This window comes from Seriola dumerili, unplaced genomic scaffold (genome assembly GCF_002260705.1).
Source record: "Seriola dumerili isolate Sdu_G_001 unplaced genomic scaffold, Sdu_1.0 BDQW01000110.1, whole genome shotgun sequence".
Taxonomy (NCBI): domain Eukaryota; kingdom Metazoa; phylum Chordata; class Actinopteri; order Carangiformes; family Carangidae; genus Seriola; species Seriola dumerili.
Genome location: NW_019174365.1, coordinates 873178 through 945266, shown reverse-complemented (window position 1 = coordinate 945266; position 72089 = coordinate 873178). Strand labels below are relative to the sequence as shown.

The window sequence follows — 72089 nt, the reverse complement described above, 5'->3', positions numbered from 1 at the left end:
GGGGAATCTGGGAACACTTTTGCCGAGGTGGTATGAGTAATGGGGGTACCTGGCTGGGGTCAATGTGGCATTTTCACGCTAAACGTACCCACCATTAGCCAATGCCAGAGGGTTCCTCAGAGCCCCCTGCACACTATTAACCCACTCACAGGGCCACTGGGCTGGAAAAATGGGGAATATGGAGATTTAGCCCAGAGGAATACACCTCTGTTTGTGAACTTGCATGCGCGTGTATGTACAGTATAAGCATAAATATGCAGAGCCAGATAAATGTGAGACTTTGCTAGTTTCAGAGTGTGGCGTGTGTGCCAGTGTGTGTGTGTGTGTGTGTGTGTGTGGTTATGTTTCCATATCTCGCCTGCAATGAGCTCACACACGCAGTCAGATGAATGAAGCTGAGGGGTCGGAGTTGAGCTGTGACAGTGGCAGCTGTCAGCACTGTGGTGTGTGTGATGTATGAGCTCATCCGTCACTCTGAGCCCCCCCTCTCTGCAGAGGGGGTGGAAAAGTAATCCAACATCATTTCCAATTTTTCCCCTCAGTCAGTTCTTATCTTGATATATCCGAGTTTATTGTCTCTTTTTCAGGTTAATTTCCATTTCTTTTGTTTTTTCCCCCCTTGTTTATATGTTTGCACAGATCAGTGAGACTGGGTAAATAATGTTAGTTTCTTCTTTGCCTTTCTCCATCTCTGTGAGTATTATGATGCAAATGTTTGCCAGTAGATGGGCTAGACAAGTGAGAAAAACATGGGCATGCAATCACAAGATTAAAACTGGAAAAAAGCATTATTCCAAATCCATTTCAAAGGCTTTGGAATCATTAAAACAAAACAAGCTTTGGCTATGTTTTTCAAGATGCTGGCAATGAATATATTTAGATTTAAATATATAGTTTCTCAGCTTGCTCATCCGGATAAGTTAAATGTTTAAAAAAAAAAAAAAAAAAAGCACACACACATACATGGTGAAACATGCACAAATACACATATATTCATATGCACACATTCCCTGGCCTGTGTGCAGCCTCCAGGGACTCAGACTGAATACCAGGGGACACGCTGGTGCCACGGCGGCAACGTGCCGCCAGTTGGCCACACCTGAGTCAAAAACCACAGAGGATGAGACACAGCTGCAGGGCTGAGACACCACGGCACACATAGCCGACATGGTGTGTGAGTATTTGTATTTGTGTTAAAGAGAGGGAGAGCGAGAGAGAGGAAGCCTTTGTGTTTGTGTAAAAGACTGAGATAAATCCCACGGGACATAGTAAAAGAAAAGGAATGCTGACAAAAAGAACTCAAAGAACTCAAACCACTCAAAATAACAATATGTATTCCTTGCAGGCCAAAGTTGCTGATGCTCCATGTACTTGATGCCATTCTGCTCTATACCCTTATGTCTTGATTATTGCACGTTTAAAATAGATCTGCATAATGGATGCAGAAACAAAAAGTTTCTCACATAAGTGCTGCTCAGTGAGGACAACAGTTGGCGACAATCCTCCCCAACCCTCCAGGTACCCCACAGTGTGTGTGAAATATTAAAAGCCTTGTGTACTGTAAGTCTTTGAGATAAAGTGCAATAGTAGGGGATGTGTTACCTCATGTCCCTACACTTACTCCCCCCTAAGGCCCACTGAAGCGCATTGAGCAGTCATCACCAGGATCCCTTTATGGCTGTCCATTCTGTCCTCGTGAATTACATCTCACATAATTTCCACCTTTGTTCATGCACGGCGGTGCCAAGAGCCCCTACGCCTGACACGTGTATAAATCAAAGAGCAGTTCACCGTTTGGATTAAGGTTGCCAGACGCAAGCTATCGCTGGGAGTTGTGCCGTAAAGTATAGACATGACCATTCCCAGTGCGCCGTGCCAAGAACACATGCAGAGGCAATCACAAGGTATGACAAGTTCACATAAGCATGTTTTATATTGCTAGTTTTATGCCTCACCATGTTTAGATCAATCATGTTGGAAGGGAACGTGCCCTTCAAATACAGTACGTTGTGCATGTTCTTACAGCAAACTGAGATGAACATGCTTTGGTTTTTTTGGTTTTTTTTTTAGAGGTTAATTACACCTCCAAAATGCTACATTTGCTAGCTGCGTCGCCAAGAAAGTTCAGGAGTAACAAATGAACAAAAAGGCATATCAATCATTTATACTGGATCTCTTCCTCCTCTTGTGAATATTTGCTTGTGTTATCTTTCTCTGTCCTCTGCAGAGGCATTTTGTGTCATCCTTTGGGGTTCCGCTGCACACAGTTAACAGAGCACTTTGTTTTGGGTTGCATTTAGAGGGCTACAGGAAAATGCCACCCACGCCGGCTGTGAGTCATGCAGCAAACACATGTTTGAATAACTCAAAATAATTGCATAGCATCTATCTCCAAAAAAAATCTAGTTATGCCCCTTCACACACACACACACACACACACACACACACACACACACACACACACACACACACACAGTGAAAGAGACAAACAACAAAAACGATAAAGCGCAGGACTCTCAGGTGGAGCTACTCATCATGAAACGATATTAACAGCGCCACCTGATTCTCTGTCAGGCGTGGAAGCTTACTATGCACAGCAACCAACGTGTCCCTTATTCACATTGAAAGAGGAATAGAAACAGAAGTCCACTATCCATAGATGCCATGTGGGATTTGCAGTATCTTGAAAGATGGCCCCTAATTAACTGTATTCTCCTCTAACAAACGCTATTTGTTTGTGAAAGTGCCGCTTTTTGTTTGTTTCTTTTCTGCAGATTATCATCTTTACTTCCAACCGACTTTAATGGCGAGCTTCTGTGTGGTCACCATGATCCTCTCTGACCTGTCTCTTCCTTGTCACTGGTTAATGGGACGTTGCCATTAGCAACACAAGCTACACTTTTGCATTACAAGGAGAGAGGGGGTGGGGGAGGGAAAAAAATGAAAGTTGTGAGCTGGCATGGCAAAATGGGACGTGGCAAGAACTTCACGGCATTTTGCTCTGTGCCGCTGTTGTCGAGTGTAGATATGCATTTTTTTCCCCTTACATTTTAAACAAGATATGTTGTTGAGGGCCGAGTCATAGAGTGCACTTAGCTCCCAAAGGCCATATACCGTATTTTACTGTTGGTCCAGGGTGGCTGAATTCATTACTTTTTTGATCCTCCAGGCTTCACTGTGTCTTTATCATTCTGTCTTGTGCTCGGCTGATGGTCTCTTAGGCAGCAAAATTCAGTGTTAATGCATCACTACCACTTGTCAGGCCTGTTGGAATAGATTTTGAAGAGGATGTGAGAGGACACAAAGCTTGAGGAAATGAAGAACCCAAGGCTGACTCTATGGCCTTATTGACAGACTGTACATACCCTTCTCAAATCTCTCACTGCCTTACTAATGCTGTGGACGTGAAATGAATAACGCCGCACTAAATTCACTTTTTGGTGCTAAATACCTCTGTTGCTTGGACTGATGCTGGCATTAATCTACATACAGCCCTCTATATTCTGAATTATAACACACTCATGCAATGTTCCCTCAGAGATTGAAAATTCAACACGATTTTCCAAAGCTTCCAAATTCACTGATGAGACTGATTCATTCTCAGACGCTGCAGTATCCTAGCTTACCAGTCTCAATGTTCAGCCTTATATCCACACTTCTAGTAAAAGTGTTAGTGTCTGAAAACACAGCTGCAGCTCCTCAAGCATATAAGTCTGGAGAAAATGCAACTAAAAAGAGGGATGACACGACCTTTGAAAATCCCAAGGCAGCCATTTGATTGGCTATGGATGGATGGATCCCCAAACTCCACTTAGGGATATAATATCAGAGATTAATTAAGAGTTAAAAGTAACTATTCATCATTTTAGGTTTGCTAATCTTGCTGAGTATTTCAGCTTGCAGTGGCCTCGTTAGTGAGTTGTTTTTTTTTCCCCAATCCACCTCAGCTTCCATTCTTGACCCCTCTCAAGATCCCTCGCAGCGATTCTGCTCATCGTTTCCTCCTTCATCCTCAGCTGTTTCCACTGGAGCAGTTCTTTCTTCAGCTGTTCCTGTCTTTCTCCAAAGGCCTTTTGTTGTCTGGCCTTCCACTTTTCGCCATTTTCATTGTTTCCACTGAGCCTCATCCTCTCCTCATTCCTTTCTCTCTCTCCCGTCTTTCAGTGGCTTTGTCCCTTTCCTTCTTTTCCATCTTACTTCTCAATTTGCCTCAATCCATTTCTTTTTCCTGCGCTCCATTTCCACTTCCTTCATATCCCAACACATTCATATCCTCGCCTCTGTCTCTCCTCCACAGCCAGTCGCATCCACTTCTTCAAAGTGTCCATTTCCATTTCTAGTCTTGCTATTGTTTTTGTCTGTCTACACTTTTGTACTTTAGCGTGCTCCTGTGTAGCTCTCTGGGGTCTGATGCCATCAGAAAGGAGAGCTTATTGTATTTTTGGAAGCACATGTTCTAACGTTCCTTCCAAGTGAAGCTTTGTGTAATATTTCTGCTTCAGACACATATAAAAACACCAAGCAGATGTAAGTTTTATAGAGTTTAGGAGTTTATAATTGAGTTTGACTGTGTGTCACTCTTAAAATTCCAAAATAAATAAATACATTTTTGTATTCATATTCATGTCTTCGCTGCACCCAGCAGCTGTATTGAGATAACCATGATGTTTCCCTTCTGTTAACAATGGAGGTTTGATTGACAGGTTGCAACTCACCAGAGTGACCGTGCTTATAAACTGTAATCACTTTGACATGTTAAGCAGATGCTAAAAAGAAAACAGAGAAAACAATGTTTGAGTCGACTGAAAGAACGGCTTAATGTGCCAACCTATCAAACTTCATACAGCCACCTATCTCAAATTCTTCAAATATGAGCTTTTGTGCAAATGTGACACAGTGAGTTGGTTTATGGTTAATTAAATTTATCCAAAGAAGCTCCACAAAGATTTAGTTCCAACTTCACCACGCTCAGCAGTGGAGGGAGGCAACAGGATTGAACCTCAGCGATTTGATGGTTCAGACCAACAGTAGTGCTCATTCTAATAAATGCTCCTCACTCATTTCAGAGTGACCACTGCGTTGACACAGTGGTGGTGCTGATGAGGAGGGCTCGAGCAGAAAAACAAAGGTCGCTCAGCAAAAAAGTTGAACCTGGGACACGTTTTGCTGGAGCACATTGCTTTATCCTCTGCTTACCAGGGTTTCCAACAGTGTTCTCCAAACCTGGTGGCCCGCTGCACCTAGGCAAGGGGGAATTTAGGGTAGCTTGGTTAGAAACCTAGACATAATAGTTGAAAAGCCCAGAGCAACATCTGTTGATTCAACACTTTGAAACACTGTTGACCCCCCCCACCCTCAGGTCGATTAAGTGCAGCCGGTGAGCACTCGGTCCTCCGTAACGCCATCAGAACAAGAAGCAGCCACAGTTGGCTATTATGAGTTCAGGCTCTTCTGTGTGCCTTTCATTGAGAGCGTGCTGCGTGCTGTGGGACTGGTCTCACTTCACCAGCTTGTGCAAACCTCAGGTCTACAGAGCTATTTAGTGTCTTTCAGCTCAGTGTTTTGGTTTTCCAGCTGACAAATTAACCTTCCTAAAAAGCCCATATATGACCCGCTCCAAATGGCAGATACAACTACTGCTACAGCTCCTTTTCTCTTGTATATGTGCCACTTTTCTTCACTCCACATACTGTATGTCTGCTGTTTAATTTAATCCTTTAACTGAGATTTATAAGGTTTTTGACATGCCACCCCTGCATGCTTATCTATCTTTCATGTAACTTGTGTGGTAAATGAGAAGGTAAGCCTAAAAATAATAGTCAAAAAGTGTATCAAGAATGTATGTATCAATGAAGAAGTTTGATATTATGGTGCATTGTGCTTTAATCATGAAGCTTAGTATGGGGAATTTACAGTATTTGTAACATGATGTTCCATTATGGATTTATGACATTGAACTTCAGCTGTTGTTCTAAACTTGTGAAGACAATCTAGTTACATACTAAACTTTTTTTCTTTCTTCTTTTTTTTTTTTTTAACTTCCATATTTACAGCTGCGCTTATTTGGTTATTTATAATTCTGCCCATGTGTTTGCTTGGTGAATCACAAATAACAATGTAATTAATTTTTCAAAATGTCAGAGGGTACAGCTCTGTTAGAAAATTATCCTAATTAATCATAAAGTAAAATGACAAAGTTAAAGTCCAGCTCAAAAGAAACTCAGAACAAGTGCTTGGAGCGAGATCGTCTTATGCATGATGCATAAGATCATCGCATGCAGCCTTTAATTATAACTGCTTTGTTGTGTCACTTGTAAATCACTCCATCTGTGATGGACGCCCACACGGCTCCAGTGAATGATTATATGTTGTAAAAAATGTTTAACAAGGTCTATAGCATCTCAAAAAAATGGTTCAGCTTTAATTTTATACTAAGTATATATTAATTACAAGACAAATTAATATATACCTAGTACAAAAGAACATGTGGTGATATCTTCTGAACCCGTGTTTTAATTAAATGGTTTATTTTCCTCATTTGTTGACCTTTAGGGCTTAATTTTGCTTCAGTGATACGGAACCTGAGTCAGCAGTTCAGCTTTTATTCACTGAAATATACAGAACCTGAAATAATATCTCAGAGCAGTCAAAGGTAAAAGATCAAATGTATTGCCGTGTTTTGTTTGAGTGTGAGTGTGAGTGTGTGTGTGTGTGTGTGTGTGTGTGTGTGTGTGTGTGTGTGTATGTGTGTTGTGGCTTCAAAAGATTCAATCCTTTCTGTTCATCTTTCTTTCTTTGTACAGTATCTATGTGGTGGCACAGGGCATCAGCAAAGTGCTAATTAGATGCTGCAGCGGAGCATGGGACAGAGCGAGTGGACAATCACCGCAGTGAGAGATAATTTCACACCCTCTGCCCTGATAACCGTCTAACGGCTGCTGGAAGCACAACCGGCAGATAGGCCCTGCTCGGTAATCTCACTCTGAGCTTAACAAAAGCAAAAACTCATACTGTAAGGTCAGGAAAGCCAGTGTGCATGTATGTGTGTGTGTGTGTGTGTGTGTGTGTATCCTCTGCTGGCAATCATTCCATCAGCAACCTAATCAGAGCCATTCATTTACAGAATAGAGTTTTTCAATATCTTGAGGTCGACATGATCTTTAAAGAGATGACGATATTGTTCATAATGAAAATATCCAAATAGTAAAAAGATATAAGTTACTTCATGGCAAGAAAAAAAAAAAAAAACCTAAACTTAATCCTTATCTTATTCTTAAACCAAAATCCAAGTCCAAAGCTGACACAACTCTGACCCCTTGTAAAAGATTGAGACTTAAAAATGTCCTCACTCACCAGGATTTCCTTTCCCCTCTATCTGTTAGGAGTTCTGCAGTAGCTGAGGTTCAAGTGCACATGCACACAAACATGAACTGTTTCAATGCTAAGAAATAATTGATTTTTATGTCAAACACCAGAATTTGCCATCTGCAAACAACAAAAAGACTGAGGGCAGTATTTCACCAATTAAAAAATATAAAGGTTAATTCAAAACTTGACATGACTGTCACATGACTGCATAGCTCTGAGTACGGCAAGTTATATTTTATCATGTTGCTGCTGTTGCACACTTTCACTTTACATTTTTAGATCTCATGCAAATCTGTGAATATAAGTGCTGTGTTTCATCATAGACTCAAGTAAACATGCTGTTTGTAGGAGGATTACAATCTGTAAAGTTTAGGGTCGGGTTATGCTTTTGTTTAAATGTGGGGATAACAGCGCACAGTCTCTTCTGGAAGGCCTTCATAGTGTTGCACTCAGATGAAATAGTTGTGCAACAAATTAGAAAACAGAGCTACAGAGAGAGAGAGAAGCTCTAACCCCTCCACACAGCTGACTAATCAGGGCATGAAGTGGGTGCACACGTCAGATCATCAGTCGCAGAAAATTAGGGAAATTATCGGACACAGCACCCCTCAATCAGACATTGGACAGGTGCGGAGGGAAGGCTGTTCCTGAATATACACATGTATTCGACAGGCCAACAAGCAGATCTGATGCACAGCATTTACCCCGACTATTCACCAACGTTACTCACTGAGACACTCCAGCTAAGTGAAATTAAATCTTTGAAGCCATTCAAATGGATGACTAAGATAGTCAGCTGACTTGCACTGACTCTGGTGCATGAAAGGAAAGGTAAAGGCTTCTGAGAATCGGAGGTAATGAAGACAGAAAGGGTCACACAACCAAAAACAGTGTAACCACCTGAATCTTTTTTCCCCCAGCAGAAATCACGACCATTTCTGTACAAAATCGTTCCGATTTTCCTAACTGTGGCTACTTATGGTTTGTTTTTGTGTGTCTCTTTGGTGTCCATCAGCACAGGCTGTAACACAGAGAGTAGAAACTCATAGAGAGAATAATGGAGAAGACTGAGAAAGCAAAACATTTTTGGTTCCATTTGGACGATCCTGTAATGGAGGTTCGCCTTGTTTGAGCGATAGGAGCTTGTTGGTTGTTTGGCCCTTTGGCGATTTCCCAAATCACACCTACTACTGCTTCACTTGCCTTGGCTTTCAATAGACTTGCCAAAAATAACTTTCTGGTAGCAGTGTCCATTCGCCCACACACACAAAAAAACCCTGCACTAACTAAATGGGCTCCAGCCTTGCTCCTGTGTGATAGTGCAGTGCAGATGTTAGCGATTAGCCTTGTAATGATGATAACCTAAGTCTGTTTCTCTGCTTCTGTCTCGCTCTGTCTCCCTCCCTTTCTGTCTCACTCTCTCTCTCACACACACACATTTGGCAGGTCTAGCCATCCTGTGATGTTGTTGCTAGGTCATGTTATGTGTTGGAGTCCCTCTGGCCATGGGGTTCAGGTTGAATTAGCCTTGTTCCCTACTGGAGGATGGGCTATTTACACATGTTTCCAGGCAATTAAGTGCTTGTCTGACATTGGGGTTTCTGGTGAGGGCTGGCAGCACTATCACATGTCAGAGGGGGATGTGAAAGCTTGATAGGTTGCTGTTGGACCAAGGCAAAAATGGGGTTTATGCTCCTTCCTATGAATTATTCTCCCTCTTCTGCTTCTGTGTCCATTGCTTTTTATAAACAAACAAAACAAATCTGTGTCCCTAATGTTCAGAAAGGTTCTGCTTAAAAACCCATTCCTCAGACAATAGCAATGTTTTCCCCACCAAAATCACCACAATGCTATCTCAGCTTGGTGGATTTGGTTGTCTGATCCATTTTACATGATATATCATTTGGACCATTATTGGAGCCTTGCAAGCCAGAGGCTTTTGTGAGATGATCACACACATAAGCAGGGGGGAGTGATGCTGGTCCAGCCACAAAGTGGACAGGCAAATCACGGTTCTGGAGGCTTGTGTTTGGTGGTATGTGAGGGAAAGACACACAAAAAAAGCAGAATCATAAACATGTCTTTTTTTTATCTCAGTTCAAGGGCATTTTGTAAATGAATCTGGTATTGATTTCACTTATCAAATCAGAGTCGTTTAGAATCATTAATCAAATCTAATTAAGTTTAACTCTCAATATTTTTAGGTCCCATATTATATAAAGTGAAATTTACATGTGTTTTTTTTATTATAAAAGCAGGTGCAGTTGCTAAATAAATACTGTGAAAGTATCAAAACGCTCAGTCCACAGAGAAATGCAAACAGCTCTCAGAAACTGAGCCTTACAGCGAGTCGTCATGACTTCTGTAACTTTGTGATGTCACAACAAAGCAGTCACCGCCCTCAGCCATGCCCAAGGCCCCGCCCACCTGGACACACCGTCCAGCCTTCCAAGATTTGGTTTTTCTGAGTGTTATCCTGAAATCTGCTATATTTTTATTCAATCACTAGGAAAACTTCACTAGAAAATTTTCAGACATCCTGCAGTCTAAAGGTTTTCTACATTGTCCTTTATTAATGAAAAGAAGGAGAACAGATAAAAAGCTCAATAAAAAAGATTCTTTAGCACTGGACCTTAACAAATCCAGGTTTTGTTGACTGAAAACCAAAATGGAACCGGCACTCAGAATCCAACCCAGGTTATTACATTGTTAATTGCCGTCTTACAGCAGTCAACCCTGTCTAAGACTTGGTTTTAAGTATGCACCATAATGCAGCAGCTGAATTATTTCTCAGTATTATTGTTTCTGCACTGCTAAGAGCTAGAAAAAATTACTTGTTACTTCAGCCCATAATTGTGGTTGTGGTTTTTAAACTGCTGCTCTCAGCCTTAATGTAGTTGAAATCAATAGAGTAGCAAGTATAGAAATGTTTGACTTATGCAAGAAACAGCAAGGAACTATTTTAGGAATCTATTACAGTTGGTTGTTAGTCAATGTTGTCTGAAGGTCTTGTGAATTTACAAAAATCCTCTCACTGTTTAGATAACTTTGGTTAAAATAATGCAGGATTAACAATCAGAACCTGTGCATCCGAAGGAAATATCATCTGACCGCATTCACAAATATGGGCAATTTATAAAAAAAAAAGGAAATGGATTAGAATGATGCTGCATTCATTATATGGGCTTCTGGAGGGTGGCATCAGGTGCATCAGAGCACCAAAGATCCTCATGAAGCCATATTCCCTCAGCCAAAGTAGTTTTATCTGAAGTGGTTTCTCCTCCCAGAATAATGGGGGACACTGGTCACTAATCAAATATTTGAGCACAAATTTCATTCAGAAAGGGACAAATAATTACAAGACAGGCTGGATGTTATTATTGATAGTTTACAGAGAAGTCAGTCTAATCATAACACCACCAAACCACTGTGTTTTTTTCATGTCATCTGTCCCTGAGCCTGCTTCACTGCACCTTGTTCATGCACAGTCTCCCTGCCTGTCACATGTTTAACAGGTAATCCGTCTTTTGTGGAAACATGCATGTTTGCCTTGACAACTTAACACTGATTAGCAGTGTTACAAAGAAGTGATGTGTCTTTGAATGTGTGTGTGTGTGTCTGTGGTGTGTGTGTGCAGCGACGTCACAGAGCAAATTTGACATGTTTCATTTGGTCTCCGTGCCATTTTGATTACCCTGTCCCTCTGTTCTTTTTTTTTTTTCCCCCACATTCACTTTCTTTCACACACACACACACACACACACACACACACACACACACACACACACACACACACACACACGTCACCTCGCATGAGTGGCAGAGCCCATGCCTGCTCCCCGGGGCGCTGTGGTCCTTTTATTAGAAATGTATTCTATCAGTGCTTTTAATGTAAAAACGCAATAAAGTCATTTCACGCCATGTTGAGCAACTTTGCCACATTATTGTTAGGTCTCTGTGGCTTTGCACGGTAGGACAAGAAGACCCACATCCACATACACACACACACACACACATAAATACACTGATCTTAGCCTCCTCATGCACCTCCTCTATGACAGGTAGAGGACTAGAAATGAACAGATGAATAGCTCAGTAAATCTCTTGTGTACCTGAGCGTTGCTGTGGAATCAGCGGTGAGAGACAAGGCATTGTTGAGCCTTGAAAAGGTCTACGGCGTATGGATCGGACAGGAATGTCACAACACGCGGTGTGATGAATGATAGCACATGATGGGATTCGCAGTCAAACAGAGCATCAGTTTGCCTCTGGTGTCTCCGCTAAACGATAAAACCATCACATAATCACACTGATGGAAAAATCCTGCCTCTGGAAAGGCATTTGCTTCATTTAAATTTGCACGTCTCTTAACTGTATCTCATCTCTATCCGACCTTTGACCCATCCCTCGGTGATCAACAATGGCTTCATCACTATGCTGTCTGATAAAACCCTCCACTCTTGTCAGCACGCTACAGATAACAATCTGCAATTTCTATTTTTCTCCCTCAAAACCTCCAGGATTGAGGAAACATCCCACAAAAAACAACCAAACTTTTGCTCACAAACTTTTGCTTGCACAGCAGGTACTCCAGGGAGGGTGCTGAAAAGACAGTGGTGTAAAGCTGATGAGTTATGCAATCAAACCAGTCAGGGGAATGCTCATTATGTGTGTGTTTTTGGTTTGTTTGTTTGTTTAGCTCTTCCCATTCTTTCGCTCCTGTTTATCTCTCAGTGGCAAACCGTGTTCTCTCATGTGAGGGCTGCTCATCTCTCAGTGATATTGCACTCCTCTCCATTTGATATGCGTACCCATCTAGCTGGTTCAAAATGCTCCACACAGTGCCAGGACTGACATGCTAACTCATAATAAATGAGGGTTCAGATTCACTAAGGCTTCATCCTCTCTCTCTTGCTCTCTCCCCCATTCATCCAGGTGCTTTGTCAAAAGCACCTGGATGAATGGGGGCCGCTGAGGGAAAGGCAGTTTTGGAAAGAAGTTTGGACCAAAGAACATAAAGAGATGAATAAATGTTCAATTGGTTCCTCAAGAACTGATGGTTAATTTGTGCCTGGCACTGTCTTTTTGGTTGACAAACCCATTTCAGTGAATCAGGAGCAGCTCCCTAACCACTCTGCCACTAATGTGGGAAAATGGTCGCCTGTTCCTTCTGTAAACAAACCGCCCTGACTCCTCAAAACGAGACGCTCATGTAAATGTTTCTTAAATCTTACCTTCCATGTCCATTTCTCCTGCACCATGTCTGTACTCTCTTTACTTGACACTACAATGATTGGCACAGTTAGCACTACACCCAGCTGGTGTTTTTGTTTTGCTAGTCACTTTAGTGTTTTCATGCCCAGTGAGCAGCTCAAAGTCCAAAGATGAGAAGACAGACGCAAAAAGATCATGCAGATGAGGCAGTGCAAATGGAGGTGTTTTTCTGTGAATGTTGGTTATTTAAATTTGCAAAGAGAATCCAGGTAGAGCTGCAATGCTTAGCAGATTAATTAATTAGTCAAGTGAAATAAAATTAATTGGGCAAGTGTTTTGATAGTCAATGAATGATTTGAGTAATTTTTCAAGCAAAAGTTTGCCGGTTCCAGCTTCTCAAATGTGAGGTAAATGAATTATTTTTGGTTTGGGAATGGTTGTTGGGCTGTCACTTTGAGCTTTGGGAAGCTGCCATCGGCATTTTGTACAAGTTTTTAACATTTCATAGATAAAACTGAAAAATAATCCTCAGATTAATCAGTGATGAACAATTAGTTGTTGCAGCCCAGAATCCAAAGACAAGGTCTGTTTTCAGCAGTGGCATTCAGCTGATATTTTGGTGACTCAATCAATAATCAAAGCATTTGACAAAAATGCAAAGTAACAAATATTAATAAATAAACTCATATACACTCTCCAAACAGTAGGTGTGTCCATATCAGCATCTCAAGTTCAAGTTTAATACAGCAAACTGCAGGCAGAACTGGACAAACAGGAGAAACACAGGTGTGTTCACTCATAATGCCAAGGTGGTTCGTCAAGTGCCAACCGTTACCGTCACTGACTAACAGCCTGAATTAATGAATCTGAAGATTTGAGAAACACGTAACACTGCACTGCAGCCACTACATACATTTAAAATCACTGAGGATGAAAACACCAATAAAGCCAAAACAATGCAATCAAATTCTAAACAGCAAATCAATAGCAGGTGGTGGAGTAGCTATGTCAACATTCTCAGGTTTCAAAAATGATAAATTGAATATACTACATGGTACTTTAAGACCACTTTAAACGTGCTCCATGAAACTGTCAGTTTCAGATTTGTGGGCAGATTATTCTACTGTAAAGCTTCAGGGTAGAGAAATGTATTCTTGCCCATTAGGTTACTGAATCGAAAAGGTATGAAATTATTTGAGCTAACCCTTCTTAAGTAGTAGTAAATATTTTGTTACCATATGTTTTTGGTAACAAAATTTTTGTAAGTGTGCAATATCTTGATGTAAGTGGTTTTGTTTTTCCACTGTCAACCAGTTAAGCTTTTGAAAGGATCTAGATGTGTTCATAGATGGTTCTTTGGATTCATTTATTTTGAGCATTTTATTATTGAGTTATTGTGATGATCTGGTGCACCAGCAGATGGCAGCGTAATCAACATGACTTTACTATAGAGTTCCAGCTAGTGTGTGAAGACCTAAGCTGTCCAGAAAGGTAGCTTTTCTGGCTAGAAACTAAACCCTTTGAGGGCTTTTGAAGCCATATTTTCTCCTGATGAAGACCTGTCTAAAACACAGCCAAGATCATTTACATTGTCTGTAGTTTGTTGACATATCTTCAGTTCTTTTCACCACTGTAGCAGATATTGCTGGTGTGAGAAATCCCCAATAGCTGCGACTCTGAGTTTTGGAGGCTGACGTGAACAGTTTTTCCTACCCAGCTGCTTGTAATCACAGCTTAAATGATTTGACATGACGGCGTAAGTTCCCACTGCCACCTGAAGGCATCGATTGTGTTTACCTGAATCATGCTGCCCCCAAAAATAAGCACACAAACGCCTGCGCTTCTGCACACACCAGACTCGCTTCCAACTCACTATTGTCCTTGTTTGTATGTGACACCCATGGACACAATTCAAGCAGCTCACAATGAAAATCCACCCCCACCCCCCACCCTTTTCCCATGACGTATGCAGTTGTTGCCCCCAACAGGCTTGTGCGTCACAGCTTCTTATCCCACTTGTAAAAACTGGTGTTTTATTTTTTTTATGTCAAAAATGCATTTCATGAGGAGAATTATTACTGTTGGACTGTTGTTGGGATAGTTTTGGCAACATTTATGAGTGAGTCAATTAATATCTGGACAGTTATGTAAACAGGATTATAAAAATGTGCCAATTAATGCAATCATAATCAGCTTAAACAAACTGCTTCACTTAGTTTTGGCAGCATGGGCAACACCAAATCTAAATAAATGCTACTCTATTAGTTTGAGTAAAACTAAATGCAATCAGGGTCTTTTTCTTCATTTATGGAGCCTAAAACAAAGTCAGTGACTGTACATGGCAAATTACTGTGTGGATTTCAAAAGTAAAAATGTTAGAAAATATGACCTTGCTTTCAACATTTCAACAAATGGAAATTCAATCTTGAAAAACACACATCAGCTTCCTCTGGAATTGCAATGCTACATGTTAAGGTTCAGATTGGGCTTCTACTTGGAGTTGAGTTCTCTCCGTTTGGTGACCCATCTTCCTCCGGCTCCACTTTGATCGACACAAGTGTGTATGAAAGGAGTAACATCACTGGCTGAGAGGATAATGATTAATCACAAAGCCCATGTGTTCCACCGCAACAACAACAGAACAGGTGCAAGCCTACTTGACCACACCTTCATTGACCTTGTGTAAATGACCTTGTGCTTTATGCTGGTGTTTGCGTTTGCAGCATTGCAACAGAGCTACCTTTGTCTACATTAGAGGACTCCATCAGATGCTTAACAAAAGTGGACAACACAACAAATTGCCGTGTGTTGCTGTGTGTGTGTGTGTGTGTGTGTGTGTGTGTGTATGTGGGTGTGTGGGTGTGTGTGTGTCTGCAAACCTCAACTGCATTTAAAGATTTTTCTGTGCATTCATTTATCTACGCATGTGTGTCTGCACTGCACAAACACCCAACCATATGTTTGTGATCATACACTGCCTGTGTGGATGCGCTTGTGCCTGTGTGTGTATGTGAGTAAGTGTGTGTGTGTGTGTGTGTGTGCTACTGCTACTGCTGCTGCTGCAGTGCCGTGATCGTCCTGACCTAGAAAAGCACCGAGACAGAGAGCTGAGACTCTCTGCGCGGTGACAGAAGGAGGGGGAATCCGAGTGCTGGCGCTCAGCTTCACTGAGCAAGGCGGCGGTCTCACTCTGTCAGTAGCACCGTCTCCCCCACCCCACCCCTCAACCACCACCACCACCCACACCCCCACTAACCGAAGTGGTGCTGTGGAACGCCGCTGCTCCAGGATGAGGATAGGCATCAATCAAAAGTTCACCACAGCCCTCCGAGAAACAATTTTTGAATAATTTGAAGACTGCTCGCATCACACTTGTCTGCTGCATCAAAGACACTGGCTGTTCCTCAGCAGCAAATCAAGCGTGATCATGCTCGCCTTTCAGCTCTCTCTGATTCAAGTTGCAATAAACATTACATGCCTGGAAAAGAAGAAGCGGTATCTTTCAACTATTCTTTAGAAATCTTAATCATCATCCCACAACAACTGGTTTAAAAACAGTGTCTCCATGTGGTGTCACATGATTTCTTATGCTGCTAAAGTGGACAAAGCCACCTGCAGACAATGCTTAACACTTCCACAGCCCTTTACCAGACAGCAGTTGGTATTTTTCGTAATTATTTTGGAGCATGTCACTTTCTGAAAAATACTGTAAAGAGATAAGGGAGGTGAGGCAACCGGGGAGCACATCTGTGATGTATCATGGCAACTGAGGCAGATGGAGGAGAGAAGTGTCATAGGAAGGCCATTCACAGCTGCACAATAGATTAGTCACACACCCTCACAAAATACACGCCAGCACACATTATCCTGTAACATCAATCAGGCAAGAAGCAAGCATATTGTCTTTGCGATGAAAAGATCCTTTACTCCGCACAAAGAGTCAAATTAACTTTCTTTAATTACAGCCTAAGCTTCCCGCTGTGCATAACAAAGACAAGTGGCTTGTGCCCTGGGCATCCTGCGGGCATATTATTCACAGGCTGATAATGACCCCTGACTTATATTCAGCGGGAGCGATGTGACGCACGGGGGCTCAGGTGGATGTTTTTTTGTATGAAGGAGCATCCAATCAAATATGGCAATCAAAGCGAACAGCATCTAACTGCAACACCATCTCTCTGACTGACTCATCCACTCGCAATAATGTCAAGTGCTTTATGTGCTCGGACCTCATTTGCAGCTGCAGTAAATCTGGATGAGGTGAGATTCATTGTTGCTTATTAAAATAAACCTCAAGAAGTGGACAGATTTTAAAAAATGGTTTGTTATTCAGACCTGTGTTTTGAGTTTATGTAGTACGTGTGTAAGAGAGCATCAAATAAAAATGTATTCTTCCAGCTACTGTCAAATAGAAACCAGCCTAGCTTTAACTTCCTGGGTCCCTCAGGGCATTTAAGACTTTTTTGTTCTTCTGAGATCAAACAGCCCAGCTAAACTGCAGCCCTGTCCAACCAATTAACATCTTCTCTTTACACAAAAGGGATGAAAGTTGGCGTTCTGGTTGTGTGTGGTTTGCGGCAAGTGTGTTCATTTATGTGCCGCCTTACTCACTTACGCACCCTTTAGACGGGCCACCAGCACTGACCGCAAGCAGAGACAATAAACCGAACATAACAAGAATTTATCTCATAATAGTCTTTGATACGTGTCATCTCTAACTCTTCAAACAAATGCTATGTCTGTGCGCTCTACTGCAACGTACGTGACTTTCCACAGAAAACAAAAAAGCTTTACTGTGATTTTAATTAAGTTGACTATTTAATAAAAACAGGTGCATATGATTTATGTACTTTGAAGCGAGGTGATGACACTCATTAAATCCAGGGACATTGTCTTCCTCTGGCGTTTTTACATTACCCTGCTAAAACAGAGCCGTTGCTCAGGCCAAGGAGGTTACCTCACAGCAAACAGCTCATGTAGACTGGCAGGAGAATATGTTAACGTCCTTATGTCTGAATCAGGCATATGGCATAAAAAACCCCACTTAATACATTACCTACTTACTGTCAGCCTCTACACTGTATTTCACATTGTGACCCAGCACGGTGGGATTTCTCAAGAAAAACAAGAGATTAGTTTTGTTTGTTTTTTTTGCTTTATGGCACAAAACAAGAGGAAGAGCTGTGTTCTGTCAACACAAACAGAGCTAAAGTTTGCAGGGAAATCTGCTAGTAGATTGTGGACTGATCTAAAAATGACGTCCAACAATTTTAAAATTGCAAAATAAAATGCAAATATACTTGATGCAAGAAGACATCCTGTTTGAGACAGGAAGAAAGAAGCTTAGTGGGAATAAAGAGGAATAGCTCAACATTTTGGGAAATATGCACAAGTGCTTTCTTGCCGAGTTAGATTTTGTTTTTTGTTTTTTTTTTTTTAAAAGATGGATACCACGCACTCTTGTGTTTAGCTAAGCATAAAGACTGTTATCCTTTGTAACAAGATCCACCTGCCAGTACCTCCAAAGCTCACTAATTGGTGGCTTTATAGGTGGTTATGTGCAGGACTATTTCTTGGCAAGGCGCAGTGACTTCCTTGCAATCTCATCATGTCAAACTATTCCTTTAGGATCATTAGCAATGATGACAATAATGCATTCAGTCAACCAAACTATGAAGAACAGATTAACTACATCAATGCATGGTTCAAGCATGCAACAAACTCAGCAGAATAGCATATAATGATGAATGAATCACAAACCCAGCAGTCCACCTGATGTGCAGCAGCAGGCTGAGACACATCAGTTAAGCGACAGAGAATAATTGAGGTAAGGATATTAAAACACAACTTTTTCATAGCTTAGAGCTAACAGACAGTGTCTTATGGAGCACTGTATTGCAATGATAAACATCAGTACATGGCTACAAGCTTAAGTTTGGGAATGAGTGCAACTGAGTGTAGCAGAGGAGCTCAGCAGTTTAGATGTAATTATGATATGAAAAACAGTCAAGTATGGTAACATAACCCTGGTTTATCTAATGCTAAACATTAACTCATCATAGGTGAATATTAAGTGTGTGGGAAAAGTTAATGTGACTACAGGTTGACAAAGCCATGTTTAGTTCCTGTGAAGCCAAGTATCAGAGGGAAATATTCAAAGCTGTGCCCAAGATTAAAGTCATGTTAACAACCCTAAAGCCAGAGTTTGCATTAAGCTAATAGGATACCCCTAAAAAAAAAACAACCACAACAACCTGACGTGACTTTGAAATATGTACTCATTAAGACACAAACATGAATATTCATACTGCACTTCTAGGGCCTACATAAATTAACAACATGAAAGCACAATGCTTGTGCCGAAAAACAACCAAAGCAAAATGAAAAAAAAGCTCAATTCATCAATTCAATTCACACAAGCTGACAGCAGAAGTTAGGCATTACATGGCCCAGGAGAAGCCCTGGCTGAGCAAACAAACAGCCGGCAGCTTCAGCTACCTGCTAGCATATTACCAAACAGACAAACACCAGCTGAACAGAGCCAAGGCATTAACACATACAACAACAAACACTTACCTTGGTGGAGTGAAGCGATGTCCTGCGGCAGGTCAACAAAGACATATCCCTTTAGAGAAAAGCCAGAAGGTGGAGAAAGCAGAACAGGGAAACACCAGCAGGTGAAAGGGCAAGATGAAGGCCAACAGTTGACACGAGCAGCAGTCAGCAAGATGAGTCTCGGACTGGCAGCAGTGGGGGAACTTGCCAACTTCTCCACGACGCGGCAGAATTGGACTGTTAGCAGTGACATGCTACGCAACAGGAGGCAACGTCAAAGTTAGCTAATTAGCAAAGCAGCAGCAGCAGCAGGTACAGGAGGAAGGAGGGGCCAGAGCTTTTAAACCTTAAATAGAAATTCTGAATTTCCCAACGGTGACGTCGGTGATGTCGAAATGTCTTCCATAAAAAGGCCTATGGGTTTCTACAATATAAAACTCATTGCATTAAACCAACCAACTATACACACTTAATTGGCAATTTATTATGTACGCCTAGCTAAAACTAATGCAGTCTAATACCACAGTCCTGCAATACATCCTGCCTTCATGAAGGTTATAATGCAAATAGGAGGTGTTTCTCTTATTTACCATACCATCATTGATATAAATGACAAAATGATAGAAACCCTCCTCAGTAACCACAAACCACATCCTCCAAAATGATCATACAGTTGATTCACCGCCTCTCGAAAACAGTTTCAACAAAAGCTGAACATTAAACCCTTCATGAAGGGAGGATTTATTGCAGGACTGTGGTATTAGACTGCCTTAGTTTTAGCTAGGTAGACCTAATGAGCTGGCAACTGAGTGCATGAGGAAGTTCATATTAGCTCCACCTGGACCAGCAGCAGTATCAAAATGCTGCAAACACATTAAAGCATCAAACAGTAAACTAATTCAGTCATATAATATAAACCAATGGTTCTCAAAGTGGGGTCCTTGGACCTCCAGGGGTCCTTGAAGGGGTTCCTGGGTTTCCCCAGCAAAAAGAGGAATAATTTATTTACACTATAATTCCATCTGGAAGTAACACAATGACAAAATGTAAGACTATGTTGGTCATGGGTTTCAAACAGTTTCTGTAAAAAACATCTTAAAACAAAAAAGTAATCAGATGGGGGTCTGTGATCTAATTTGTGTCAGTTTAGGGGTCCTCGATTTGAAAAAGTGTGAGAGCTACTGATACAATATAAGACTATTCTGCATAAATACTTTTACTTTTGACACATAGCTAAATACATTTTATTGTAACCTTTACTCTTATTACTTTTACTGAAAGGTCCTACATGTCCTTAACTTCTGTCTGATTGGCTGTAATGTAAACCATGGCTGCTAATGGCCTTAAAATAAAATTTTGGAATGCAGGACTTACTTGTAAGTGTGAGTTTCAATTTTTTTTACAATGTTTTACACTTTCTTAAGTAAAGAATCTGAAAACCTCCTCCACTGCTGCATGTAACAGAAGGGGCTCTATTATAACTCTGGGAAGCATCACACAGTTACCGCATCCTCCTGCCTCTCAGCCCGGGACAATTTATGACCAGCCAACCCTGGGCAACAGGGGGCACTTAGAGGCAGAGTGTCAGCACTGGCTAACAGCTGCACACATATTTATCCAGCAGCGGCAATTTATGGGGAGGGTGGCTTGTCACCAGATGTGACCCTATGGGACATAACTTCAGCTGGGGAAGACAGCGAAAGGGCATCACATTGAGGATGGGGGGTAACAGAGAAAGTACGAGAGTCAGAGCATCAGTGTATGCAAGAGGGAAAAAGTGCAGGATAAATGTCCTGGAATGTGAGAAATGTGCCAAGTCTCCATCTGTATCGTTTCTTGTCTTTCTCTCATTCGCACACATGGGCAGAGTACAATAGAATCCCAATGCACTTGGGCCATCTCACTGCAGGGTCAGGCTGAGGAAAAAGAGAGAAGTGGAGGAGAAAAAGCAATAAAAGATCCCGACAATGAATCCACGCAACAGAATGATAAATGATCGCAATGAAATCAGAACTGGTTTAATGACAGCATAATGAAGACGGGTGAAATTGAGGGTGCGAGGAAGAAGTAAGAGAACATGAAAGTCAAAGCAAAAACCAAAGCGCCAAATGTAATGAAGGTGGTGGCCGGGAAAATCTATATGAGACAGAATGAGGGAGAGATGGAATGCCGGTCCTCTCTGCTGCAATAAGCCTCCAGCGGCGAGGGTAAGAGGCAGAGAGGCCAGTATTCCTGACAGAGCCTTATCTCATCTTCAGCCTGGAATAAAACCCATTTTCCAGCCCCGAGACAATAAAGCACAAGGTTACCGAACCTCGCACCCGTGACACCCCTATTTAGAGAGAGGCCTCGGCCCAACATAAAAATGCATAACACCATCACTGCACTGAGAGGTAGTGTATGACACCAGGGCTGAGCTTGCTATGTCTGTGTGTGTGTGTGTGTGTGTGTGTGTGTATATATGTCACATTTATGATAATGCAGCAGAAGTGTGTTGAACTTCAATGTGTAGCAGAGCAGATAAACTCTGTTGGGGCAAGTAAAGAGACTCAGAATGCACTCTGGTGCTGTCATGCTTGCTGCTGCATTTTTTTTGTTTTGTTTTGAGGTTAACACACAAGCTCTAATTTAATTGCCTTGTTTATAACCTTGAAGAGCAGGAGGGAAGTAGTGTGTGAGCGTATGGACGTGTGAATGTGCATGCATGCATTTAAACAATTGAATGTGCTTGCACACCCACAGCATGCATGTTTGTATGTTTCCCCCATGGGATTTCTCTCCTCACACATTGACATGAATGTGACAAGTGGCCCCTCATCATCACTAAGTGGATTGAGCCGTGTGATGGGCATATCAGGCGCCCTCGGGAAAAATGCCATGCGACTCATAATGTGATTCTCCTCTGTCGTAATGGGTGACAAGTGTTTCCTGTACCCACCATCCATCCAACCATCCATCCATCCATCCATCCATCCATCCATCCATCCATCCATCCATCCAAGAGCATTGCCTCCCTAAGCTTCGCCTGAGGAGACATGGAAGTAGATATGATAAGACGATGGAGAGATCGACAGGAGAGAGCAAGAAGAAGGGAGGGGTGGGGGGGTGCCTGTGTGCATTGCTTCGAGCCAGGAGATGCCCACGAATCTTCAAGTTTCTTGTCTCATTCGCTCACAAAGAGGAGGCAGAAAAGTGAAACGCCTGCACTGACAGAGAAATAGACTCTGGCAAAGGGAGATGCAAACACAGGGTGGCTTAAGCTAACATTTGCCCAGAGCTAACGTCTGCTGGATTGAACTTTTTGTATATCTCATTTCCCTTTCTCTGTCTCCGTCTCGCACACACACACACACACACACACACATATGAATTTGAACATGGTACTCAAAAGGGATGTGAATAAGAAGTAGCACACCACGATGTAGAAAACAAGCACACTGCTCTCTTTTCTCATAGCTATGCTAATTAGGTCAATTATTCCAATGCATGTTTGGCATCATGGAGCAGTTGGTGCAGTTCGCAGAGCATTAACGGCGATGTCATGCTAATTGCAAGTTTGTAGCAAATTTCTGCTCCGACACGACCATTTGGCTCGGATATGGGCACAGCTTAGTCTCCCGCACGGCCTTACCTTTCTTATCAGAGGGAGACATGCAAAACTGGCCAAGGACCAGCCACCACCCATTTGAGGGAAAGGCCTCTGTGGTTTGCTCATTTAAATGAAATAGCAGTACCGAGCCAGGCTCTGGCATTCACAGGCTCTTTTAATTGCTTGAAACACTATAAAGGGGGGGGAAGAGCGATTTGTCTGGAAAGTACGCTTATCTAATCTCTCTTGAACTATTTCGCTTGGAAATACAGCTCTGGGAAAGCCGAGACAATTAGCACCTTTTAGAACATACTGAGAGAGATCTTGGGCAAATTTCAAAAGGCGATTGGGGATGATGTGATCATTTGAGAATTTTGAGTTGGAACTTGGCACTGCTGTTAAAGATAGCGAGATCCTTCCCCCAACATCTGAAAGAAGGAGATTACAATGGGGGCATCTTTTGATTCAAGGGCTACAAATTTTGTTTCAGTCTGAATATCATTATACAGCTATTGTAACGGTCATGTAGCGACTCTTGAAACTACATGTATTCAGAGTAAAGGACAAACCCATGTGAGACAGATAAGCTAAATTGCAAAAATTCTTTCAATGCCAAACCTGTTAATTGGTTTGGCAGTGCATCAAAACCATCTCCAATGCTTTATCGTTCGACATGAAGGCTACACTGCATCAAGTGCTGTTAGAAATACACAGTATTTTTTTCTCTAGTGTAAAAATGGGCAACAAGTGCGATGTAATGGTTAAAGGTCAGAAACTAAAACGCCTACCATATGATAATAAAGTAAAATAAAAATAATAATATTAATTATTACCACAGTCTATGATTATTGCTATGCTTTTTCTCATTTAGTGTAGTGAAAAAATATATTGCAATAACAGCTGTTTGTGTATGCATATACTGTAAGTGTCAAAGTGAAAGTGTTTGTGCCACATTTTTCTTTTTGCATTCCACAAGAGTGTGTCGTACATCTCTAAAGTCATGTAACAGCCACTGAGAAATTGACTGCTATTATTGTGGGATCCATTCTCTCATTATTGCCAACAAAAACAGCACTTGAATGCATGATATACTTCCATCGTCTGCATTCTGAAGTAGCTTGCAAAGTGTACTTGAAAGCAGCACCACCACAAGGTAATTTGCAGTGTGAAAAATAGCTATACTCAGCTAGCATTATTTGACAATGATGAAATGTGAGCCCTACATTTTCCTTCAGGTGTTTGAGACAGTGCAGAAAACTGTAAAAAAGGGTGATGGAGGCTTAACTCCTTCCCCAGCATCAGGGAGTAAGCCCAGCAACTTGGTGAGTTTCTTTGGTAGTGCACATGAGTGAGTCTTTGTGCGAATGTGTACATGTTGTATCTATGTGTGCGAGCGTGTGACTGTGTGAGTGTGTGCGTACAGAAACCCTTTATCAGATGCTGGCAGAGTGGAGCGCAGGGGGGATCGATAGAGCTTTGGCTTGAAACAGGGAGACAGTACCTGGATCTCAGCCGACCTCCACCTTTCCTCTCATTGATCTTCATTACCTCCACAGACTGGAGCTCGAGCAAGAAGGAGCTGGACGCGGTGGCTTATACACACAGGAACACGTACTGTACACACTCCCACAGACCTCCATGTACACATATGCACACATACACTGCACAGACTGTGCAGTCACAGTAATATTTCTTGCTTCGTGGAGCCTTAAGTATACATGTACATGTAGCTAAGACAAAATGAGACATATACCAAGAAATCTGAATGTCAATTCTAAATATGCATTTGAATGTATTTTAAGTTTTGATCTAACACAAACCTGGATGAGCCCTATTATTTTTATGTGTGTATATGTGTGTGTGTGTATACTTATATATTACATATTATATATATATTATATATGTGTGTGTGTGTTATACATATAATATATATGTATATATGACACTATATATATATATAGTGTAAAGGTAAATAGTGGAACCCAGATTCTCACGATTCATTCAGATTCCTGGAGAGTTTGAACATACCGTCTGTACGGTCAAAAGCTCCAAAACGAGAAATTAAGTTAACCTTGAGTTGGTTTTGACAGCTGCTGTTTCAAGGTCAAGATTGAACAACCCAACTCTACTTTTGAATAATGGTACATCTGATTTATGAGCACTGAAACATTTAAATGACAACTTCAGTGATTTACTGTTGCACTTTAATAGAGATGATGGACAACAACCGACATGTTTTTATAAAAGGAATGCTGAAAATCGAAGTAGTACTTTTAGTTGCTGGTATGAGTAAAAACAGGTGATCCTACAGTTACCATTATGTAACTCCTCAGACTCTGGTGAGGAAATGCCCATGTCTTTCATACTCCAGTACTCCCAGTATACACCACAGGGTTCCTGTAAAAAATCTATAATAATTTATATTAAACATATAAACCTGCAGTTTCATATTTATATCCAAACAATGATAAATACTAAGTGTGATGTTTACAAGCAACATGGAATCATTTAGTATAATTTATTATACAGCTAATTACAGTAATGTAATCAGAGACTAATAAAAAAAAATTTTTGTGACCACCTTTTTATTTATTTATTTTCACCAACCACATTCAATTATTACAACTGATTGTCAGATGGTTGCAAAATAAAGAGAAAGAGAAACAAATAAAAACAAATGCAAAGGAAAGAAAATTATAAACCAAACAAGGAAAAACATGGTATTTGTCCACCCACCTTTTTTGCCATGCTACACAAACTTGACCCTTAAATATACACAGACAGTAACAGTTTATCTTTCAAACTATTTTACATGTACAATTTCACTGAGGTGATTTACATGTAGGATTTAATTGAATCAGCAGCAGCAGACTTTATAGCAGCACTTGCTTCATCATTAAGAGCGTTTATTGATGCAACTGCATTTATTGATTTCAACACTAAAAGATTATGAAGAGAGGACGCCCACTGGCTGGTATATAAACTATGCAGGGGTTTCAATCTTACAATTAATATTTTCTTGGCTGTAGTCAGGACAGAAAACAAGTACATTCTTTTAACATTGTCACAGTTTAAGGAGTGAATCATCATTCAGAGCTGGTTAAATAAGGTACATCAACCCCAATAATGACTGATAATACAGAAAGTGTTCAGACCCTATCAGAGTTTTCACATTTTGTTATGTTGAATCCTCATGCTAAAATTAAAGAAAACCATTTTTCCCTCTTCAGTCTACACTGAATACCTTGCCTGTAAATTCAACTGATTAGACATGATTTGGAAAGGTACACACCTCTCTGTATAAGGTCTCACAGGTGACAACGCATATCAGAGGAAGGAACTGCCTGCAGAGCTCAGAGATTGTGTCAGGGCTCAGATCTGAGGAAGGTTGAGGAAGAAGAGCACAGTGGCCTCCATAATTCTTAAATGGAAGAAGTCTGGAACAACCTTCTTAGAGCTGCCAGCCCAGCCAAACTGAGCAATCATGGGAGAAATAAAGTCCTTGGTAAGAGAGGTGGCACTTGGTAAGCGTCATGTCTGGTTTCCAGGCCAAACAGAGGTTTCATCAGACCAGAGAATCTTGTTTCTGACAGTCTGAGAGTCCTTTAGGTGCTTTTTTGGCCACTCTGCCCTGAAGCCCAGACCAGTGGTGTGCTTCACTGATGGTTGTCCTTCTGGAAGTTTCTCCCATCTTCACACAAGATCTCTGGAGCTCAGCCAGATTTTTTTTTAAAATGAAGGGGCTGAGTGCACTGTATCTGGGTAATTTGATGACAAAAATAATCTTGACATTCATGTGTATGTACAGTATGTGCCAATGGTCTTTTGATTACAAAGGAAGGACTTGGAATTATCTTTAACTGACAGCATCCCTGGGTTGATAATGGATCAGTTTATACAGTAATAGCTGATGATTGTGATGGTATGAATCAATAGTCTGCCTGTCTTCTGATAAATCTACGTTCCATACCATCACCATATAGTATATGGGCATGCAATTTCTGTTGCATTATTTATACATGACACAGACATGAAAGGCCAGATGGAATGCCCATGGGTACTCCATCTGTTTCCAAGGGAGTGTGAAAATAAAAGATGAAGCAGGTAAATTATATGTAACTATTAAACACTGAGACTTTTTTCTAGTTTTACTGGGAAGTGATGATTGTTGTCAAATCTGTTGATTAGGCAACGCTCTTTGTTTTTTGTTTTTTTTGCAGAATAGACTCTTTGGAGAAATTTGGATGTCCAGGACTTTCAAAAATAGATAAGATGATCTCAACAGGCTTTAAAATATTAAAATAAAGGCTAAACAAAAAGAAAATAATTAAAACCTTAAAAAAAAACACTCTGTTTATGGAGTATTATCTTTTTATATCCAAATAATGTATTAATTTACAGTACATCCCAAGTGGGTACATTTTCGACTTTATTATTTCCACAGACAGAAACAACAAAATTGGATATGAACACATTTTAGTCAGGCTCCAACTTTCAATTAAGCTGCTGAAGGTTTTGTCTATTTGAAGAGCGTAGTATAATTACTTTATTCAACTCGATTATTGAACAGAATGTCCTTGACAATGGCAATAACAGGAGAGCGAACAAAAGCTGTTTTTAGTCAGGGAAATTGCTTGAAATACCCATGTAATCCTTTAAAGATTTTTAAACACTCGCAATCCAAGACAATTTACAGTCAACAGAAGCAAACAAGTCAAAGCAGCTGGTAAAGACGGAAGGTCTAGCGCGTGGATTAGAGAATTTGTTTATGCATTGCTGGTACGTCTCTCTTCACCTTGTCTCCAAGACGCCGGGCATTTAATGCACGCCAGGGAAAAGTGAGTTAAAATAGGATTGGCAAAAGCAAGGGAAGAGAAAGAGTGAATGAAAGGTGCTATATTGAATAACCAAAGCTCTCAGGTGCTATTCCCCCCCTGTGACTTAAGTTAATTCAATTCTTCCCCCTGTCCCATCAAGCCTCGTCTGGAAGTAGACGGCATCAAAGCCGAGCCGGAAAACACTAAATGATTGTAACTCAATTGTTGCTGAGCCATCATTGATTGTTTGCCCGGAAAGATGTTGGAAGAGAGACAAGACACTTATTTTGTCCACCTCTTCCACCCTCGGTAATCACTTTTGGGATGGATGTGTGTGTTTATGTGCATGTTTGCACCTATTAGGATGAAGAAGCTTCTGTGCACTGAGCTTTCATCTGTACTTGCAAGGTATATGCACTCAAACAGCTAATGGCATACAAAGTTATTACAGATAAGGAGATAAAATTGCATGAAAAACAGAGAGCTCTTTGCTCACACACATAACTAGATGGATATTGAATTAAGTGCCTAATGTAGGTCATTTAGACTGCCACTGTCAATGTATTGACAGCATGCTGTTGAGCCGTGACACAGACAAAAGTGAAGGCTACTTTACTTTCTTAGTGAAATATTTTCTTGCACCTCGCAGCTTTTTAAGCCTTGTTATTCATAAGGACTTGTCTTATACTTGTCTTTCAAAAAGGACTATCTGTACGCACAAGAAAGCTGGTATTAAAGGGCCACATCAAGGTCAGTTTACTCATCACACAGAGTACTATTCAGTCTGTTAAGACAGTTGTATAACGTCCTCTGTGGCTCAGGAGAGAGCTTCGGATGTTATCAGGGTTATCTGGTCTTGGACCTGGAGACTACAAATTTTTGTAGTTGGGTGCAGAATTTTAAGGATGTGAACACCTATTTATTACGGAGGGCCTAATAAAAGATAGAGTTGAGTTGCATTATGGGAAATGTAGGATCTAGTGTTTGGGAGTTTTACCCATACCTAAGACTAAATTTTAGGTTATCTCAGCCTCTACTGCTTCAATTTTTGACTATTCTTTTTTTAATCTGTCTCGGGTAATTCGACCAACGTTATGGAAGTGAGTACCTCATTAATCAAATCTACATATGCTGAAAACAGTGAAAAATCCTACCTTTACTACTATCGTTCTGCTTATTCATAAAAAGATTTTTGCTATGTTGAAACGACCCTGAACATTGATCCACTTGTTCTGGAAAAACAGAAAAACATAGAGGCGTAGAGGTCAAACTTTACAAAAGACATTACTGCCAAGCAAGGGTCCTTTAAAGCAAAATGTTATGGTATGTTTTCTGGCACTTTCACAAGATAAAGAAAGACAGATGTTCACAGCAGACAAATGCTGTGAACTTTTATCACCTGTAAGAAATGTGGCACAGCTAAAAAGAAAGTGATGAAAGTGAAAGTGAAAAAAAAAGCTTGCAGAACCCAAAAGAGATGTCGGTGCCACAGGAGGGGGACAGAGTACCACTTCAGTGTCACCCACAGATGACATAATAACACCAATTAATGGTGCAATATCTCACCATGCCTAATGGTGATGGTGTGAGAGTACAACCCCATCAACCACAGAGAAGGTGAGGACCACCAACATATACTGTACTGTTTTACCTGGTTTACCCAATTCAGAACGAAATTATGGTGTGGAGCCCTAAAAGTTCATTTTTAATATAAAATGATTACAAATGAAGGTCTTTAATATACCCTCCAAATTTGTGACAACACTTCTTTACGACCCACGCTGGCCCAGGAAACTTCTGTGTGTATGCCGCTGGTCCTCAGTGATTAATTGCTAAAGAAACAAGCTGAAATATTCAGGAGCATTGCTGGAATTAGGGAGGAATCGCAGGAGGTTGATTTAAAGTAAAAAGAATTATATTCCATCCTGAGAGATATATTTTCTTTGTTAAATAAAGGCCTGTGGTTTTGAGACTTTTCATCCCAGAGCAGGACAGCTGGTAGTTTTAATTAAGAATCAGTTTGAAAGCTTATCTGATGTTTGAGTTGTACGACAATACAGCCACGTTGGGGAGAAGTCAGTTATTATCTGAAAACATGCTACACCTCAATGAATTGAAGTCATCAAGGCCATATGAGTTTTGGAGTTTGTACATTAAATCACAACTTATGCAGAGACAAGAACCCACATGTGGTTGATGAATGATACATGACACTATCCATAGCATTAGATGAGGCTTAGCTTGTTTTCCTGGTGGAGTGTGTACCTGCAGAGAGACTGCAACAATCCTTGAGCAGAACACATTATTTAAATTGAATTAAATTATGTTTTTTGCTATATGTAAGTATGAACACATACATGTATATATTTCTCTTGTTTGCCAAAAAGAATTGTACAGTATGTTGTCATACATAGTAACACTACTTGTGTCACTATGAAACCTTTTTTAGGTTTTCTTACTCACTTACTTACCTACAATAAGTTGATCCAGCATCTAGTGGCCATTAGAAGAACTTCAGCTCAAAGCGCATCAATAGTCTACCTCTTTGCTTTGGGCACCAAAACATCAGCAACAGCTCTATTAGCTGTTCAATGTTTTCCCTGTTCATTCATCTAGCTTTAATATAAGATATGTGATTATTATGGTCTGTAGGCACAACTAAAGGTATCGTGCTACTTACCGTTTCTTAGATTTGTCTAAGTGATGCTGCAAGTTGTTCAGCTGTAATGAGTCTTAGACACCAAATAAGAAAGAGGTGGAATCATAAAATAATTAATAAAAAGCTCTATAAGTCATTTGTTCAATCAGTTAAAAGACTGATGAACAAGCAGTCGATTTGGTTTAGGGATAGGCGGTGAGGGATTGGAGGGGACACTTTGAGTAGACGTTAAAAATAACAAACACAAAACATGTCATTCCCAGGCCCTTTTGGCAGGTGTTTGTGTGTTATTTATTAGATAAAACTGCCCTATAATATTCGTCTATCATAAAGTTCTGCAGCTTGATGATTTCAAACTGGGTTGAAAGCTCCAATCCATTGTTTACTTGTTCTCCCAGCTACATTCTCTACATGCCACTTCGTTGCACGTATGGCATCTCGTTGAGTCATTTGGAGCCAAAAAGACTCGCAGCTGAAAACTCATTACAAAAAAGTCTCGTACAAAAAAAAAGAGAGAGAGAGAGAGAGAGAGAGAGAGAGAGAGAGAGAGGCTGTCAAAAGATATGAAGAGAGTGGCAGTGTTCATTAGCAGCAAAGTTTTAAAAGTCATTGCAATGTTTTAGCAATTTATTGCGAAATTCACTCCGTCTCCTATGTGACCAACATTCACGCAAATTAAAGCTCAAAGATTTTTCATCATGTCATTTCAAATTTGGGGGTAATAGAAGCACTGTATGAAGCCAAAACGTTTAGGAATGTGTCGCTGTCCAAGTCCTGTAACTGCCAGCAAAGACTCCAGGTCCACTTGGGCATCATTTAGTCCTTATCATCCATGCTGGATTAATAGATATTTCAGGCTTTCTCTTTTTGGCCACATCCATCTCATTGGAAACAGAAAAGGTCAATCTCATGAGTCAAATCGCTGACATGTTTAATAGTCCTCTGAACAGGCTGCAGTGAGTCATGAAGAATGTAATCTCTCTCCCTGAAACTAGGTTTGAATGTGGATCATGAATGTACTTTTCACTGCATGTGTGGGCTAGGTCGAGTAGAAACAACATGTGAACGAATTCTCTCCATCTTCATCACATGCATCTCTGGCACTTCACCACAACTCCTCTTGACCCTCACCAATCAGCTTAACTTTCACACCACGCTACACTCTCTCACACACTCACACACACCATTAGTAGTACAATCTTTTGTCGACGGTATAATCACCTAACTCCACTGAGCATGTCATTCCAATTGCCATGGTAATTAGAAGGCCTTGCTCTGACTGACAGTAGTGTGTATGCCTGTGTGAAAACCACAGCAAAAATAAAGGATAGTTTTGCTTCTCTATGCTGTATTCTCATCGTAAAAAGCTGAAGCAGAACAAAAGTTAAGCTATTGACCACCTCCGCTTCTTTGCTGTGTCATTATGATCAAGTTATTTGACAAGAGGCATCCATTTATTTTCTAGATGCTAAAACTGAACAAGAGGTTACTTAGAAATTTTGAAGAGCCCACAGATAGCAGCACCAAAATCTGCAAGCTGCCTTTAGTGTGGCTGTTAATAGCTTGGGATATTTTAGGCGCTAAACAGGAGTCTGCTGAGGTACAAACTTGGCTTTAGCCTCAATGCCTGATTGGAATTCCTTCCAAAAAGCAAATAAAACAAATAAATTAATTTAAAAAATAGCCTTCCTTAGAGATTATAGCCACAAAACTATTACTATTACCCACAAAAGCCTCACATTCACATTACATGTATTATAAGGATAATTTTGTTTGATTACAACTTATTTTTTGTATCTTTGGCAGAAAACACAATGATCAGATATGCTGTTGTATGACGTGGAGCTGGATTATCTAAACTGATTGTCAGTAAAAGCATAAGGGAGCACAGCCAAAAATGTTAGTATGAGGCATGATGTCAAAGTTCTCACTTCCGATTAGGATTTGTTATCCTCCTAAACCTGTATGATCATCTGCTGCTGTTATGGCCAGCCATGATTTTTTTCGGAAATGTTGGCCTGTTGGTTGCTCAGCTGAGTAACTAGGCTTTTAAATGGATTGCCATTACATTTTCCACAGGCATTCATAGTCCCCAGAGGATGAATCCTCATGATTTTGGTGTCTTTTCCTGTATTGAAGCCAATGCCTTTGACATTTTTTGTCAATGAAATCTAAAAATCTAATAAGGTGTAGAAAGAGACTGGTGAATGGAGTTTGTATGATGACGAATATGCAATGAAGTGGCCCACAGAGTGAAAGCAGAAACCCCCAAAAGAGTGAAAGCCAATCTGCATGAGATTTACCCACAATCCGACTTGTTGGCATGCAGTCCCATCATTTGGCATCATGCTGCATTATTATGTAGGCACAGACTAAATGCATCCCTCTATCACCAAGATAATTGAAGATAATTTCTGAGTATCATCATGCATTATTCATAAAACGAGGTTACATAATGATAGCTGTTCAAATGAAAGGTGTAATTAATTTTTCATACACCTGAAATATAATTCAGAAAAACAATTTAAGTTTGAAGAACCTATATTAACAAGGTCAACAATTATATTGTGAACATCTAATTAATAATCCTCCAATTATTAATAGACAAAAGACAACACAGACAGCTTAATCACAAAAAGCCAAATTTTCTGCTCTAGCACACAACAAAACAATGTAGTGTAGTTTTACATGCAGCTCACTGCTCCCTCAAACACCACAATCACTGCCTGGCCCACATACAAAAAGGAATGGTTGCTCTCTGGAATAGCAAATCCTGACCTACTCAAAGAAAATAAATGGCATGTGCTACCATAGCATTGAACTTTCTCTAAATTTAGCACATATATCATTGAACAAGTGTTAATGCACTTGCAAAAGATAGTTTTGCAATTAGATGTCACCGGTCCACATCTGCTAAATTTGCACAGGCCCAAGAAATTGCAGTTAAAGGGATTTGTTCTGCTTTAGTCCATTTCAAACCTAAATCAGCCTCTGGTCAATCTGAAATCAAACATCTGCTAAGATTAACTATTCGAAATTTGCTGTAATTTTTACAGCTCTCTTTTTAAGGGTCTTAAATATGAGGGCTACATGCATGATGCAGTACTAAAAGGCTTTAGCTACATGTCCCATGGAAAAGTCATTACCAATAAAGAACAGCATTGTTTGTGTATTGCAATGTAGCACTAGCTCTAGTAACATAGTACAAAATTATAAATAAAGAATGAAGTGTTCTAACTTAACCCTTGGATAGTTTGGATGCTACAGGAAAACTTGGGCAGGCAACAATGGTTAGATGCTTTAAAGGAGCTATTTTTATGTTTTGCTATTGCTACATAGCCAACATTAGCATTAACAACCTTTTAGTTACCAGTCTAAAAGAAACTTAATTTGTTTACTCACCAAGAGCTGTATCCGGCAATGGAAGGCATCACCAATGTTAACTGTTGTCTCTATCACATCTTTGCTTCCACTGAAGTTAGCATGCTAACCAGCTAGCCTCGGCCCATCTTTTCACTTTCTGATAGCTACTCACTGTAGCCTCCAATCTGCCCTGAAGACGTGGCGCTGCTCAGAGAGCGTATTATAACTTTTTGTCTTGTAAACACAGCGATGACCGAAGCTCTTGTCAAGCGACAATCACAATGACCCACTCTAAGCAAGGAACCACATTCAGCGACAGAGAAAACATATAAATAGCTCCTTTATTTTTGGTATTTTTTAACAGTATACTTCACTTTTTCAAGTGAAAACCTGCTGCTCTTGCTCGAAAGTCTGATAACATCTTGGCTCCTGCAGGATGAATGTTTTATTTTGTAAGTAATCATGTTTTAATGTAGTTAGCTACAATAAAGACATGTCCCTTGTCTATTGATTTCCAATGCAGGTAGTGAGCTAGCTAGCCAGGCTTACTAAAGTTAGCAGTTTACACAAAGCAGATACATGCAGTTTAATCCATTCCTTACACTGGTGCTCTTGTGTTTTTTTTGTTTGTTTGTTTTTTTGTGTTTGTGTTGTTACAGCTGAAAGAAGACACCACCCTCCAAACTCTTTTTACTGAGTAACACTCTTACTAAATCCCCAGGCACCCTACCACACAAAGGCATTCACAGCTTGGCCTGCCATTCCTAGGTAGCTGCTGAACTATGACTGGACACTCGCTGTTCGAGAGTGCGGTTTACCAACCTGTCTATTGTCAAAATACACCAGAATGTAGATCCGTTGGACACTGTAAGTGTATGGTTCAAATACTAATATCCTATGGCTCATTTCCTGCATTTTATGTGGAGCGCATTAGGTATAATTAATGGTTATTTGATTGGCTGTAATCAATGGCTCTGAGCATAAATCAGCTGTGTTTTTTTTCCCCAGACAGTTTGACAAACCTTTCTGTCCACAGACCAGCATTCCGTGGAGTCAGTGTAGAAAGACAGTGTGTGTGTGTGTGTGTGTGTGTGTGTGTGTGTGTGTGTGTGTGTGTGTGTGTGTGTGTGTGTGTGTGACCTCCTCAAGGGGACATCCTGACATCATCCACAGTGGCGGTGGAGACATGATGCTGTCACAACAGGCAGCGAGGGGGGGCTGGCTCGGTGTCACCAGCTCTGACACACTGGGGAATGACCCATGCTGGAGTGTGACAGTAACGGGACAGGTCTCTGGGAAAGGGATGGGTGGTGGGGTGGGGTAGGATAGGGCTGAGTGGTGGGAGGCTGGTTTGTTGAGGATGATCAGAGAGACAAGGCATGAGACCAGACAGGATGACTGTGTCAGCATGGATGGATACAGCATTGTTTGGATATTTGAAGTAAAACACAGTTCTGACCTGACAAGTAAAAAGCTGTGTTGCATTTTTAAACATCAGTATATACCACTGTCAAAATAATAATGACAGTTTTGTGAAACCAAATGAACAACTGTCAGCCTCTATTGATTATTATTTGCAGTTTACTTCAAACAATAATAGCCTACCATATTTTCCATAAACCCTTTTTTGTAATTTGTTGCGAGAGACAGAAGCTTGCATTCTTCTCAAGATTATTTTTTTGATTTTTTTTTAAGTATAAAGCTCTCATTTTCTTTGATTCTCCATGCAGATAATAAACTTGTCACTTGGTTTTATTTCACACGTTTCTAATGAGGCTTTGCCACTCACTTAGTGGCTTCAGCATTATGAGGGTATGCGTACACACGCTCAACCAATTAATCTGAGCCTATTTAATCTTTTGGGGCTCTGCCCTATAAAAAGACAGAGGCAACAAGACTCCACCATGCATCTAGGATTGCCAGCAGACATTGTGCAGACTGTCCAAGGTGTCGAGGCGTAATCCACCATTTGAAGACATTCGGCTAAATGGTGCTTTCCAGAAGCAGTGTGGGGGAAAAAGGTGTTGATCCGGTGACTTGCTCATTTGGCTCAGTTCTCTCGTTTCTACAACGTCTGCACTTTCATGGGGAGTTTGGAGGAAGTTTGCTTTTTTGGCCGCTTTCACCTAAAATGTTTTCTGCTGGGGTGTTTAGGAAAAAAACACCCAGTGATATATTCCTCTATCCCACAGTCTGAGCTGCTTTTCATTCTTTAGGTCCTGAGGACCCTTGTGAACCTACATTATTAGGCAGGCCTCTCCTGAATTGTTGCCATTAAGTCTGCCCTGCTGACTCACATGATTTATGTACCTTTCAGTCTATTTCAAATATGCTCTAATAAAAAGAGATCTGAATCACACTCGCTTTCGGGCAACAATCTGCACTTTGCCTTCAAAATCTTTAGAATTCATTTTGAAAAACTGATCACTTCTGTATTCAGAAATGACTCAAAGATTGTTGCTTGACTAAAATGTAGCCATTCACTAGATTTAAAGTATTGACAGTGTGTGGGGGCTGATTTTGTTTCTTAGAGTTCATTTAGGTCAAGAATGATTCAGCCAGATGTCTTCTACCTCCCACCACATAAACAGAAGAGCAAGGAGCATGTCTCTCTCATACTGTGCACTGTGTTAAGTGGAATGCACAGCAAAGTGGAGGCGCACACAATAGAAATAGATTGTCTAGTGCCAACCAGCTTTGCAATGGTATATCACATACCTGTGTGTTGGAGCCTTCTGTAGCTACTTGTGATTTCTAAATGTCTTTGCACAGCTTTGACAGACTCGATCAGCCACCAAGTCATCCTGTTATTATTTATTGGACATGTTTGGTCTTTACAAGGTTATACACTACGATGCAGGACTGGTTGTCATTTGGAACTTTACTTTTTATGTTGAGATATTTAATGGTTTTCCACCTGAACAGGGTAGTCAGTGGGCTGATCATGTTGTATTTTGGTGTGGTGTGTGAGGAGTCCAAATGCAGTCTCTACACCAACTGGTAGAACTTATAATATAAAAGACATATGAGTAGAGAATAACATTAATTTTTACTGTGAAAGTTGTTGAATTCTTTGTGGCAAATGGTCACACTCCATTTTACCTGCGCCAGAAAAGCCAACCAACATCATTTCCTGGTGAAGACCACCTGCACTGTGATGATAAAAAAAAATGCATGCGAAAATACCACCAGCAGACTAGCTGGATTAGATGGAGATGGAACAATAAAAAACACAGGGTCAGAATTAAAAAAAACTCAAAAAAAATTCACTGTAAAAAAACAGCTATGAATAAACAAATATGTTCACATGTAATGTTCATTCCAAAGTGCTCATTGTGCTGAAGTCGATGGCCAAGTGAAGAGAGTCCTAATGAAGACCCACAAGTCATCATAGAGCTTTCACTGTGATATGCAACAATCATTTCTTTAGTTTCACCAAAAGGCTGCTGCTGCTTTAAATATTCAATCTGTTGGTTGGTACAATTAAATAATCCGGAATAGCTTGTTTCTCCACGATAAAACCACTGACACCCAGCTCTGTGGCCTCTCTTGCTGTGCTGCCTCTTTCTGTCTTTCTTTCTCACAAATGATTTGGCTGCGTATTTTTTAATAGGAGAGATAGGATCCTCTGTTTTTCTGTCTACTTAACATTTCTCCCCTCTCTCTTGCTCTCCTCCCCCCTCTGCTTGTCAGAAAAAAAAAACTGTAATAGAACGATGGAGCATCAGCATTCTCTAGAGGCCAATGGAGGGCATAACATATTCTTTGTCGAAATGTATTCATCTCTCTTTCTCTCTCTCTCTGTCTGATCTTCTCACTGTCTGCTTCCTCTCAATACAAGATAGTATAGTATTTATTGCAGAAATCATCCTTGTGCAGACTGAACTATTCTGAGCTATCTTTTTTGAATGACTGACTGGTGTATTTGTGTGCAAACAGGAAGCAAATGTGAAAACCTGCAATGTGGCTTGTGGGTAAGTAAAGTTATTGACACACCCTAAATTAACCTAGTAATTACCCTTAGGACTTCTGTTCTTTTCTTTTCTCTCTCTGGTTGACATAGCAACAACACAGTAAAAACATAACAATTTTAACAGTGTTCTGTGTTTGCTTTCATCTTCCCAGTAAAACCTTAATGCCTTAAAGTACGTTTTCCTAATGTGTTAATGCTTGCCTTTGTTCGCCTATTCACTTCCACACACATCACAACTAGGGAGCAGGTGTTTCAGTGCATCAATTGGACACTAAAGACAAAAAAGGTAGATTTTATTTGTACCCAGGTCTATGTAGCCGACAATGCTATTTGCACCCCAGATGGAATAGCCAATGTGGCTATTTACACATGGCGGAGAGGCTTTCTAACGCATAGTTAACGTTGAGAAAGGGTCAATTTTAACCCAAAACATGATCTTTTGCTAAACCTAACTGAGTAGTTTTGGTGCCTAATGCTTACCAAACTGCGACTGAAAACTGAATCGCATTTTTTTTTTTTTTAAAACATTATAAGTAGGATACACATGGAAATCAAATCCCAGTGTCCTGGGGAAAAGTCATATGCTTGACCCAGCACAACTCCTTCCCACATGTACTTTGTCACTGTTTAAACTACGTCATCTGACTTCCTGAGGTCTTTCTGCCATAGCGTCTAATAAGCACCTATCGGCAACAGGCGTTTAGAACACCACTTGGTATATTGCCCATCTTAAATGGTGCAATGCAAAAATTTGCGCCATCCTGTACACCGTTTTTTAACGGCGCAAAAAAAAGGTGCTTAGGGAGCCATGGGGCATTTCGAACAGGTGTAAATAGCCGAATCGCTGTTATGTGACAATTTTCACTCAGTTTTAAAATAAACACTCCGAAAAAAGAATCCAACAAACACACAAACAAATAATAAAAAACAAACCAAGAGGTCTAGAGCTATTTAGAGAAATCCCTCCCTCCTGTGGAATGTGTTTGCCATGAAGACACAGCTATTATACTCTTTCCTACAGGGATTGGCTGTGATGTGAATGTTAATTTTGATTATGTTGTGTGTGTAAGTGCTGAGAAAGGAAATGTGATACAGGACTGACGGTCTTTGGAATTTGAATATAATGCCATTGGGGATCTTGGGATGTGTTTTTGTTTGATATGTGTTTAGTGACATCAGTAAACACACAATTTCAATACTGGAATTTCCCCAGTGTTGTCTTTCACTTTTGATTCAAAACTATTTAGATATTTATCATACTTTCAGGCTAACAATTAACACCTGAAATCCCCAGTTTTCTTTGTTCTTTTTTCTCAGTGCCCTGCAGAAGTTGGGAAGTAAATAGAAGTTGATGAAGCAGACACTGAGCGGGATCTAAAGGTTAAATGCCTGAAACCAGCGGTGCGCGCACTGACTCACAGACTAGACTTTAATGATGGACATCAGTTTCATCCTCCTGCCTGGTGTTTACCTGTTCTTCTAAATGCTTTTGGTTTAACTGTCATTATCGTTGCCCGATCCCATGTCCAATTGTCAATGCTGTTCCTTTTGTCTGATGTTATCTCTGTTTCACTCATCTATCCTCTTCCCTTAAAGTGCCCTGAGGCAGATTTGCACATGCAAAACAAGTCCAGGTGGTGAGGGTGTGTGCATGACTGTATGTGAAGCTCAACCCTCCTTCATTCCTTAGGTCTTTGGAAATGTTCACACCTCAGAGTCAGTTGTCACAGGTGACACCACAAGTCACAGGTCCTGCTGGGACACACTCACCTACCAGTCAGGAAACATCTCATTTATACCTCTTCCTTGTGTCACAGGTAAGGCGTTTTATGTTTATCAGAATTGTTAGAAATAAAATAGCACTATAAATGAATTTCTGAATTTCAGTTTAATTTGAGATGAAAACTAAAAGAAACCAATAGGACAGAAGATAGTGTAATAAAAAAAAAATGGGACAGTAAAAGGGCAAGAACATTGTTCATTCTGTTCCTTTTCTATCACACAGCAAGGCAAGATCTTGTATGTCAAGGGAAGAGCTCAGCCCTGGCGCATACAAAGGAATGAGATTTATGAAGATGGATAACTTGAAGCGGTGCGAATAAAACCACACATGGATTGCTTGTGCTTTACACCTCTGGCAGATGTGTGTTACCTTGAAAAATGGAAGAAATGTTGAATGTACAAAGCCAGGATGTGCGAATGACAGAAAAAGAAAGAAAAGCAGAGCTGGGAGGAAGGAGAGAGAGAGAGAGAGAGAGAGAGAGAGAGAGAGAGAGAGAGAGAGAGAGAGAGAGAGAGAAAAAAAGCCACACACAAGAGAACTTCAACCCCACCTTGTTAACGAGGAGCATTGACTCATACAGACAGTGCAGTGTCTGCGGATAGAAAAGTATTTGCAACTAGCTCAGCCTGTAGAGCGAGTCACAGTCAAAGATCTATCACTGTGTCAGATGAGGTGGTTACATATACAAGGTGCTAGATAAAGCAGTAGACATAGTGGAGATCTGCACAGAAGATCAAGAGAATTTATACAAGTATAAAGTGATAAGAGTCTAAGAGTTATGTTGGCATGTTTGGACATACCGCGCCTAACAACCTCACCTGTTTGCAAGATGCTGGGAATGTTTATGGTTGTTGACTTCCCCCACACTGTGTACGACTCTTAATAAAGCCAGGAGCATGCGCTGGAGCAGTATCTGCGTCGCACCGAGTAGATATATTGGAATCAAATGCCTCACATAACCAGCAGTTTCTCACTCGAGAAAGCATGATACGTCTCGTCTGTCACAACAAAGAGAAAGACAAACACGCCGCAAAAGAGATAGACGAGGCTGGCTGCTGGTGGCAGGAAAGGCAACACTGCAATCTAGAGCAAAATACGACAACAAATTGTGGTCCAGCTTCGCCATCTCCCTGAGACAAGATATGCTGTTGTCATTGAGGGTTTCTTTTCCATCTATTTTGTATGAAACAGAAATCTATCGCTCTATATGTGATTTTGCGAAATTTTTATTTGGTATTACATGAAGAATTACAGCCTCTCCTCAAGTTAAAACTGAGGCACAGGGTGAGGCAAATTTTAAGATTAATATCACCGGTTGTTGTATCCACTCAGACGCAGAGATAAAGTGTAGGTAAAATCAGCCGTGATTGAAAGTGTCAGTGGCTTTCAGTAGCCTGTGTTGTGATTCTGAAGGCTTTGATTGAGTCAAGTTTTTTCATGCTGTGTAATTTAATAGTCAGGAATGCTGGATGAGAGAGAAAATAGCAACTGATTTGACAGCTCAATATGTCTACAGTGATGCCGAAATGCTGAAGGAAAGTGTTTCCGAATTCAAATACTTGGGATTAGACGAGGCGGAATTGAAACGGAACAGTGGACAGCGAGGCTGTTATCCAACTTGTTCGCTGTCAGGCCGTGAGCATTCATCAGAATGAGATGTAAATGTAGAGGAGAGGCATTTTTTCTTCTTTGTTGTTGAAAAGAAATCCTTGAGAAATCTTAACCCTTTTGTAGCACAGCACACCCTCCTTGTGACTACACTATTAGAAAGAGGATGTTTGCACACCTCCCTCAACAGTTACACCTGTTGCTCCAAACCTCCCATCCCGATCTAAATCCATGAGTATCTATTTGATTTTAGAGCTCAGTAATTCTGTGATGCACATACATGCACGCGCCCACATGCAACTGCCACTTCATTGAAACATCCACTCAACTCTACAGAGAGAGAAAAATAACAAGAACACCCATCACAGCTCCATCTTTAAAGTCTGCACACGATCAGACCATTAAATCCACATGGTAATATTTTAACTTAAATTCCCTTCACAAGTGAAATGCTGTCCCTTAGCAGTCCTTTGAAGACTGCGAAAGGCATTTGGGATTACAGAGATGACTGTGGCTGCCTGATCAGCCACACTGTTCAAATAGCTGACTATTGAGAGTATTAGTTTGTCCTTTCAGCAAAGGGCGGCTCCGGTGATGACTTACTCATTGATGTTCAACCAGTCAGTATTGAAACGGTGGCTCTGTGCAAATAGAAATAAGGTATGACAGGGAATATGTTTGTTTGAGAACAGTGTCTTGTTTGTTGTTTCCTCAGAGGTGATCACCATTTTAAAATTGTTGTTGGTTGTTTATTCTGCTTCTTAGGGTGGAGGAATAGCACAATATTTATAGTCTCACTGATATGAATGTGGAAAATAATAGTTTTGCATGTAAAATGTATTTAATTGTGTATATGTATGATACTGTAACTCAGTATCTACAGTCAATACAACTTATTTTGCAAATACATAAACCTTTAAAAGGCCATGCCACTTATTTTCCACATCAAATTAAGTTAATTTGTCATGAGGAGTACATTTCTTTGTGTGGGAGTTGCTGTATAATGTCTCCTGGGGCTTTAGTGGCGCTTTGTCAAGTCTGTAAAATGGTCTGATGATGTCACAGTGATGTCTTCTGGGTTGTGTCAGCTTGGATTTGGACACTATAGATTCATAGCAGAAAGCTTGCTTTATAAACTGGCGGCATGGAGTTTGAATGATGTGTGCATTTACCAGACAGGGTGGGTATGACAAAACGCACAATCTAGTTTCATTATGGGAAATGTAGAATTAAGGATTTGTTCCTCTTTACCAAAATTTAGGGACGTAAAGTCAGGATATCTGAGCTGCTACATTGATTTTGACCATCTTCTTTAAACCTGTTGTGGTTCAAAATCAATGGAGTACTTTCTTTACACCCAGGTGCAATTCTTGCCTTATAAAATAAAATGAAATATACGAAAATAAAATTGTGCAATGTTTGTTATCTAATGAATAGAAAGGTTTTAGCTTTTAAGTGCTTGCTGCTATCCTTTTTCTAATCTACTCTTTCTCTTTCAGCTGCTCAAGGTCAGCTCACCATCCCACCAATTCCACTTGCGCTACTGAAGAGCTCCTCCATCTCCCTCAGCCTCCTTCGTTCCCTCCTCCACCTCTTCGGCAGCAGTCATGAACTGGTCTGCATTGGAGGCCCTCCTCAGTGGGGTCAACAAATACTCCACCGTGTTCGGTCGCGTCTGGCTTTCCATGGTCTTCGTCTTCAGGGTGCTGGTGTTCGTGGTGGCAGCCCAGCGGGTGTGGGGCGATGACAGCAAGGACTTTGTCTGCAACACGGCCCAGCCGGGCTGCCTCAACGTGTGCTACGACCACGTCTTCCCCATCTCCCACATCCGCCTGTGGGCCCTGCAGCTCATCTTCGTCACCTGTCCATCACTGATGGTGGTCGGTCACGTCAAGTACCGGGAGAAGAAGGACTCGAAGTACACCGCCTCACACAAGGGCGCCCATCTCTATGCCAACCCAGGGAAGAAACGTGGAGGGCTGTGGTGGACGTACCTGGTAAGAACCAAGTAATGGAAGTTCATTTCTGGCTTTGCTGGAGATGCCACATGTAGAGAAAAAAAACAACAAAAAACAGATCCAGCAGTGCTTTGGCCATGACCAAACTGAAGTTAGTCATTCTTAGAAATGTCAAAAATAATTGCCATGGATGAGTGGCTAGGAGAGTGAAGAAGACACCTGTGTAATTATATATTATTTGTTTAGTCCTCATCACAAGAAAAACAGCTTTGACAGTTTCTTTTGCAGCTTTTGCCCCAATCAGTAACAGGTTTTTATCATCCCTCCAAACTGGACTGTAGCTGTATGAGTTAAAATCTTGCAATGGTTGATTTTCTTTTCTCTTTTTGTTATAAATCGAGCATTAGGTCAAAAAAGCATAATTTCTTCTGAACTCAAACATGTAGTGACTGAGAAACCACTTGGATATTGTGTGATGGATGGACAGGCAGATGTACTTTTCAGTCATTCATTTTAAACTTGCTGAAAAATGCGTCTCCCACTTTAACCATCACTCATCTTTTCACAGGCGAGTCTGATTTTCAAGGCAGGCTTCGATGCCGGCTTCCTCTACATCCTCTACCATGTCTATGAAGGTTATGACTTGCCCCGACTGTCCAAGTGCTCCCTGCCGCCGTGCCCCAACACGGTGGACTGCTACATATCCCGACCCACCGAGAAAAGGATCTTCACCCTCTTCATGGTGGTTTCTTCTGTCGTCTGCATCTTCATGTGTATCTGTGAGATGGTTTACCTCATCTGCAAACGCATCCAGAAACTCCTTAAAAAGAAGATTCAGGCAGACAGGAGGATGTTCGCAGAGACTCACGAGATGGCGCCGCTGTCAGCGCCCAGGTCAGGGTTCAGGCCCAATTCACCCATCAGAGTGGATCCTACAATATCCATCCAGAACCTCACTAACATCAAGGCTGAGGATGCGGCAGAGAAAAAATAATATGTCAGCAGCTATGTTGAAAAACTGAGTTAACTACCCAAGGTGCCAGAATACATGATGAACTGCAGCTCGCCGCCAAAGAGATATTCATCAATTCAGGGATTTCTAAGACAGTGGTTTGTGAATACTATCATGTTAAATGACTTTCTGCAGGAATGCACACCTGATGCATGCAAATTAAGCAGAAGAAGCTAAAAGGTTATGTATGTGTATGAATGCGTGGATGTGTGCATGTCTGTGTTTTTGTGTATTCCTATCATCCAGTAGGATCAGGTATCAGATACTTTGTAAATAAAACTGCTAAAAGTCTAAAATGTTGAAAGACCCCATGTGATGTAGTTACAGAGTGGACTTCCTGAAAATACACACTGCTCCCTAACGTATAAAACAAAATAAAGTACAGAGCACTTCAGGTGTGACACAGTAAACTGCAGAAATCAGTTGAAAAGTTTTTGTTCTCAAATATGGAGTATGATGGAAATTGTCCTCATTATGCTTCAAAAGTTACTCTGGCCCTTGTTGACATTTTGTGTCCACACACAATTAAATCAGAATCGCTCAATGAATGTATGACACGTGTATGCACTAATTCATGCCACTGAAATATGACACCAAACATCTTTTTATACCCACACATTCTTATTAATTTGTTTGTTTGTTTAAAAAAAGAATGAAGTCAGATTCTAGATAATATATTTTGTTCTACATTTTGTATTTGCTGTTGTGATCTATAAAGTAATTTCACTAAAATATTTAAGTGTGTGTTCCTTTTGTTCTTTTTGAAAAAGAGACATGAAACAATGTATAGTTAAATATGTGAATATATATATATAAAATATATTACATCCCATACAACACCAGTGCATTATGCATTGGTTTCTCATAAGAATACTATAGTATTCATAGATGTCTATTAGATTAAAATAAATAACTGAAATATTATGTTATCCCAGTAGACTCTATAATTATTGCAGAATTAAACAGTGCGTGAGTAACTCACTAATTATTCGATGATATATACCAGAGTTTTTTATTTATTTATTTATTTTTATTATTAATAATTACATTACATATTCAAAGTAAGGCACAAAAGAAGTAGACCAACATAATTAACAAAGACAGACAGCAAATATGCACAGCGCCAGGGGTGATATATACAAGAGTTATGGACATAACGTATCTGCTCTGTCGTCAACACATTTCCCCTCCATCGTCCAATCAGGGACAGGGGACGCGGGTGCGGTTTTGACAGACCCGGAAATGCACCAGTAGTTAGCCTGAGCCGGCCGAACGTTGCTGTGTCCGCCTCCGGGGCTGCGTTATTGAAGGAAGTGGAGTTAGTCTGACATGAGTTTCCACTACGGCCAGGTAAAGAAATATTGCCCTTTGTGTTTTGTGTATGTTAGTTATAATAACCTATTAGTATAGTTTAAAACTGTGTTATCGTCTTGATATAACGTAGGCTAATGCTTTATTCGATAGAAACACGAGTAACGTTAGCCATTTCATTTGTGTACTTTGGCTAGCAGGGGATTGGTAAAGTAAAAAGATTGACAAAGGTAAAGTAATCTATTATATTTCACTTAACAGTAGACAGTTTTGCTTTATGCATATAAAAATTGCTTTGGTCAACAATGTGTCAATGTTAATTATTCCTATTTTTAGTTTGACGCCAGCCTTGGTTAATTTCATGTGGAAGCCAGTGTAACTATTTCTTTAGCTAAAACGGGGCAGATATGTACCGACATATTCACATACTCTGTCCTAGTAAAAGTAGCGATACCTCCATGTAAACATATCCCACCACAACTTAAAGTTTCTTACAGTTTAAGGGACAGTGCAGAAGTTTCGTAAGCACAGTGTATTTAAACTTAAAAAGTAGAAAAACCTAGAACGGCCCCCTCCAGATTGTTATATGTGTTGCTTACTTTGTAGGCCTGTAGTGAGTAACTACTTTGAATTGATATCAATTATCTACTGATGAATTTCTTTTTGGTTGGTTGATTTGTCAATTAAATGTCACAAAATGTGGGGAAAAAATGCCTATTACAAGTTCCCAGAGATCACAGTGACGTCTTCAGATGTCTTGTTTTGTCCAACCAAATAGCTAAAACTCAAATGTATTCACACTATGAGATATATGATAAAGAAAGATCCTCATATTTGAGAGGCTGGATCTTGGGATTGTTTGATTTTTTTTTCACTATCTTTGCCTGAAAAATAACTGAATGGTTCATCAATAATCAAAATAGTTATGAGGATTTTTCTCTCAATGGATTAATCCACTAATGGTTTCAGCACTGATTCTGCATATACTACATAGCGTCACGATTTTGTAATCTAATGACATGTTTTGTAAGTAAAATCTTAATCTGCAGGCTGACTGTAGCTGTCAGATAAATCTAGAACAATATGTATTTCTCTCTGAAATGTACTTAGTGGAGTACAAAGTTGCACTGGAAATATTCAAGTAAAGTGCAAGTTCCTCTGAACATAACTAAAGTACAGCTTGAGTAAATGTACTTTTAACCACTGGGTACTTCTATACATATAGTTAAAGTACTCTGTATATCTCATACGCTAAACCTGTTTGTTCTTTGTACTTATCATATAGTCTCACTGAACTTTGCCATTATCTCTCACTGTAGGGCTATCCAGGAGGGGGCAACCCACCCCCAGGGGGGCCATATGGGGGAGGCCATGGTGCCTATAGGCCTGCCCCCTCAGCTCCATACGGAGGTGCTGCAGGTCCACCAAGAGGTCCTTATGGTGGTTATGGAGCCCCAGGTCATGGAGGGCAATATGGGCATGGACCAGGGGCTGCCCCCAGTGGGCCTTATGGGGGTTACGGGGGACAGCCTCATGGAGGACCTTATGGACACCATGCTCCTGCAGGTAACTATAGGCTGAGACTGGAGCTGTGGAAGCATCTGTGGTTCCCTTCGCCTGTGGGAGTTGGACAGGCATATTCTAAACGTGAGGAGACTGCAGATAGGCTCTGATTCGCCTTCTTCATCGCTTCTCTCTCGTTTTCGTCCTCTCTTGCTCTCTGGTGGGATGATGGATAGAAAATGACTTACGTTCCCAGACAGTCATGTAGAGACAGGGTTCAGTTTGTGCCCCTCAGCAGGATTACACGGCTGGAGTGATGACTCCAGTAATACTGAGTGAGGGCTAAACGGAGTAAGAGACAGATGGGTAAAGAGTGTGTTGTGTGTGTGTGTGTATGTGTGATTACACTGTTTCCTGTAGAAGCTAAGCCGAAGTCAGAACCTAATAGCCTACACTGCCATCACTCCCCACAGGGACCAAATCCATCAGGGTCTGGCCTGAAGTGTCACCTGTCCCTCTCTCCCCATTCATTTCTCTGACAATCAGCCCTCCCTCCACTCCGCCCCTTGTCTAACACCATATTTTCCAACTCTCCCTTCCTTTTTCTCCACGTATTCGGGTAACAGCCTCTTGTCCGGACACATTTCCTTCTCACTAAGATGACTTTTTCTCAATCTTTGACCCTGCCTCTACCTTTTTTCACATTCAGTGCCTGATGAAAACACTTAGCATGTATTACTACGGTTGGGGAGGTACTAGCTAGGAAGTATTAGGGGGGAGATTAGCTATTATCCTTTACTTGAAGGACAGTACATTATTAAACATCATTATTATGCATATTATGTTTAGTATTCTTATTCTTATTCTAAAATTATAATGGTTTTTCTCATATCCACGGTTTCTTCGAGCAAGTAAAATGCAGACACCTACTGCCTTTTGTTAACTCCGGCACATTTAAAATGTACTTAGTTGTATGAATTATATTTATATATGGCATGTCAATTATATATAGAGTATATTGTGTGTTACAGTCATTATATACCATACTGTTTACCAGACTGAGTCGAGCACAGATGTATTATTTTTTATGATCAAGTTTCTGCTTGATGGAGTCAGCACAGCTTCATCTGTCAGACGGTGGAAGTGTGTTTCTTCATCTCCCAGTAAATAAACAATTATTTTGCATCAGAACGAGGCAGATGCTTCATTTCTAAGAATCTTCAGTCTTTTTCTCTTTTTTCTCCTTCTTTCTTTTACTACTTCTTGTTTTCATATATTCTCCTTACTCCTCAAAGCCTGAGAGCTACAGTGAAATAATAATAAGTGGTAGAAAATATAAAGATGGAAAACAATAAAGAGAATAAATCAAACTGGTTGGCTGAGACAGATTGAAGGAGAAGAAGAAGAAGGAAAGGTAAACAGTGTTGGAAACAAGAACATGCAAAGAAAACAATCTTCAAGTGATGGCTGTCTTCAAAGACAGTCTGAACCCATCTCTCCTCTCTCTTCACCATCCCATTGCTCTGATTTTTTTCATCTCTGTAGGTAACATTCCTCCTGGTGTTAACCCAGAGGCGTACCAGTGGTTTCACACTGTTGACACGGACCACAGCGGCTTCATCAACCTCAAGGAGCTGAAGCAGGCACTTGTCAACTCCAACTGGTCGGCTTTTAATGACGAGACCTGCCTCATGATGATCAGTAAGTCATCCAGCTGCAGCCAAATGAAATGCTCAGTGGAGTGTGAGGTTGCTCTCTGCTGATGAACTTGTTATAAATGTTTTGACAGTGTTTCTTGAGGCTGAATGGCACAGTGTTTAATTTAGTGAAAATAGTTTCAGAGACCTCAATGGCTACAGTGAAGGGGAGGGGAAGGTTATTGAGGAAAAACAAATGGATAAGGGAGTGTTGAGGAAAAGAAAACAGGGTGGTTTTATATGTCAGCAGCCTCCTCAATCTCCCATTCTTAATAGAAATTTCTTCTGTTTCTAAAAGGATAAATTCAGGCAACCAGGAGTCAGCCTAAAAAATGACTGAGCCATGTTTGTGTTGTTGCCTGTTTTTTGTGTGAGTATCTCCAGTTGCGTTTGCAAGGCAGTGACTAATGTCTACCATTACCATAATGAGAAATGTGTGACTTCTGTGTGCTGCTTTTAGATAGCATAAGGAGTAGATCCATGATGATGGAGGACCGGCTTGCTGGAAACATGCGGATGATGCACCTCGCAGTTTTGCTCTATTTCAAAAGAATGTGCAACAATAATAAGTGAGGGAAACTGTCCGACTCATGTTTGGCTGAACACACTGTGTTTTTTTTTAATTTTCTTCTAGACATGTTTGACAAGACACGGTCAGGTCGAATGGACGTGTTTAGCTTCTCAGCACTGTGGGACTTCATGCAGCGGTGGAGAGCGTTGTTTCAGCAGTATGACAGAGACCGCTCAGGGTCTATCAGTGGCACAGAGCTTCACCAAGGTATCCCTGTTTGTGCATGTTAAATATGCTACAGTTAATTTGGATGTGTCTGTATAATTATGTTTTAATCTTGCAACAGTAAGACCAAAGGAAAACCCAAATCTTTCAACGGAGAAACAAGAATTCACTCCAGTCTTGTTTCTCTTTCCTCCATCACCCTCCTCTCCTCAGCCCTCGCTCAGATGGGCTACAACCTCAGTCCCCAGTTCTCTGAGACGTTGGTGCAGCGCTTCTCCTTCCGGGGCGGGCGACCCGGCATCCAGCTGGACCGCTTCATCCATGTGTGCACCCAGCTCCAGAGCATGACGCAGGTCTTCAGGGAGAGGGACACGTCCATGACGGGCAACGTCCGGCTCAACTATGAGGATTTCCTCTCTGGTGCCATCACCAGGCTCATGTGAGCCACTGACAGTCCTCTCTGCACTGCGGATACACAGCATCATTCCATGTTCAGGTCATATTCTGCTCAGTTTTCAGGCTTCTCCCATAAGTGCCCCCACATCTTGGTATGTATGCAGTACAGCCAGTCCACATTATTCCATGGCTTGTTGCTGTAAATAAAGCTCTTGTTAAGGCAACTAAAACCTTTACTGCATTAAGGTTACACTCCAAGTTCTTCTGAGCAGTCTTACCATAGATGCCTTGGTGATAGTGACAATTTGCAAGTCTCTTGTTTACTAACATCAGCACTGAACATTGGACTAGAGGAGATAAAAGAAAATAAGTGAAAGAATGAAACGAATTCACTATTGATAATTGCTCTGCTCCTACAGTAGAGTACATGCATTTGTCTGTATGACAACGACTATGATATATCTGTGAATTTCCTCACATGCAGCATTTACATGGCACTGTGCCATTAAAACATTACCCTTTTAAATTCATATATATATATCAGGGGTATTTCCACTCTGGTTGCACATTGTATTGAATATTGCTTTTGTTGCAATGTGTGTAAAAAAAAAAAAATGCATGTTTTCTAATACCTGAGTTATACTAACCTCACATTTAGTGGAGTGCTGCTTTTAAAGCCCTGTAACTAAGTCATTTGGAGTGTTTAGAAAGAAAATGTTTCTTTGTTTTTTTGCCAAATTGCTTTCCTGTAAGCCAGTATCATCCATAGATTAAAAAAATATATATATCTGTGACCAAAACATAAAAGACCCAACGCAATGAACAAAGCAGGTTCTCCATGATGTTTGTCACTTTCTCCTCAGTGACTCTGGGGCCAACATTGTAACAGATAACACACACCACTGAGGTATACGTTATATTCTGATTGCTGAATATGCCAAAACGGTTCTTAATGCCAGAAATAAATAAATGCTTTTGTATCACATTGTGATTGTATCATTTCCTCAATTGACAACCATTCACACTAACGAAAAAAAAACACAGTTCCCTACAAGAGTTTGGATATATGAAGCTACATACTGCGTGTCGTGTTTGATCTGTATCTAACAGGTTCATATTGTGTAAAAGCAGCCATACCATAGTAACACCAGCAGGCTACTACTTTACTGTCAATGCGACAGATATGGTGTGTGACATTTCTGAGAGCTTGGTTTGAGGTTTCTTCTGTTCAGTAACTGTAAGTACTTAAACTGAGAAAAATAATTTCTGAATTGTTATTTTATTTTATTTTGAATTCTAGACCACACTCATGACCTTTGACCTTTTTAAAAAAAAAAAGAAAATTGGTTACTCGTTTCTCCCTTTGTAGGACAGATTGGCTGCACAAAAGAGCAAAAGAGCCGGTTTTCCCCCTCCACATCTGGCGCTTCTTTTCCTCACCATCTGTTACTCTGCTTGATCACAGTCTGTGTCAAGAGTCCTCCTGCTTCTCCTCGTCTCTTTCCAAATCACAGGCAATCTATCAAATCCTCTGGTGCATCCTTTTTGGTCATATCTCACATCCATCTCGTCCTTACTCCTCTCCCTCCATCTTAATCTGAAACTAAATTTAGCTGTCCTAGGTCCTTAAGCACGCTTTGAGTCATATTCTCCTTGCCATCCACCCTCCTCTGTTGACATGTCACCTGAACATGGAGGTAGTAAAGTGTCTACACTGCTTTCAAAAGATTGAGTTTGGGGACTTCCAAGTGTGGCCAGAAGTGCACCATGCTTGAAGGTTTCAGCCCATAGAGAGTCGTGCAGCAGACTTCCTCTGGCTTACGTGATTCAGCAGTGATTTAACCTAAATCCTGATTGTCATTTCCTGTGTAATGAGGAAATTTCCCACCACTGACCAAGCCTGACATCTGTAATTAACTTGGGCAAACAGAACAGGTCTATGGGGCTTCAGTTAGGGAGGATGTGACACTCCACTCTGTCAGCCCCAGTTTGTTATTTGGACTGATAAGCCGGTTGTATTTTTACATAAAAATCTTGGCTAGTGCAGCTCTAAATCTCATGTACTAATAAACAGAAGCTGATGAAATAATCCTGGCATTGCTAAGGTTGGTGGTTAAGTAGAACTGGCACTAGTAATGTTGTTTTCCCGCGGGGAATGAGCACATTTCACTTTATCTGACAGGACTGATCAAATGCCAGTTCTGGCAACTACAAGATGGACAGCACAGAGGGAGGAATCATTTTGAAGCATGAAACGTAATCACCCACATAGAATCCTGTTAATCAACCATTACAGCAGTCACTGGAAGTAATATTAACATAAAAATTTGGATATAGGACCCTTTTTTTTTCTCTTCCTGTGTCTTCACAAATGACCAATAAGTCAGAAGTGGTCATTGCTCCTTGACAGGCTGCATTCCAGCCACTATAGATCAGCCTTGCGCCCAGCATTGGTATAGTTTTAGCTTTCAGCGTCATCAATCATACAGAGCTTTCCAAAGAAAACTTAATGATTCACTTCCCAGAAAATACAGTAGAATATTTTTTTTCCATTACACGCAACTCTGCTGTTTATGGTTTCCCACTGGGTGACTGAAATGGACACAGTTTCTCTGCATCCCTCAAAGGCAGTTTATGTAAACAAAAGCAAAGCCCTTGTGAAACGGTTTGTGTCTTTCAACAGTATACCAAGCCTATGAAAGTGTCTCTGTCTATATATATATGCCAAACTGTGCTTTTAAAAACTAAGAGAAACCTATCTTGGCAGTTGAGGGGGTTGTGATCCAAGAGGGGTAGCTCACTCCTTGTCAACATATGACACAATACTGGTGACAGATCTGTCAGCCTCTCATGAGAATTTCTTGAGAGGAGGATTCTGCACAAGAATGCCATCGAGTGTTTGAACACAGAAAGAGATGGTATTTTTATGACTCCCAGTGCAATGTGTTATGCAAGAACTCAGCTCCCTTTGGCACAAATATAGTCATAAAACACATGCTTTTCAGGTTGTTTGATTATAAAGTATTTGATACTTCAACAGCTTAATAAGACATTTTAAAATAAAATTTGATTGTTTTTCCTGTGGCAAAAAGTTGTTTTGTTTCAGGTGTCGAAAGCCATTCGAACAATTAATTACTTTATAAATGTTGCAATTCTGTTATATTAACTTCATATGTAATCTGAATAGTTTCATTCTCTTTGGCATTGAGTCCACATTTTAATTACCTTCGATTAAACATACATATGTTTTTTATTGTTTATAAAGTAGGCTAATTATTACTAAGTGTCATACAATTTATTGGTACCAGCCACTATCAGTACCAGCAATAAAAGTAGTTATTGTTGATTCCCTTTGTGTTAACAAAAATGTGATGATTATTTTGGCATTCCTACTCTCAGAGTAGTGTAGCACTTGTATCACTAGGCGGCGCTGAAACACTGAGGCAAACGTAGATGAAACCTTCTTGGCTACAACAGAGCGAAGCTCACCAACCAATGAGGATGAACCAGGAAGGTCACAGACAGTCGGGCGGAAGTTGCGTCGATCCACTGCTGCATCAACGTGCTAACGGTAGAGGTGAGTGAAGACTAGTGAGATAAACTAGTGTCATTATCAAACTCTTTGAGAGATAAACATAGACACAGGCACATTTCAAGTAAACTCAACGGGTGGAGTGTGGAGTGTCATTGCTAGGATTAAAACGTTAACGTTACTAATGTTACCTGTTACAAACAGTTTCTTAGATGACATTGTAACGCCACATAACCCAGTACTTGAAGATAGCCTTTTGAAAAATATTAGCTATAGTCTAATATTTTAAGACGATATGTCACTGCGTTCGTTTGAGCCCAGCTACTCGCCATTCATCGGTTAGCTTAACAGTTAAACCGACGCGACGCCGCCAAACCCCGTAAGAAATTAGGCCATGAAATTTTTCCTGCTCATGTACTAAGTTAACCAAACGAAGTGGAACGTCAATCAATAACTTTTACGAATCGCGGAGAACCCCTTTTCTATTCGGCATGCATGTGACACACGAGCAAAAAAGCACCTTACCACAAAACTAACTTTTGTAAATGTTAAACGTTATCGTAACATGAAGCGTTCATACATAAATATAAAGTTATGCTGACAGTGGAGAATACATTAGATTCCTTAGGGTGTTTCAGCAGCTTACATTTGAGAAATTGTACTTTTTGGACGTAGTTACTGTTAACTGCTCTGTTGCGTCATTTGTTTGTGTGCATGCTATGGCTATTTGTTGTTGGTTTGCAGCCATAGACTGCTAAGAGAAGGCGAGGAGGGCATGAGAAGGACAGATAGGCCTGCATATTTCACTGAGTATAAATATGGTGACTACAAAAAATGCACATTATCATTACATGTATGGGTATGCTCTATTTTCACATGTTAAATACATTTTTTTTAACTCATGGGTTGGCAAATTTGGCAAAGAAAACTACACTCTTGTCTTGAAGACGATTATTACCTGAACTATTTTTAGGTTGGTTAAACTCACTCTTTTCTCAACTGTGTTTTTCTTACGGTCTCAACAGCAGACATGTACTTTCATGCTGGTAAAAGCCTATTATTAAATTCAGTTACATATTATGCAGCAGTACATGATTTGATTTAACTGTCAGAATCAGGTTGGAACCACAAGGGGGAACCAATAGAGAAGAAATGTTTATTACAGTTTAAATGATCAAATCAGAACTAGTGAGGTAAGATAATGTTTTTTTTTGTGAATGAATGGCCCTTAACTATTCCCTCCAATTATATTACTGTAATTATGATTAATGTTAGCTAAAACTCACTTAGTCTTTATTCTGTCTTTCACCATAGAGCACCTGGGAGCCAGAGCAGTGTTCAATCATGTGGCCTGTAATGTGGACAGCACTGCGGACCTATGCTCCTTATGTCACCTTTCCTGTTGCCTTTGTGGTCGGAGCAGTGGGCTACCACCTGGAGTGGTTCATCAGAGGGACCCCGAAATCTCGAGAGGAGGAGAAGGGCATCCTGGAGCTGAGGGAGGAGAGGAAGCTGCAGGAACAAGTGGGTATGGACAGCACACAGGTGCTTAGCCTGAAAGAGAAACTGGAGTTTACACCCAAAGCAGCTTTGAACAGGAACCGACCCGAAAAGAGCTAACCAGCTGCTGGTGGTAGACACTCGTGTTTGCCCTTTCTCAGCAGGAGGATAAGTGCACTGGGAGCAAAAGGGGTGAACCAGAGGGCAAAAACACTTATTCTTCCAATTCAGCGCAGCCATACATCCTCACTCCTGGCCACCAGAAAGAATCAGCTTGCCTGTGTTAACTTCAGACACTGTCTAGAAACAGGAGGGTAATTAAAAAACATATACTCTGTCTTGTATCCAGTCAAATATAGCGTATACGTGCTGTACGTGGTTCTCTGACCTTCCACTTGATGTTGCACATGCCTGTTTGTGCGTTATAACAAATAACTAAATCAAGTCACTGTAATTACAACAACGTGAATATGGAACCTTTGGGTGTTCAGGCTTTGAACTGACTACAAGGTTTGAATTTGTTGTCAGCTTGTCCTCTGGCTTCAAGTAAAGAGAAACATGGTCTGTTTTTATTTAAATCTAGTTGTGGCACTGACACAGATTTTATTGTGACTTTATGTTGATATTTCTCGCAAACAAACGAATGTCATGTTCCAAGCCTGACGCACACAAGTGTTTCTGTCTTTCTTTAATCTTTTCTTTATGTTAAGAAAGAATGTCTGATTGTGAACATGAAAGCGGAGGAAGAAAGACAGGTCTTTGTTGTCTAGCTCTTTTTAATCTCATATATCGTTTGATGGTATGTGACAAAATAAGCCAGCAGTGTGGGAGGTCTCTCAGGAAGTTTAAGCTGTTAAGTCCTGTTGTCTTGAACATCTACACGATACTTTCATTTTAGAAAGTCTGGATTTTTTTTTTTCTTTTTGGACACTTGAAGTTTTAATTGTGTATTACTTAAAAATGTGCATAATAAAAGAAATTTGTGTTTATATGCTGAAAGTGCATGTCCGACTGACCACTCAGTTAATGGTCTCAGTCACGGATCATCTTAGGGAAATTTCCTCTGTAGATTTATTGCAACAACATCAGAAAACTTTTAGTTTCATTTTTTGTCACTTGTTTTTCAGAGGCATTGTTTCACATTCACATCTGAACAAATATCAAATCCCCCTTTATTATGAAACAATAATGCTGGCAAGGACAGAAAGTAACATCTAAGACCAAGGAAGGAAGTAATGACTCTGCTCAAGGAAATTATTTGAAAGAGAACACAGTAGACAAAGCGATGATAAATGGGGAAATGAACAACCTATTCACCTTTTGGAATTTGACCTCTGGCACAAATTTGAAGAAAAGAGGAATCCATTCTGAAAGTTCAGCATTGTTATTTTGTCGGCTAAAACACTGTTTTTCATATGAGGATGACTTGAATTAACTTGACTTGATTGTTTGACACATGCCTGGATTTTTCACTTCTTCAAAGTTGGCTTTAAATTGACCTGCGGCTGTGGTCTGAGCGGCAAATCCTTGAGCTTAAAAATGCAGGTTTATTCCCTGTCAGCTGATTCATGACCCAGAGTTTTAAAGGTGAACCCGTGTAGTCTCAGATACAAATTACCCCCCCCCTTTTATTTATTTATATATATATATATACTGATAAACTATTATAATTTGTTGTTTTCACAATAAAGAGTACCTATACAATGATAGAATACACAGCAAAATAAAAGAAATAGTTTAATAAAAGTGTATTTTCACATTTAGGTGCTTTTTTTGCAAACTTTCACTGAAGAGAGGTTTCCGTCTGCCCGCTCTGTCATAAAGCGCAGATCGGTGGAGGGCTTCAGTGATGGCTGTCCTTCTGGAAGTTTCTCCCATCTCCGCACTGGAGCTCAGCCAGAGTGACCATCAGGTTTCTCGGTCACCTCTCTTACCAAGGTCCTTCTCCCCCAAGTGCTCAGTTCGGCTCGATGGCCAGCTCTAGGAAGAGTTGTGGTTGTTCCAAACCTCTTCCATTTAAGAATTTTGGAGGCCACTGAGCAGGAAATATTTTTTTCTAGTCTTCCCCAGGTCTGTGCCTTGATAAAATCCTGTCTCTGAGCTCTGCAGGCACTTCCTTCCATCTCATAGCTTGGGTTTTCTCTTTCTCAGTACACTGTATATTCAGTTAGAACTTGTAGAATGTGATGACTGATGGAACCAAAAAAAAATTTTAACCATGATATTACATTTCCATTCATCACTAAACAGTTAAATTAATGAGTTGTACTTGTATCGTAAGTTTTTACGTTCTTAGAAACAATTAATTTTATATTGGAATAAGTTTATAAACTAAAGGTAAATTATTAGATGATGATTGTCTGACAAACACTTCGCCATACAACTAAATCTACTTAAACATGAACACATCACTCTCATGACCTCCCAGCAGAGGAAGTAACAGGGAACAGATTCCACATATTCAATAAAGAAAATCTTTATTATCCTCATTATTAAAACAAGACTAGTGATGTGGTCAGGAAGCAGAGACTTCAATTAGAATGGTGTACACATAAAATAACACTTGGGTATGGTATCTGCTTTCATTTTGCCTTTATTACCAAATAAGAGAGAGAAAAAGATGTTATTCAAAGAACCCAGTTAGCTGGATGAGAATTAACTGGCTAATTTTTTATCCTGATAACAGCATGTTAGCCTGGTCTAGTTAAGCCACGTTTGAAGAACATGGCTCACCACAGGTAAATCTGTTTTTGTGATCAGCGAGCTAGCATTGCTGCAGTGTATGTTTAGCTTTTATTTATGCGTTTGGACACGGATCACAGTTGTTGTTAACTGGCATTGCTGTTGAACTTGACATGCATCATACCACTAAAGGTTATACGTGCAAGAACATAGATAGTTATGTGAAAACATTCCTTTTGATAAAGGCATCAGTAGAACAACATGAGGCTAAAATATTGTTTATCCTTTTATGGGCAGCTTTCTACTCTGTCTCGCAATCCATCTGTAATGTCACAGATTTATATACTACTCCAACAAAAGCAATGATTCATCTTGGTAGCCCACTGATTTCTCCTGCCTGATCATTTAAATCATGAGTAAAGATGTGGTATGTTTATTCTGAATAATTATAGTATCGTTGAACATGAGCAGTTCAGTGATGTTGCCTGTACCCAACATGACCTGCCTGCAAAGGCAGAAACAGGGAACTGTTTCCACATATTCAATAAAGAAAATCTTTATTATCCTCATAACTAAGACATGACTAGCGATGTGGTCTGGAAGCAAAGACTTCAATAAGAATTCATTGTTGATTGAAGACGGAGAAGTTATTGATGTCGTAAACGTGACAGAATGAAAACTTTTAAGAGGCTTTTTAAATTGGACATGTGATAACTCGCATGCACTTGCAAAGAACTCAAATAATTATTTTGTTGACACTTCTGCCCCAGTCCAGCAGCCTTTCCTGTGTGAAAAAATGAAACAGAAACGATCATCTCTCCCGCGCTCCAGGAGCTCTCGTAATGGATGGTAACTTTTCCAGCGTGCCAGGAGAAGTTCCGCTACGTTGCCCTGCCAGCCAGTGAAATGGGGGAACATAATGAGGCCCAGATTTACACTGGCACCGGAATGGTAAACGCTGCTGTGCTATCGGCAGTCATCAGCTTGTACTCCCCTCTTAAGTTTGCTATCAGTGCAATGACCAGCTCCGCTCCAGTGACCCCGGTTGTACATGTTGTGGCAATTACTTCAAGCTGTTGGAAGTTTCCATTTGAAACTAGTGAGGATGGAAAGGTGTAGGTGAGGCCGCAGCTAAATTACACAGAGGGGGAGAACAGGCGGTGTGAGGTCTTTAGGTGTGTGAAAGGTGTGTGTGTGTGTGTATGTGTTTTTCCTCCTGGGAACAGTTGGAGGACAGGTCAGCTGTCTTAACAATGGCCCAGCTCCTCACAACTGGACAGTACTGTGGGAACCAGGCTCAGAGGCTCATGGGAAAAAGAAAGGGAGGTGATGGGAGGTGTTCCATTGTTCTTGCTGGATGATGGGGATAATGGGTACGGGAGATGCTGGCTGTTCTTTTTTGTTTTTTGTTTTTTAAGGAGGTCCTATCCAACATCCTGAGTGGACAGGCCGGAGACGGTGTTCCCTCTGCTGCAGGAACAATAGAGCTGTCTGCCTGCTGGAAAGGCACCACTTCCCCCTATTAAACAACCACACACACATTCACATAATACACACATACACCGAATCTGGGAATACAGGTAACGCTCTATATCAAACACAGAGGGGAAGCCTCAAGATAAACATAATAGAAACATTTGCAGGTACACTCACTAAAATTTTTAAAGAATGAAAAACGGCCACTAAACTTTTAAAACTATATATTTTACATACATTTTTAAACTATATATTACTCAAAAATCAGTCAACACTTATCGGCCATACTTTGAGTTCTAATGTACGATGACTGATAACTGCTGTTTTCAGAAACGTATAACCACGCCCGGTCCTATCCCCCCAGCCTTCTCCACTGCCACACTCCTTCCCGCAGACTCCGATCACCTAACCCCAACATCCTGTCTCCACCATGTAGGGCCAAGCCCCGGACCTGAGGTGACAGGGCTCCTCCCTTTTGATTTAATGTCCTGTGCTTCCTCATGCTTTTACTGTGTTTATAGCTTCTTGTGCAAAGCATCATTGAGTATCTTAAAATGTGCTCCATAACTAAAATGTATTGTTCTTATTCTTAAAATTACACTTACAGGGCAATTACCAGGTTTACAGAATGCACATACAAAACTTTAAAGCTGCAATATTTTCCTTTTTTTTTATTTTTGCCACTTGGGGACAGCAAACCAAGCTGTCACCTTATACAGTTGTTTTGGCGAGTATGTTAGAAGTACTTATTTAACAACCGCAGATACAGAGCAACATTAGCATTCAGTTGAGTTAATGTTTCTGACCACTCACAAATGTCAGTCCAGTATCCTGTTAGCTTTTTTTCGTCTCTACCAACTCCTGAGCAGAAATACTTGTCTCTTTACTTGCTACATGCTTCGTTATGTTCGCCAGCTGGTTGCGAACGTTGTCTTTGTTGTTTGATTTTGAGCACGTAGCTTACAGTGGGTTTAGCAGAGCTTTTACACTTCAAACTGTTGGGGACAAGTTTGATGAGAGCGGTGAGAAAAACCAGAATAAAAAGAGAAGAATAAAAGTACAGTCGCAATGTCGTAAAAGCAAAACAGCTGAAAGACGTAAACGCTCCATAAAGCTGAGGGGGACTGTAGTCTTGCAACATTTATTTGCGGGTTCTTCATTATAGGCAACAGCTTTCACATTACACATAGTGATTTGATCCATTGTAAATATAAAAATCTTGATTGATGCAGCTTTAAACATTGAATATCTGGAAAGTCATAACCCAAAAAGGACCCCACTCTCCATTCACTCTTATTGTTACAGCTCTCAACACGGACACAAATCTCCGAGAGCCATAAGTGGTACCAGCTCTCTTAATTGACTCCAGGCGTACAGCAGGCGCTTTGCCCATTTCCCCCCCCCCATCCTTCACAGGCCTTTGATTGGCCGGCCGTGACATTAGGTCTACCAAACACAGGGGAGCCGGGACAAAACAATGCAACAATGCCCACTGCAGCCCCATTGTCAGGGTGAACAATCCCTAGCGACCAATCCCTGTGGAGACACAAAACTATACTGGAACAGGAAACAGATACAGACCCGCTTCCTCAGTTTAGTCCAGCGTTTAAATTTAGGAACCGCTTTTTTTGTGTTGTGTTGTTGAGTAGCACAAATGCCCAAATTAAGGACTGGGTACTTGGTCATGACATTGTTATGGATACGGACAAAGTCGTGTGGCGGTATTGTGTGTATGTACAAAGGGAGTTGGCGCATGCAACACTATGCCTTCCACACATACACACACGCACTATAACATAAACACAGAGCCCTAAAACGTGGTCTTTGCCATGCAAAGTAGATTATTTCCGATTGCACCCAAATAAAGAGATATTGCAACGACCTCATTCACCCTGTAGCCTGCTTTTTTAAGCCATGCCGGGCCCTTGTTTGTGTGTCTGTGTGTGTGTGTGTGAGAAAGTGTCCATTTTGTAAACAGAGGTCACACTGATCATTCCAGACTTCTTGAGTGCATGTTTGTGTGCGTGAGTGCTTTCTCTGCCTATCCAGGAAGCTTCCTGGATAAACGCAGGGACTTCGGCAGTACAGCTGACAGGAAGTGTGACAGCAGAGCAACCCTTTTTTTAGCCTGGCCTGGCACATACATATTGGGTGGACCCTGTAAAGACCCTCCAATGACTGGTGTAGAGCATGGTTGGTAAGACCTTCCCTAAAGGAGAGTTGCCTTTCAGCATAAAACAGTTGCCCTTTTATAAAAACCTGCCGGAGCCCAGAGGCTGCTTGATGGCCCTTTGAACTGCTTTACAGTCTGACACGGTGTGTGTGTGCGTGTGTTTGCGTGCGTGCCTGCGTGCGTGCTTGTGTGTGTGTGTGTGTGTGTGTGTGTGTGTGTCCACTCATTCACCAAACCACAAGATTACTCTTCTTTGTGTTTGATCAGCAGCACCAACAGAGTGAGGAAATGCATCAGCAGTGACTCCAACAATGTCAGGAAACACAGTCAGAATGGCATCTGATCCCTGTATGACTGGTGAGGATTGCCTGTCGCACAGATTTGGGGTCTTCCCAGCTAATGTCCCCCACTTATTTTTATTAGCATATCTTGACACAAACCAATTTCTCCACTGCAAAGCTTTTGTTTGAATGTCCTCTGAAAGCAGTGTCTGATTTCATTTGATTGCCCCGAATTAAGGAAATAGTCTAGACATGAATAAGAGGTAATCAAACCGATGAATGGAAGAACATTTTATTAATGTCCTATTGTTCTGACAGAGAAACATAGAGCCAAAAACATCACTCTCATCTGCACTGTTAGGGGGCTTGATAGGAGGGCTGCAATTTCTCTGGAAGGCAGATATTGACTGTGGACGGAAAAATCACTGTAGGAACAACAAATGACCTGCACTCACTGTTGTTTTCATCCTGGACATTTATATTTGCTTCACTGAACAGGAGGTGAGAGTTTACTCTGTGGAGAGAATATAGCATGGCGTTGGGTTTCTCCGGTTTTTGATCGGCTATAAGAAAGATGGATGCAAAGCGGCGCTCCGCTGTTCCGCTGCTGGCTTTCGTTGGCAGCAGAGGGCCGATACGGGGTCACAGCACGCAATCTGTTCTATGACCCCCTGGCTTTTTTTTTCTTTTTTTTTTGTGAAAACATACACATGAACAGTCACGTGGACACATGCACGCAAGCGCACACACACACACACACACACACAAACACACGCACCCGCCCACCTGGACTGAGATAACAAGACTGTGCGGAAATGCCAGCCAAGTTCTCGTGAACAGGCATTGAACTGGGCAGCTTCAGCAGGCTCTGTTTGGATTGTTCTCTCGACAATATCTGCCAATTTATCCTTGACACAGGGAGAGGCAGCCTGGAATAAAAACACATTCCACTCTGAGGACTGAGAGATAGTCTTCCTATTGTTAATTCCTATCACATTTAGATAAAACTGCTGTCAAAGAAAAGAAAATATTTCAAAAATCTTTTTTAATTTCTGTTTTCCAGCTGTGTATTCGACTTGTTTGGCCTCACGTAGCTCAAGCTGCTTTATGAGAACCTGCCTCACTTAAATTTCCCATAAACCCCCTTTCCTGCTATAGATAACTGCTTATCGTCATGGAGACAGTTCAGTAAATTGCTGGAAATGAGTGCCGTACTGCAGAGGACTGCAGCTACATCTCTGAAAAGACATATGACCACATCCATTCAGAGCCTGAGCGAGCACCTTTGTTGAAGGTGCTGAGTTCTGGATTCTCTCATTTGCTCTCCAAGAAAACAGTGTTAACAGTCAGTAACTCCCCAACGAATATTAAATAGAGCCAGCATAAAGTGCTGTTCCATCTTGTATGAACTTTTACTGGCATATAATTGATGCCTTTCTTCTCTACAGCCAGAGCTTCAGATTTGAAAACAGCCATTAAATCAAAGATATTTCCCTGATTTTTTTTTTCTTCCCCCTCGAGAGGTTATGCTCATGATCCCGTGTAAGGCTCATCCACTTCTCCACACCTTGGCCTTTCTATTATTCCCAAAGCGCTTTCTCTTGAGTGATTTAGTGCCTCCGTATTTTGACAGTATTTGGATGGTGGAAAGTGTACGCTTAGACACAGGAGCAACACACACTTCCCCGCATAGAAATCTCATCACTGTATTCAGAAAGAAAAGGGACTAAAACCTCCATGTGCACAAGCCTTTTGTCTAGATTCCAGTATGTGATTGTTTGGAAAAATGATAACTGAATAAACGAGTGTCATCGTTAATTTATGCTAGCTTACACTTTATTTTATTCAAAATAATAAATATTAACAATGGTATTTTTTTCCACAATATCTTAAACATTAAATACAGTTTTCACATAATTAGTCTTTTCCTTTCATTGAATATGCACATCTCTGTACCTTTCAGTCCATTCAATATGCATTTACTAATGCACTTTTGAGTTCTCTCTCATCCTCACTAAAAGGTTTGCTTTTCAAACCGGATGCTCGTCTTTGCTCCATTATTCAGCCCTCGTGATGAAGTATGCAGTGGTCCTCTCTCTCCCTCTCTCTTCATAGATGAAATACTACGGTTACTGGCAAATGATAAGTCATGTACAATCTCAGAAGTTCCACGGTTTTCTCTTTTACTCTGTGCCTTCCCAAGTCCCATATCCCCAGCTGAAGTGACCAAAACCTCACTGGGTGAAAGGGGAAGAGTACATTGTATGTGTGTGTGTGCATGCATGCGTGCCTGCATCCACACAGTCATTATCCCCCTGGGAGCTTGAGCGGGACCCAGAGAGCAGTACATTCCACAGTGTGGACAGAACCATGGGGAGAAAGGGGGGGGGGCTTCAAACAGCTCCAGGGGTTCAGGGGTTACAGTGCAAATCCCAAAAGAATATGTTTAAATCTGGTTCTACTGCCGTCCCTCCCATAGACACTCACACACTATCCCTAGAACCCCCCCCCCCCCCCCCCCACCCCCGGCAGTGTTTTTTTTCTTTTACACTGTCACATTAAGCACTATAAGCCATTAAATGTAACAAGAAGGCATCTTATGACTGTAATCTTCTCTCACAGTGGAGTCTCATTTTCTTTGCCTGCGGAAGTGTTCTCAAAATGTTTCGTTTTGAATAGGTCCATTTATCTGGTAAATCTCGGCTTGAATGTCTACCTGCCTTTGAGGCATCGAGTTCACAGTGCAATAGTTGTTCTAGATCTTCCCTCATCTGAGCTCAACGTGCGCTCCTGAGACCCAAGTGTCATGTGCACAAAAGTATTTATACAATGGAAGAGTCAGAAACCAAAGAAAGCTTTCATAGTCATAAACAACATTATCACCCAACTTGACTGCATCAAACATAGTGCTTCTTCTTCAAGTGTCCCTTATGGGCACCTTTACTGTTTTTAACAGTGTGCTGTGCTTTTTTTATATGATGGTTTCTAGGGGAATGTGTTGTCCTCATAGCCCCCATGCAGTTCATATAACTAGGAAGCAGGTCATTTGCAGCTTCCTCAGGTCCCCAGTTTGACTCTATTGCCAGATCCCTGTAGCTCTCACAGGGGTTGGGGTAGCATGCAGCCTCACCCTGCATGGGGAGGTTAACATGGCTCCCTGTTTGGTAAGACTGCGACACCTCCGCTGGAAGTTCTGGAGTCTGCTGTCCGGCCGGTACCTGCACAGACCAAGGTCGGCAGTCTTGCTCCTGGGCACGGTAGCGCTTCTCCAGGTTGTGGGAGATGGCGAGCTGGAGGAGGTGGAGGAGCTCGATGAGGTTGAGGAGCAGGGAGATGGCAGCAATCACCTGAGTGTAGATGGTGAAGATGGTCTTCTCCGTGGGTCGAGAGACAAAGCAGTCCACCGTGTGAGGGCAAGGGTACGCTACGCACTCGAACTTTGCCTCAATGAAGAAGCCGTCGTAGAGGAGCCACAGCCCTATTATGAAGCCAGCTTCCAGGAGGACTTTAAACAGGATGCTGAATGCATATGCACACAGCAGCCTGCCTTTCAGTTTAGGCAGCTCAGGGGGCGGCTTGACAACTTTTCTACATTTCCCAACATTCTCTTGTTTCTCCGTCTCCTCTGCATTGTCTTTAGTCGCATTCTCATCATCCCTTTTTACAACAACTTCTCCTCGCTCACTCCCACCACCTCCTTCCTTATAATTTTCCTTCTCTTTCTCCTTGCCTTTTCTAGCCCTTATAGCCACATATCCAAAATAAAAGATTGTCGGCGTGGAGACGATGATGACTTGGAGGACAAAGTAGCGAAAGTGGGAAATGGGGAAGGCTTTGTCATAGCAGACGGCAGCGCAGCCAGGTTGTTTCGTGTTGCAGATGAAGCCAGCTTGCTCGTCATCCCAGGCAGATTCGGCCGCAGTTCCCAGGACCAGCATGCGAAACAGAAAGAGTACAGTAAGCCAGATGCGGCCGATGCCTGTCGAATATTCCTGGCCCTCCTCCAACAGGTGCTCCAGGAAGGTCCAGTCAGCTCTGGACATCCTCTGCTTCTAAGAGGGACAGTTGGTAGATTAAGGATGGATGGATTGATCAGGGAGAAATGAGAGAACGTGAGTTTCCTTTTAAGAAATTTTAAGCCGGCACACAGAATTTTTGTAACATTTTGTAAAATATAACCAAAGATCCTAAATAAGCACAGGTTCTTTTAAGGAGGGCAAGTAAAAATCAGTACAATTTTCCGCCTTTAAAAACCGTTCAGCAGCAGAAAAGTGAAATTTGCAGCCTCGATATTGAAAGTGTGAAACTGTACAGGCTCATATTCACCCTGAGGGGGATTCTATAATAAGCCAGACAGGTTTAATTTATTAATCTAAGATTTTTCTACAGTTTTATAAAATACACATTATCTGCTTTTTCAAACTAGCATTTGATTCTTCTATATCACTTTGGAAAAACTGTCCGGCTCATCCAATCATTCTTAAAAATATTGTGATGCCTCTTTTTTGTGAACTAGTGTCAGGTCTGACCTGATGGAGCCCAACTGTTGCCAAACAAACCACCTTCAAATCACCTCTTTAGACCCTTGACTGCCTGTTCAAATTGTGAGCTGTTGTCTCAGATGATTGGATCCTGCCCACGGGTCTAGATGGAGTTGTTATGCAGGTCATATAGTTTAGCCACCTTTTCATTTACTGCTACGTTGCTGAAACACACCGGCTTGAATGTTCTGCTTCACACCTACTTGGTATATTTCATATCCTATACAACATTCTCAAGGGTTTTCATAAACGCACAGCTAATGTGTAAGTCTTTAATCATTTCTATACACAGCCAATGAGCTAAGTTTCTCCGACCTCTTAAGTATAATGGTGTATTTATTTTTTACTAAGTAACATGTGTATCTGACTATAGGCCCCTATTAGTTCTTCCATTAGCTCATACTGTTGTTCGGGTGAGCTCCAACTCCTCATCATAAAGATGTGAAAAACAAGGCCTCCATACACTAAAATAAACTAAAACAAAAACACATGGCACACAAGTTATTTTATATGAATGGAAACATGGTGCACTTTCACTGTTCACAGTCAAACTGGAGTAAATGAGTCCAAGACAGGCCACTCAAAGTTTCACAGTATACAGGAGAATCATGTACATTATTTAAAAAGATTAAAAAAAAAAAAAAAAAGGATTTATTAAAGCAGATTCAAATTATATAAAGTGAGTGATTTCATAAAACTAATGATGTATTGAAGGACAGTTGTTGGACATTGTTGATGATAAATGACAGGAAACTCAACATGCATACGCACGCAGACACACACACACACATACACACACACACACACACACACACACACACACACACACGCACACAAGCATCTGAATAAACATCCTGTGCGGGGGAGTCGAGACACTGCTGTGACACTTGTCTATTTGTTTAGACTATTTATGTTTTTCTGTTATTTCTTCCCCTCTGAGACAAAAAACAACTTTTTTCTAATTATGAAAATACAAACTCCTCTGACAGGATGAGACAAGACAATGGGCTGTCAGGGATTGTGTCCTGCTGAACAGGCACAAAAATGATAACCAGGCTGATCCACTTCAGGGAGTATTGTCTTGAGGATTATTATTATTATCTCTACAAAACATACCACAGAATACCAGTTTGCCATTCCAGATAGAAAAATAGCTTAAGATAATACTGTATATATACAACCAATAAATCATTAGAGCCACACACACTACAAGTCACAATAGACTTTTAATAGGACTATTGAGAGGTCTACTTTTTAAATCTTTTTAATTTCACAAGGTGTATTATTGGCATACTTTAAATTCTTGTTACGTCAAAGAAATCACAAATTAAAAAAAACCCCAGCTACAACAGAGCAAATAATCGTAATAATAATAGTAATTTCTATAAAAAATGTGAATGTAATTTAACAAGTTTGACTGAAACTTTAAAAGTTAAGACACTCTGAAATTCACTATAGGAATACAAAAGGTAAAGAAAAGGTAATGAACCAAAAGTCATTAAGAAAGTTCTGGGATTCATGAGACACCTGTAGAAATGTTATTCTGTCACTTTGGGGGATTAAAAACTTCAAATGCTAATTGACAACTACTGAGAACGACAGAGACATATGATTATGACCCTATAGGAATAAAAAACACAAATACACATATACAATCCTCATCAGATTTTTTTTTTTAATTATCGAAGAGATTTCTCACCTTTCTCTCTCGTGAAGCGGTGTTTGTCTCCTGCCTGTTTTACCGGGCTCAGCACCGAGTGTGCTTTTACTGTCACCCTAATGTCTCCTACTGTTTCCTTACAGACGTTGTCCACACAACTCCAGTCGACTTGTGTGAGCCCTCTTTAAAAAGAATCGATGTAATCGGAAAAAGTGGGGCGAACTTTCCCATGCCTGCTTTATGGGCCCTCCCTCAAGAACTCGGTCCAGGAAATGGGATGGATGAACTCAAAGTGGTTTCTGGTTGAGTGCGCTCCGACGTTCAGGGCTTAACTTTGTTTAAACACCAACAATTTGCATTAATTACATCGGAATATCGCCTGCCTCCGGTTATTTAAAGGTTGGAGGTGAAGAGGCTTGGAAAGAAATCGAGGACATTGCAGTGGGGAAAAAAAGGGTCTGAAATGTCATGTTTGCATAGACTTTCATTCACAGTCGGTGCAGCTCCGTTATAATAAATCAAGGCATTTCAGTCATCATAAATCAAAACACGTTCTATCTTTCTCCTTTCAGCCTCCTCACCCTCACTTTTATTTTTAATTACAGGACTTATGAGATGATGATTACCAACTGACTGACTGCCATGCAGTAATTTTCCATTATGCCACGCAATGGCGCCAGTCACCTTATTTCCAAGAAGCGCATGAGGCACCGATCAATGACGCCCTGTGACGGAGTGAATTGTGAAGCATATTGTATGAATTGGAGAATCGGTTTACTCTCTAATGTTTCTTTCACCTGCTTGATTTGGTCAAACTCGCAGCTTGCTGCTGAGGCAGTCTTCTATTATAGCAGCATCAGTCGCTGCAGAGCTGCTGTAGTCATACTGCTCATACTGCTCATACTGCTAACTGTAACTACACTGTGGAGGAATTATGTTTTATCACCACCATAAAACTGTTATTTCTAATCCGTGTAAAAATCAGGTTGATATACGTTCACTCAAGCACTGTACCTAAGTTCAATTCTGAGGTACTTGTACTTTACATATAACTAATTCACTAATAGATTATTTCTTTTCAAATGAAGATTTTATTGTCAAAACATCAGTGTATGAAATATGATGCAATGCTAAACTACCCAAATGTAGGCCTATATAAGGCTGTTAGAATTACCTCTGCCTTGGTCAACTACAACTTTAAAGTGCTGAGGTGATAATGCATCAGTAATAACAGTTTAGTAATGTAAGAAAACAGTACTCACAGGGCCCATTATGTATAATGAGCATTTTTAGTTAGTTTAGGTACATTTTGTTGCCATTACTGCTGGACTGACTATTTTTGATTTTAAACAAATCGACCAATCAGAATGTGGCTTCAAATCGACCAATCAGAATGTGGCTTCAAATCGACCAATCAGAATATGGCTACAAACCGACAAATCAGAATAAGGCTACAAATTGACATCGGAACAAAACTAACTAATCAATTGCGTCCGTCCAATTGTCATGAACACAATACCTCAGTAACGCCTTGAAGGGATTTCTTCAAATTTTACGTGAACATTTCTCAAGGACGAACTCATTAGATTTTGGTGGTCAAAGGTCAAGGTCATGGTGACCTCACAACATACGGTGTTGGCCTTGTGAACAGAATATCTCGGGAGCTCATCAAGGGAATCCATTATGTCAATGACGAGACCCGACAAAGATACGTGTAGAAGTGTGTGTGTGTGTGTGTGTGTGTGTGTGTGTGTGTGTGTGTGTGTGTGTGTGTGTGTGTGTGTGTGTGTGCGTGTGTGTGTGTGTGTTTGTTTGTATAGTTTAAGTATATACTGATCTCACCTTGTTTTTGTACTTATTGGAAAGTCTGCAGTCTATTTTTTTCAGTTAAGGCCCAGACAGCTGGCCAGCTGGCTGTGCACAGGTTTTGTTTACAGATGTGTAGCTGTCAAGAACCAGAACAAACCCAAAATGTTGCTTTAATTCAGATTTTTTGTGCTTTCTCATTGAAGCCATTGGAAGATATTGCAAAACCTTGAGGCATAACTTGGCAATATATCAGATAATATAATGCATCTTTTCAAAACAAGCCTTTCTCCTTTGGAATATGCAAACAGAGTATGTGCTGCAAGTACAAGCTTGCTGGAAGCCTAGGTTCCATATCTTAAATCAATTTTGGCATAAGCTGGGCAGCACATTGCTATGAGCATTAAACCCAATGTCACCAAGAAATTGAAACTGTGATTGATTGTAAACGAGCATTTTATTCAAATACATTTACTGCATGACAAAACAAATTCAAACAGCAAGTCATAAAACTGTTCAGTACTGTATCACATGTTATAACATAGTCTGTACCAATCCAGCAGCTAATAGCCACTCCAGTTATCACCTTCTGACACCACACTCAGTCAAATTTAAGTGTTTGCTGAGAAGTCATCTCCACATAGTCGTTCCCAATCAGCGCTGTACCATCATATGTGTCAATATGTAGATTATAAGAAGAGTTAGGAGGCTGGGTTCATCTCCCCGGCTGCAGCAGAGCGGAGCTTTATAAAAAACCCTGTAAATTGACAGTGAATCATCCTGACAGATCAGCTTGCTCTTTCCTTTGGTCATTACATCCGTAGATGAATGGTGAGGAGGAAAGTGAGGACAGCCGACAGAGAGTAATGGAACTGTTTCCATTCAGGAGATGTGTTATGCCTTCCTGTGTTCGGTGTGTTCCTCCCCGCCGCTACAGTTATCAATGAAACTAATTGCCAGCTTCAACTTCAATCAATTCCTCACTGTTGGACACATTTAACATGCACCATTGTATTTTATGAAGGATTCAGTCCTGAGTGAACATCAGTGAACTAATGCAGATATGAAGGTGAAATAGGAACTAATTCAAAGAGGACCTGGAACACCAAATTATGAGTTTGAGGATGAAAGAGACTTTTTTTGTCAGTTTTCATCTCGTAAAACCTAAGACGAATCATACAGGCAGGTGTATCCTCATGGGTTGAAATGAAACAGAAGCTAAAACAACAAGGTGACCTGATCCATTTACTTGACAGCTTAGGTACCTTTCAGAGAAAAAAAAACACTGACAGCCAACAAATCATGCCCATGTTTGTGATTTCTTTTTACATTAGTAAGTTATGGAGAGGGTGTTAAATCAACCTTACCTTGCTTTGCTAAATGATTAACCGCAACATCGCCTGAAGGAAAACAGACTGGAGTACCCTCTACCCAATCTTATTTTATGCTCTGACACAAGGTGGTTCTATGGAGTTGAAAATTCATTTTTAGAAAATAATGTGTCTAAACCACACTAGTGGCTGGTCAGTGGGTTCACCACCTGAGTGCTGTCTCAGTAATGAATTCCCATTAAATCTTGCACAGACATTTGTGGTCTCCAGAGGGTGAATCCTACTGACTAGGGCGATCCCCTCACTTTTCCTTTAGTTCCAACATGAGGTTGACATTTGTGGTTTTTGGTGAAGTTTACTGAAAACTGTTGGACAACATTTGTTACAGATATTCATGGTCCCCACAGGATGAACCTTACAGATTTTAGTGATCCTCTGACTTTTTGTGTAGCACCACCAGCATGTCAAAATGTTCACTTATCCCGTCAATATCCTAAAATCTACCTGGACATTCTTGTTCCCCAGATGATGAATCTTGGTGACTTTGTTGATCCCAGGAATTTCATCTAGCGCCACCAGTAGGTCAAATTTTTGCTCATCCTGTGAGCCATGTCAACATCTACCAGATTGGCGCAAGGTTTTGTACAGATATTAACAGTCCACAGAGGATGAATCCTAATTACTTTGGTGATCCACTGACCCTTTCTCTAGAGCCACCATGAGATTTCAAGATCTAAGGTTTACTTTATTGCCCCACACTGTAGGAAATTTGGCTCAAGGTTTCACCCATGCAGCATCCAAAACAATCTACATATATAAATGCAGGGTAAGACAACTACAGAGAACAAGTAACATAAGAGCATAATAATCAAAACATACAACACAAAAGACAGAGAAAACAATACACTGCTGCTTAATAGATTATATCTGCTGCCATTTGAAAATTTTATTGCAGTAGGAATAATACAGCTTTTAAATCTATTCAAATGACAACATGGTATCAACACCGTGAACTCTGAGTCACTGCAAGAAGTGCAGACGATGTTGTAGCCCTGCAACAGAGACTATGAACATGCGCACTCCAGGGCAGTGCTCTGTAAAAACACCAAGCTATATGTACAGGCCTGTGGTCACCCACTCCTCTAGGCTCAAACACCATCTCCTCTGACATTTTAATATTCACCACCAGGTGGTTATCATCACACTTTGCTACAAATCTTTGTATTTCTAAAAAAACACTCCAAAATGTCTTCGTCCCTCATTAAACCTATGGCAATATCATCTGAGAATTTAATGATGTAGTTACAGTAGTAAATGATGAAAAGATGTACATAAGAAGCAGAATCCACCAATGGCATACATATAATGTACCCTGGCTGTGACGGCATCGTCTCTGCCTGTATTACACCTGTAAGCAAACTGAAAAGGATCAAGTGAACAGTTGACTTCTATTTTCAATAGGTTGTTAATGATTTTCTTAAAGTACTGCATAACTACCGAAGTCAAAGCAACAGGTCGATAGTTGTTATTTTCATTACAGCATGCTTTTTTAAGAACAGATGGAA

At 40.7% G+C, this 72089-nt stretch overlaps 4 protein-coding genes across 5 annotated transcripts; 3 read left to right on the top strand and 1 right to left on the bottom strand.

Moving 5' to 3' along the window:
* The first annotated feature begins 39268 nt into the window (after positions 1 to 39268).
* LOC111223225 (gap junction beta-4 protein-like) lies at positions 39269 to 44601 on the top strand. Its single transcript, XM_022747290.1, has 3 exons — positions 39269 to 39355; positions 42429 to 42926; positions 43456 to 44601. Exons 2-3 carry the CDS (start codon positions 42537 to 42539, stop codon positions 43879 to 43881), a joined length of 816 nt encoding a protein of 271 aa, XP_022603011.1. The 5' UTR covers positions 39269 to 39355; positions 42429 to 42536; the 3' UTR covers positions 43882 to 44601.
* Positions 44602 to 45163: 562 nt separating this feature from the next.
* pef1 (penta-EF-hand domain containing 1) lies at positions 45164 to 50527 on the top strand. Its single transcript, XM_022746905.1, has 5 exons — positions 45164 to 45249; positions 46530 to 46776; positions 48259 to 48414; positions 49045 to 49188; positions 49360 to 50527. The coding sequence occupies exons 1-5, from the start codon at positions 45229 to 45231 to the stop codon at positions 49587 to 49589; spliced, it is 798 nt and encodes a 265-aa protein (XP_022602626.1). The 5' UTR covers positions 45164 to 45228; the 3' UTR covers positions 49590 to 50527.
* Positions 50528 to 53076: 2549 nt separating this feature from the next.
* On the top strand, positions 53077 to 55563 carry smim12 (small integral membrane protein 12). Its single transcript, XM_022747361.1, has 2 exons — positions 53077 to 53119; positions 54389 to 55563. Exon 2 carries the CDS (start codon positions 54419 to 54421, stop codon positions 54692 to 54694), a length of 276 nt encoding a protein of 91 aa, XP_022603082.1. The 5' UTR covers positions 53077 to 53119; positions 54389 to 54418; the 3' UTR covers positions 54695 to 55563.
* Positions 55564 to 63716: 8153 nt separating this feature from the next.
* On the bottom strand, positions 63717 to 67559 carry LOC111223463 (gap junction alpha-6 protein-like). Of its 2 annotated transcripts, none has more exons than XM_022747620.1 (2): positions 67427 to 67559; positions 63717 to 65238 (listed from the first exon to the last, which is right to left on the bottom strand). In XM_022747620.1, exon 2 carries the CDS (start codon positions 65227 to 65229, stop codon positions 64084 to 64086), a length of 1146 nt encoding a protein of 381 aa, XP_022603341.1. In that variant the 5' UTR covers positions 65230 to 65238; positions 67427 to 67559; the 3' UTR covers positions 63717 to 64083. The 2 variants fall into 2 exon arrangements, with proteins under 2 accessions (XP_022603341.1, XP_022603342.1); XM_022747621.1 differs by having other exon boundaries at positions 63717 to 65235.
* Between the last annotated feature and the right edge of the window lie 4530 nt (positions 67560 to 72089).

Bases quoted from the DNA above. Each gene is read 5' to 3' on its own strand.
- LOC111223225 (XM_022747290.1), top strand. From the start codon at position 42,537: ATGAACTGGTCTGCATTGGAGGCCCTCCTCAGTGGGGTCAACAAATAC. The intron at 42,927-43,455 runs GTAAGAACCAAG...ATCTTTTCACAG, and splicing joins GGCTGTGGTGGACGTACCTG to GCGAGTCTGATTTTCAAGGC.
- pef1 (XM_022746905.1), top strand. From the start codon at position 45,229: ATGAGTTTCCACTACGGCCAG. The intron at 45,250-46,529 runs GTAAAGAAATAT...CTCTCACTGTAG, and splicing joins TGAGTTTCCACTACGGCCAG to GGCTATCCAGGAGGGGGCAA. The intron at 48,415-49,044 runs GTAAGTCATCCA...ATTTTCTTCTAG, and splicing joins GACCTGCCTCATGATGATCA to ACATGTTTGACAAGACACGG.
- smim12 (XM_022747361.1), top strand. From the start codon at position 54,419: ATGTGGCCTGTAATGTGGACAGCACTGCGGACCTATGCTCCTTATGTC.
- LOC111223463 (XM_022747620.1), bottom strand. From the start codon at position 65,229: ATGTCCAGAGCTGACTGGACCTTCCTGGAGCACCTGTTGGAGGAGGGC.